At 41.1% G+C, this 72,089-nt stretch overlaps 1 protein-coding gene and 1 non-coding gene across 2 annotated transcripts; both read left to right on the top strand.

Annotated features, from left to right (window-relative positions):
• Positions 1 to 23,254: 23,254 nt before the first annotated feature.
• Positions 23,255 to 41,853, top strand: MYLIP (myosin regulatory light chain interacting protein). The gene is made up of 7 exons (XM_024565463.4): positions 23,255 to 23,576; positions 24,707 to 24,897; positions 35,166 to 35,351; positions 36,629 to 36,826; positions 37,305 to 37,469; positions 38,333 to 38,753; positions 40,330 to 41,853. Exons 1-7 carry the CDS (start codon positions 23,490 to 23,492, stop codon positions 40,417 to 40,419), a joined length of 1,338 nt encoding a protein of 445 aa, XP_024421231.1. The 5' UTR covers positions 23,255 to 23,489; the 3' UTR covers positions 40,420 to 41,853.
• A 4,211-nt stretch (positions 41,854 to 46,064) lies between these two features.
• LOC112309461 (U6 spliceosomal RNA) lies at positions 46,065 to 46,166 on the top strand. Its single transcript, XR_002975256.1, has one exon. It is a non-coding gene; the product is annotated as a U6 spliceosomal RNA (small nuclear RNA).
• The last annotated feature ends 25,923 nt before the right edge of the window (positions 46,167 to 72,089 follow it).

The raw sequence follows: 72,089 nt of genomic DNA, 5'->3' as shown, positions 1-72,089 counted from the left end.
AGTAAATAAATTAAAAAAATAAGTGAATGAATAAATGAGAAGGAAAATCTCTTCCTTATAGTGAGATACCAACAAATGAAAGCAGAAAGCATGATGGAATGAGAAAAATCAGTATTTGTAAAACATCATAGTAATGATTGATTCATGAAAAAACTATCAATGGATGCCAAAAACTATTGGGTGAGAGTTTGGTGAGGAATAGACTATCTACATAATTTCATTATATCTCCCCACAAAGTACTTATTGATCACAAAAGGGATCAATAAAATAAAATAAAATTTTATAATTATAATGATAATAAATATAACTTATTTATGATCTATTATAATTTAATTGTAATAAAATAAAATTAACACGCTGGACTAAATTTTTAGTATTCCATTTGCTATACATAGATGCCATTCTAGAATGTATGTCCTATAGATTATGGTGCAATATCGACAATATTTTTAAATACCATAATTATGGTAGGCCTTCTCCAGGCTATGGGTGTGCGTGCAGAGAACCAACAGTATGGGAAAACATATTTGCCAATGATACCTCAGACAAGGGCCTGATCTCCAAAATATATAAAGAACTCACACGACTCTACTCCAGGAAGACAAACAACCCAATTAAAAAATGGGCAAAGGACTTGAACAGACGCTTCTCCAAGGAAGACATACAAAGGGCCCAGAGACATTTGAAAAGATGCTCAGCATCACTAGCCATCAGAGAGATGCAAATTAAAACCACAATGAGGTACCATCTCACACCAGTCAGAGTGGCCAACATAAACAAATCCACAAACAAATGTTGGAGAGGATGCGGAGAAAAGGGAACCCTAGTGCACTGTTGGTGGGAATGCAGACTTGTGAGGCCACTGTGGAAAACAGTATGGAATTTCCTCAGAAAACTAAAAATGGAACTCCCCTTTGACCCAGCAATTCTGCTGCTGGGATTATATCCTAAGAACCCTGAAACACCCATCCAAAAGAACCTATGCACCCCAATGTTCACAGCAGCACAATTTACAATAGCCAAGTGGTGGAAGCAACCTAAGTGCCCATCAGCAAACGAGTGGATCAAAAAACTATGGTACATTTACACAATGGAATTCTACGCAGCAGAGAGAAAGAAGGAGCTTATACCCTTTGCAATGGCATGGATGGAACTGGAGAGCATTATGCTAAGTGAAATAAGCCAGGCGGTGAGGGACAAATACCATATGATCTCACCGTTAACTGGAACATAATCAACAAAAAAACAAACAAACAAAATATAACCAGACACATTGAAATGAAGAACATTGTAACAATAGCCAGAGGGGAGTGGGGAGAGGATAGTGGGGAAAGGGGTCTATAGGAGCTACTATAAAGGACACAAGGACAAAATCAAGGGGGAGGGTAGAGGTGGGGGAGGGAGGTGGGACTGGCTGGGGTGGGGTGGAGGGAAGGGGAGAAAATGCAGACAATTGTAACTGAATAAAAATAAATAAATAACTTAAAAATAAATAAATAACTTAAAAAATAAATAAATACCATAATTAGAAAATTAAAAGATAATTATATATACCAAATGATTACAACTAAAATGACTTGCTACAGTTTTGGAATTGTTGATATGTTTCTACAACACTGTTGTAAAGATGATTTAATATTTTTATTTTTATGTAGTTTATGTTTAAAGTTTTTTACTTTAATATGATTAAGAAAATGCAGAAATAATTTTAATATGCATTACTACGTAGTCACTGCACAGATATGTTAATAAGTAATATATTTAATTATTCAGTTAAAGGAGAGAAGGGAATACTACTGGGATAAACATATAGTCATTATTTAAATGTTTAATGCAATTGTCATAATTAAAATCCAATACTTTCAGGTTCATATCTGTAAATATCTAAGTTTTCTATATCTGGAGGTTGTACTGATAGTTTTTTTTTTAGTTAAAAATAACTACATTAACCTGGTATACATTACTTTAACCAAAGGATCAAGGCTGGCAATAGTCACTTTGATATTGTGTTTCCCCTGATATGATGCAATGAGAATGACATTTCAGACAAATTCAAATTGAGAGATATTCCACAAAATGCTCAACCAGCGGTCTTCAAAATTGTCAAGGTCATGAAAAATGAGGAGAGTCTGGGAAACTATCACAGATCAAGGAGACTAAAAATACATGACAGCGAAATGTAATGTACTATCCTCGAGGGATCCTGGAAGAGAAAAAGATCATTAGTGGAAAAAACTGGTGAAAAAAAAAAAAAAGAAGCTGTACAGTTTCATTAATAGTAATACACCACTGTCAGTTTCTTCATTTTGACAGATGTTCTACCATCATGCAAGATGTTAACATTAGGAGAAACCGAGTGAAAGGTATTTGGAAACTCTCTGTACTTTTTGTAAATTATTCTAAAATAAAAGATTTATTTTAAAAATGATTTCATTAATATAAATCTATTCTTAAGGTTTCTAAAATATAACTTGCTTTGATAGTTGCACATTTATTAATGTTTAATGTACCACTACTATTTGTTAAATAGTTCACAAAGGAGTAATTTCACCTGTTCAATACATTTTTAAAGAAGGAGAACTCAGATTATATTAGCCCAGATGACATCCATTTTCTACTTTCAAGACCAGAGGAGAAAATTTTTTAAAGATTTCGTTGGAAGTAGAGGAAAGCAGGTCATGCAACTATAGGCATTAAATAACAATCAGGGATGATGCTATTCAAATGAAGAATTTTGAAGAATATTAACTATTGAAAAGTTGGATTGATGACCTAGAAAATAACCTCTGATTAAGGAGAAAAGGCCACACTATTAGATTTTTTTTCATGAAGAAAGGGGAAAGTAGATTTTTTAACCACTTATAAATATCACAAAGATAAATGCTTTGCTTCCTCAAATCTGTATAACTTTAGATTGTTTGTCAGCTCACCCTTTAGAAAATGTATAATGCACAATTTAAGTCACAATCAAGAACTGAAGACTAAAAAAGAAATGATATCCTTTTACTGAAATAAAAGGATAAAATAGGAGAATATTTCAGACTTGCACTTTAAAGAACTATATAATTTTAAAACTGCATTTACTCTTTTTAATATTTTTTTATTGTATTTTTTTTTACATTACCTCTTAGTCCCCATGTACCTCTCCCACCAGCAATCACTCCACTGTTGTCAATGTCCATGAGTCCTTTTTCTCAGTCCCTCTGCCCTCTAAGCCCTCCCTGCTAGCTGTCATCCTGCTCTCCACCTATGAGTCTGTCCCCATTTTCCTTGTTAGTTCAGTTTGTTCATTAGATTCCATATTTCAGTGAAATCATATGGTATTTGTCTTTCTCTGGCTGGCGTATTTCACTTAGCATAATGTTTTCCAGGTCCATCCATACTACCGCAAAGGGTAAAATTTTCTTCTTTTTTACAGCTGAGTAGTATTACATTGTGTAAAAACCCCATAGTTGTTTTATCCACTCATCTACTAGTGGGCACTTGGGCTGCTTCCATATCTTAGTGATTATAAATAATGCTGCAATGAATATAGGGATGCTTATGTTCTTTTGAATTAGTGTTTTGGGTTCCTTTGGATATATTCCCAAAAGTGGGATCACTGGGTCAAAAGACAGATCCATTTTTAATTTTTTGAGGTATCTCCATACTGTTGTCCACAGTGGCTCCACCAATTTGCATTCCCACCAACAGTGCAAAAGGGTTCCCCTTTCTCCACATCATGGCCAGCACTTGCTGGTTGTTGATATATTGATGATAGTCATTCTGACAGGTGTGAGATAATATCTCATTGTGATTTGAATTTGCATTTCTTTGATGATTAGTGACTTTGAACATCTTTTCATATGTTTATTGGCCAGCTGCATTCAGATCCTTTGCCCAATTATTAATTATACTGTTTGGGGGGTTTTTTTGGTGTTGAGCTTTGTAAGTTCTTCATAGATTGATATTAACCCCTTATCAGATGTATTGGCAAATATGTTCTACCATTCTGTGGGTTTTATTTTTATTTTGTTGATGATTTCCTTTGCTGTGCAAAATCTTTTTAGCTTGATGTAGTCCCTTTTTTTTTTCTTTTGTTTCCCTTGCCTGGGGTGATATATCCAATTAAAAATTGCTATTAGCAATGTCCAAGATTTTGTTGCCTATGTTTTCTTCTATGATTTTTATGGTTTGGGGTCTAATATTTAAGTCTTTGATTCATTTTGAATTTATTCTTGTGTGCAGTGTAAGAAGGTGGTCTAGTTTAACATTTCTGTACATATCTGTCCAATTTTCCCAACATCATTTATTGAATAAACTATTTTAGCCCACTGGATGTGTTTGCTTTCCATCAAGTATTAATTGACTATAAAGATGTGGGTTTATTTCAGGACTCCCTATTCTGTTCGATTGATCTATGTGTCGGTTTTTATGCCCAGTACCATGCTGTTTTGATTACTATGGGCTTATAGAACAGTTTCATATTAGGTGGAGCATGATTCCAACTTTGTTCTTCTCAGGATTACTGTTACTATGCAGGAACTTCTGTGGTTCCATATAAATTTTTGAAATATTTATTCTAATTCTGTGAAATATGTCAATGGAATCTTGATAGAGATTGTTCTGAATCTAAAGCTTGCTTTGGGTAGTATGGATATTTTAAAGATGTTAATTCTTCCTATTCATGAACACGGTATATGCTTCCACTTTTTTGTATCTTTTTCAATTTCTTTCTTCAGTGTCTTATAATTTTCTGGGTACAGGTCTTTTACATTTTGCATTAGGTTTATTCCTAGGTGTTTTATTCTTTTTGAAGCAATTGTGAATGGGATTGTTTTCTTAATTTCCCTTTATGTTAGTTCATCATTGGCATACTGATTTCTGGATATTAATTTTGTATCCTGCTACTTTACTGAATTCACTTATCCGTTCTTATAGTTTCTTGGTGGAATCTTTGGGGTTCTCTATGTACAGAATCATGTCATCTGTGAATAAGGAGAGTTTTACTACTTTCTTTCCAATTTGGATGTCTTTTATTTCTTCTTCTTGTCTGATTGCTGTGGCTAGGACTTCTAGTACTATGTTGAATAAGAGAAGTGAAAGCAGACACCCTTATCTTGATCTTAAAGGGAACACTTGTAGTTTTTGCCCATTGAGTATGATGCTGGCAGTGGGTTTGTCATATATGGCCTTTATTATGTTTGGGTATGATCCCTCTATTTCCACTTTGCTGAGAGTTTTTATCACCAATCAGTGCTAGATTTTATCAAATGCTTTTTCTTCATCTATTCATATGATCATGTGGTTTTTATACCTCATTTTGTTTATGTAGTGAATCATATGTACTGATTTGCAAATGTACCAAACTTGCATCCTTGGAATAAATCTCATTTGATCATAGTGTATGATCTTCTTGATGCATTGCTGTATTTGATTTACTAATATTTTATTGAGGATTTTAGCATCTATATTCATCAGAGATATTGGCCTATAATTTTATTTATTTGCAGTGTCTTTATCTGGTTTGAAATTAGGATAATTCTGACCTTATAAAATGAGATTGGGAGCCTTCCCTCCTCTTGAATTTTATGAACTTGTTTGAGAAGAAGAGTTGTTATTTCTTTTGGAATGTTTGGTAAAATTCCCCTGTGAAGTCTTCCAGTCCAGGACTTTTGTTTGTTGGGAGTTTTTTTGATTATTGCTTCAATTTCACTAGGTGTAATTTATCTATACAGATTCTTGGATTCTTCCTGATCCAGTTTCGGAAGATTGTATGTTTCTAGGAATTTACCCATTTCAGCTAGGTTGTCCAGTTTGTTGACATATAGTTGTTCATAAGATTTTCTTTTCTTTTTTAAAAAATTATTTTATTGTTGTTCAAGTGCAGTTGTCTGCATTTACCCCACCCCCACCCCAGCCATCCCTCCCTCCCTCCCCTGATTCCATCCCCTCTTGGTTTTGTCCATCTGTCCTTTATAGATGTTCCTGAAAACCTTTCTCCCTTTCCCCCCATTATCCCCTCCCACCTCCGCTATGGTTATTGTCAGATTGTTCTTAATTTTAATTGCTCTGGTTATATTTTGCTTGCTTGTTTGTCTTAATAATTAAGTTCCACTTAAAGGTGAGATCATATGGTATTTGTCTCTCACTGCCTGGCTTACTTCACTTAGCATAATGCTCTCCAGTTCCATCCATGCAGTCGCAAAGGGTAGGAGCTCCTTCTTTGTCTCTGCTGCATAGTATTCCATTGTGTAAATGTACTATAGTTTTTTGATCCATTCATTTATTGATGGGCATTTAGGTTGCTTCCAGCACTTGGCTATTGTAAACTGTGCTACTATAATATTTTCTTACAATCCTTTGTATTTATTTGGTGTCAGTTGTTATTTCTCCTCTTTCATTTCTGATTTTATTTATCTGGGTCCTTTCTTTTTTTTCTTGATGAGTCTGGTTGCAGGTGTGTCAATCTTGCTTATCTTTTCAAAGAACTGGCTCTTGAATTCATTGATCTTTTGTATTTATTTTTTTTTAGATTCCATTTTTTAAATTCCTGCTCTAATCTTTATTATTTCCTTCCTTCTATTCACTTTGGGCTTTGTTGTTCTTTTCCAAGCTCCTTTAAGTGTGAAGTTAGATTGTTTATTTGAACTTTTTCTTGTTTTTTTGAGATAGACCTGTAATGCTATGAATTTCCCTCTTAGGATTGCTTTCCCAGTGTCCCACGGATTTTGGGTTGTTCTGTTCTTATTTTCATTTGTTTCAAGGTATCTTTTGATTTCTTCCTTGATCTCATTGTTGACCCAAGTCATTGTTTAATAGCATGTTATTTAGCTTCCATGTCTGCATGTTTTTCAGTGTTCTTATGATTCATTTCTACTTTCATAGCATTGTGGTCAGAGAAGATGCTTGATATAGTTTCAATCTTCTTAAATTTATTGAGACTTGTTTTGTGTCCTAACATGTGGTCTATCCTAGGAAACGTTCCATGTGCTCTTGAAAAGTATGTATATTCTGCTCCTTTAGGGTGAAATGCTCTGAAGATATCAATTAAATCCATTTGATCAAGTGTCTTTTAAGGCCACTGTCTCCTTGTTGATTTTCTGTCTGGAACATTTATCCCTTGAAGTCAATGGGGTGATAAAATCCCCAGCTATGACTGTATTTCTGTTGATCTCTTCCTTTATGTCCATCAAGACTTGCTTTACATATGTAGGTGCTCCTATGTTGGGTGCATAAACGTTTATTAGGGTTATAGCCTCTTGTGGGATTGTTCCCTTTGTCATGTCCTTTGTCTCTTACTATAACCTTGGTTTTAAAGTCTATGTTGTCATAAATAAGTACTGCTACCCCCACTTTTTTTCCCTTTCCATTTGCATGAAACATCTTTTTCCATCCCTTTACTTTTAGTCTCTGTGTATCTTCCTATCTGAGATGAGTCTCTGGGAGGCAACATATATATGGGTCTTATCTTCTTATCCATTCAGCTACCCTGTATCTTTTGGCTGGAGCATTTAAGCCTTTACATTTAAGGTGATTATTGATAGATATATATACAGTGCCAATTTATTGTTAGACTGTTTTTTTCTGTTTTCTTCTTCTCCTCCTCTTCTTCTTCTTCTTCTTCTTCTTCTTCTTCTTATTATTATTATTATTATTATTATTATTAAAGCAAGCCCTTTAACATTTGTTACAATACTGGTTTGGTATTAACAAACTCCTTTAGCTTTTTCTGGCCTGGGAAACCCCTTATTTCTCCTCCCATTTTAAATGATAGCCTTGCTGGGTAAATATCATTGGTTGTAGGCCCTTGCTTTTCATCACCTTGAATATTTCACACCACTCCCTTCTGACCTGAAATGTTTTTAATGAGTAATCAGATGACAGTCTACTTGGTGCTCCCTTGTAAGTAACTGCCTTCATTTCTCCTGCAGCCTTTAGGATTCTCTCCTTGTCTTTATGCCTTGTCATTTTAATTATGATATGTCTCTTTGGGTCCAACTTGTTTGGGACTTTCTGAGCTTCCTGAAGTTGTGTGTCTTTTTTGTTCACCAGATTATGGAAGTTTTCAGTCATTATTTCTTCAAATATGTTCTCAACCCTTTGCTTGGTCTCTTCTCCTTCTGGTATTCCCATGATGTGGATGTTGTTCTGTTTCCTGTTGCCCAAAATGTTTCTTAAGCTCTCCTCATGTTTTTTTAATTCTTTTTTCTTTTGGCTGCTCTGCCTGGGCATTTTTTTCTACCTTGTCTTCCAAATCACTGATGCGATCTTCTGCTTCATCTAATCTACTGTTTATTCCTTCCAGTGTAATTATTTATTTCATTGCATTGTTTATTTCTGATTGCTCCTTTTTTATGGTTTCTATGAATTTTTTCATGCTGTTGAGTATCCTTATAATTATTACTCTAAGCTCTCTATATGATAAATAGCTTGCCTCCATTTCATCTAGTTTTTCTGGAGAATTCTCTTGTTTTGGGTCTGTATCTTTGTCTTTCCGTTTTGGATGCTTCTTTGTATTTTCTGCCTTAGTTGTTAAACTAATCAGCTGTTGAACTGATCTGTTGTTAAAGGAATCAAGATGTAATCAGCAGCCTGTCTTATACTCCACAGGGTGGAGCAGAGTAACTCCTGTGGGTGGGGCTCTTGCTTCCCCTCAGACTGATGCCACTTGGAGGGGAATGCTCTTCCTGAGAAAGATGACTTGTGCAGTATGGGTAAGGAAAGCACAGGGATCCTGGTAGCTGTTCCTTCAGTTCTCTCCCAAGAGCCACCAACCACAGCCTATCCTCAAGCATCTCCAGCCTACTCTGCTCTCCCTCTGCTAGAGCCCAGGGTAAGTGGCTACAAATGATTTTATGTGTATTTCCCCTTTAAGAAGCTCTCTGAACCTCCAGCCATCTCTCCCCAGCAGAAGGAAACCCTGCTGCTTTTCACACCTGGGTGTCATCTGGTTTCCTTTCTGGCTCTGGTGCTGTAAACTGGGAAGCCCAGCTTGGAGTTTAGATCCCACACTTTTTAGGGGAACCACCCAGCCACTGACATATCTCTTCAACTGCAACCCAAGGGAGCCCAGCCAACCCTCCCACAACTTCTCCACACTGTGTACCAGTCACATTGTTGTGAAGTGGTTTTTTTCTATCTGTCCGTGGTTATAAGGCTTCTCTCCAGCTAGTGTTCTGTTGGTTATTCAGGATGCTTTCTCTACAATTTAGTTGTAATTCTAAATTAGCCCTGGGAGGATGTTAGTGTAGCTTCTACTCACCCCTCCACCATCTTGTATCTCCAAAACTGCATTTACTCTCAATATTAGTACTGCTAGGTCACAGTATCCAGGCAGCCATATAATATGAAAAATAGAGACATTTACTGAAAAAGATACAAGATACAAGAAACATTGTACATAGGACATTGACACCTCCATCCTCTTCAAAACAGGCACCTTGGGACCTCACACAGTTCTCCCAATTGCCATCAGCTGCCCTGTCATATTTTCTTGAATCTCATTGATGATCTGAAATCTCTTCCCTTTGAAAGGTGATTTTAGTTTTGGGAAAAGCCAGAAGTTGCAGGGCACCAAATCTGGGCTATAGGGGGCCTGAGTCACCTGGGTGATTTGATGTTTCACCAAAAAACTCTGCATGAGATGTGATGCATGAGTGGGCACTATGTTGTGATGAGGGCAATCACTTGTTGCCCTTAGCTGTGGCCTTCTCAATCATCCAAATAGTTTCCATGAAGGAATGTTCAAGCTTAATGCAAAATTTGGTGCAGATTCATTACTCTACTCTGTCATTTTGAATGCGACGCCACACAGTACACATGCTCACTCAGTGGTATTTACTGCCCCCACTGACTAGTACAGTGAAGTTGTCATTGGCATGCACATTACATCGATGGCACACAAATTGTTCTTGTTGTATTAACAATGGCTGGACTTTTTCCGGGCAGAGCTTGTATTCCCATTGTACAATAAAGAAAATATATCTGCTTTACATTTTGATAGTGGTTTCAGTGATTTATCTCATTTAAGTCTTACAACAACCCACTGTGTACCAAGGACAGGTGTTACTCCATTTTACAGCTCTGAAAATTGAGCCTTGGATTGTAACTTTAACATTATTTGCGAAGCCAGCATTAAAATGCACATGAATGCACTTCTCTAGTCCATCAAGCTGAAGGCTGTTGATCTTCACTGACAGCATTTCCATTCTGCCTGTGTGGATGTTGCATAAAAGACTTTGAATGAGAACTTATAGCAGAATGATCTTGGAGGCAAGGAATAGGAAATAATGGAGGCTGATAACAAGTCTTTAATCTCATAAACTTTTAGAGAAAGCAACATTTTATTTTTCTCTGGAAATACTTCAGATATTGTCATATTGAAATATATACTTGGTGTGTGTATATATAAAGACAGATCTTCTATATGAAAATCTCTTTGGTGTGATACAGCTTGTTTGTGAAGTTAAATTTGTTCCTTTCTTTGTTTCTGAAACTACATGTTGATGATCCTTTCATTTGTTCTGACTAAATTAATAAAGTTCAAAGGATTTTCAGGTAATTGGACTGCATGTTGTTTTTTAAAAAATAAGAAAAGTGGGTTTTATAGAATTTAAAGACTTCCAGAACTCCCAACTACTTTTCCAGTAACCTATTTATCTTAAGTGTAAATACCTGCTAAATATTATTTGGGAAAATAACCTGAATAGTTAATTAGTATTTAGATTGACAGAGTGGGTAGCATATATTAACATTTATCCTTTGAAGTACAACTAATAGAGTTTAAGTCTATTTATAATGGAGGTTCCTATCAAATTCTTATTTCTTTGGTTAGTTTAAAATTCCTCATTAATATTTTGAGGAACTATAACACTTGACTATTTTGAGTATTACTTTGATATAATAAAAGCAGTGGTAACTCATTAAAATAAAGTTCTGAAATAAAGAAAATTAGTGTCTCTTTTTTAATATTTCTTTTTATAATTTCCTGCCCACCAAAATAATCACAGCTGATGTTTTGGTATATTCTCTTCCAGGTATTTTCACACATAGATTTGGTATGTATTTTATATTCCTATAATATTTCTGTCCTGGTTCTTGAACTTTAATTAGTACTGAGGATACAATTTGTCAATTATTCACATGTTTAATATACTGAACTTTATCTACAAAAACCTGTGGAAAATAAACACAGTAATTTTTAACAATGGACAAAATTCAGATTCCAATGTCACTCCTCTGCCTAACTCCTCCCTTATCTTGAATCTCATTTCCTCTGCCCCCTGCAGCAGCCACCAAGCACTTTCAAGGCTTTTGTACCGGCAATTTCCTTTTCCAAGAAGGCTATCCCCACACAGACTCCTTCACAGCATGCTGTTGACCTGTATCTTGCTTCTGTAAATTTGCCCTGAGGCTTCCATAGCCAATTATCCAAAATTGCAAAGTATACCCACCCCTAATCCCCATACTTCCTGTACCCCCTTCCCTGATTTATGTATGTATGTATTTATTTATTTATTTTGCTTAGCATTTACAGTTTACTTGCTTACCTTGTTTATGGTCAGTTTCCCTTCCTGGAGTGTAAGTTTCTTGAAGCAATTTTGTTCTTTGCTCTATCACCAGTGCTGAATACTTGCCCGGCATGTCACTCATTTGTTGAATAAGTGAATGAGTAAATGTGAAAGACCGAATAAAGGCTCATAATAATGACAAATAGTAATGATAATAATAGCAATGGCAAATTCATGAACTGTGCACTGCCAAAGCAATTAGTTATAAGGATTTTGTTCTCTTGTTTGTTTATGTTTACTTCTTTTAGTTCGGACAAATAAAAGATGACATTCAAATTTTACAATAATGAATGCCACTATGGAAAACAATATGGAGATTCCTCCAAAAATTTAAAATACAGTGATGTTATGATCCAGCTATTTCACTTTTGGGTATTTATCCCAAGAAGACCAAAATACTAATTCAAAAGGATACATACATCCCTGTGTTGATTGTAAAATTATTTAAAATAGCCAAGATATGGAATAAACCTAGGTGTCCATTGATGAATAAACAGGTAGAGAAAGATGTGCTATATATATGAAATGGAATATTACTCAGCCATTAAAAAGAAGAAAACCCTGTCATTGTCACAACATGGATGGACCTGGAGGGTGTAATGCTAAGTTAAGTAAGTCAGAAAGGTAAGACAGTACCACATGGTTATGCTTATATGTGGAATCTTAAAAGATGAAAGAGAAAAAAATTCACAAAACTCAATTCCAAAGCAGACCCTTGCCTGGATCAACACTTGCATATCCTGTAAGCCACGAAGAGTTTGACTTTGGCTAGTAAGTTATTATGTTGCTCAGGGAAAGTAGAACTAAACCTTAATTCATGAGTTATTAATAGTTCCTTCCCCCGGTCAATAATAATAGATATACATTTGAACTTACCTGGTATATAGAAAATATATTAAGATGTGAAATGTGAGTTTGAGTGTATGAAACGGCTGCCTTCCTCAATGCTGTGGACTGAATTGTGTCCCCCCAAATTCAATGTGGTGGTATTTGGAGGTGGCACCTCTGGAAGCAATTAGGTTTAGATTAGTTCATGCGGGTGGAACCCTCATGATGGAATTAGTGCCCTTATAAGAGACACAAGAGAGCTTGCTTCTTTTCTCTCACCAAGTAAGAACACAGGGAGAAGGTGGCCACCTGACAGCCAGGAAGAGAGACCTCACCAGAAACTGACCACGCTGACACCTTGCTCTTGGTCTCACCAGTCTCCAGAGCTGTGAGAGAATAAATTTCTGTCATTTAAGCCACCCAGTCTATGGTGTTTTGTTATTACAGCTTCAGTTGCCTAAGACACTGAATAAAATTAAAACCCAGGTATTCCAGGAAGAGAAATAAGAAGTAAACATTCGTTGCTGTGCAAGCAGCTGAACATCTCACCATTCCCCAGAATACTCCTTGTAATAACTATTATAGTCTGTATACTGGCCCCAAGGCTGGGGGCAGGGTAGGGCTATTTACTTTAAACTCAGATCCAAGTGAAGTCTTAAGGCTATTCCCACAAAAATCTATACAAAGCTAAGACAGGGCTGGGCTGTTTGGGCAAGCGTTTGCAAATGATTAAGGGGTAACTGAGGGCAAATATACAAACACTAGATAGGTCAGGGCAAGACCTGTTTTGCTCTCTGGCTTCATAGTGCCCAGGCAAGCCTAACTCTTGGTGGACACCAGCTTCACCACCCACTGAGGACCACATGCTCAGCCTCCTCCTGGAAGTCTGGACCCAAGGGAAGGCGGGATCTCCTACTTGTGTCAATCTGGGAAATGCCCACAACCTCCACCTAATTGTTACCAACCAGCAAAGAGTGTCCTGCTGCACACCGTCACCCTCCAGGCAAAATTCAAGGGGCAAAGTTTTGGTGATAAAGGAAAGGAGTCTTTATTCAAAAGCCTCACAATTTTGGAATAGCAGCTTTCCACATGCATTAGTTACTCAAGCCTATCAATTAAGGCTAAACTCATTAACTCTTTAATTACAGCTTTAAAAATCACTTAAACCTGTCAATTAAGGCTTAAATTCTTTAACACCTCAGTTCTGCTATCATTCCCCCTCTTAGTTTTTATGTTACTTCTATAGGATTAGTTTACAAACTAAAACAACATTAGATACAAAAGCTACACAATTTTGGAAGAATGTCAGGTTTCTGCCTCAGAGGTCATCCCCGCTTGAACACCCAGAGAAGAATAACCCTGACACCTTCTGCCAGACCAGCTGGATCCTAGGCTGTGCAGACAGTTCCTTTCCATCCAAAATACAGTCCATTGAGAAATGCAGGCAGCTGCAGCACAATCATCCAGGCATCCTCAAGGAAGAAGCAAGCCTGAGAGCCAGAGAGAGCCAGTCCAGGAGCCAGAGGACCCCAGCCAGCCACCTCAGAGCCCTTCTTTTATTTCAAATCTTCATGTCCATTATTCCATGCACTCTGGAATCAGCATCAGCTTCTCCGCCAGTCCCTGTCCTAGACTGTTTACTGTTGCCTTGGCAAACTCCTATGACCCCTTCCTACTGCTCCCCAGTGACCTGATCAGATCTCTCTGTATCACTAGGGTCTAAGGTCCAGATCCATCACAGCAAGCAGGGAGAGACAAGGCCTTCACACTGGGGTGCAGATGGCTTCCCAACCTCTCCCAGGAATTCTGAACCAGGGAAGAGAAGAGGGAGGAGAAAGCAATTGATAAAGCACTGGGTACTTATAGACAGAGAGATTGCCAGGAAGAAAATAGACTTCTGTGGTCAAGTCATTCTCAACTAATTGATAGGGGAATTCAAGAGTTAAAATTTTAGCTGTAGTAATAGGTGATAGGCTTAATGCATTAAGTGATTAATGTGTGTAGAAAGCTGTTATTCCAGGAACTGGAATATATGTCCTACCTTACCCCAGGAGGAATTCAAATTTTGTGCCCCAGGGGGTCTGCAACAATAGCAATGGAGATGGTATCTGAGCCTTTGTGTTCCAGGGAGGGAACTTCCGGGATGAAGATAAAGAATTGTTGATCACCAGGAAAAGCACCACCAGACTGCAATTCTTATCTGATCAATCTTTTTTCCAAACCCCTCACCTACTCATTTCTTCTCCTTATAAAAAGGTCAGTTTGAGATAAGATGTGAAGATAGTTTTTAAGGTACATAACCCTCTGTCTTCTCAGATCACTGGCATCTGAGTAAAGCACTTATAGAGACTCAAACCTTGCTTCTAGTTATTGGTTCTGGTAGTGACTGGCAGCACAAATGCTGCCTTTTCTGGTTTCATAATCACAGTCTCCAAGAACACAGCAAGGACAGAATGTGAAATAACTGAAGGGGGGTAAGGTGTTCATATCAAACGATACAGACTCCACAAATGGCAGCAACAACAAATGAGCTGGGCAGAGATTGTATAAGTGAAATTTAGTGAGAAGTTGTCTCATTCCAAAGCACTCATAGTTTCATCTTGTTCTATCGTGTTTATCAAAAGCCTGTGGTTTTTCTAACATATGTAGCTGATTTCATGTACTTTTGGTATTTCTATAACATTTGTAACAGTTATTTACTTTCTCCCTGGAAAGTTGGTACTCCCTAATGTTCCACTGATTTGAGAAATGTTAAACCCCACCAAGTTCTATGTCACACTCGTCCATGCAACACACCATGCTGGCCCCACCTCCCTTTACAGAAGGCATGCTCAGACAGTGTGAGGGGCAGGGGAGAGGTGTCATTATAGATCCGCTGGTTAGAACACGTGCCAGTTAGGACAGGTTTCTGAGTTTGAGCCTGGAGCAGATTGGGTCTGTCCTCTGTTCCACGGTTTCCATGTGCATCCCTAGCATCCACCTGACCTCGTTCAAGATCAGGATGATATCAGACAGTAATGTGGGAGGATTAGCACCTCCATGTCACCAGACTGGAGACAACATAGGTTTAATTATCGATCATCTCACCTAGGTAAAAGACAGGTACCAAAATATTAAACAAAATAGTTTTGTTGTTAAACAAAATGTGTCAAGTTGGAAATGATTTCCCAGCTCTGAGCATCTCTCAACTAAATGAAGTGTCAAAGAAGTAAGCATGTCACAAAATCTTACTTTTCAAGGCATATGGGTAGTGAGAAGAAAAACAGAGGAAAGGGTAGTATTTCAGGGGAAAAAAAGACAGCTGAGAAACAGCACTACTTGCATGTTTTGAGGTGGTTGTTCTTTCTGTTTATAATTTTCCTAATACTCATAATGCTAGGTATAGATTTGGAGCTCCCAACCCCAGGGATCTCTTGCTGTCTTTGTAAGTCTCCAGAAGTTCATATGCTGTGTTTGTTTATATCACTATAAAAATTTAGAGCCCACAGCATGCAAAGTACAAAAGTAAAATATCAATATGAACTAGAAATGCTTGGTAAAATTACAGGTACATTTTTTCCTTGCATTTTCAGTCTTTTCCAAGTAGCCTACCATGAACATGAACTACCCGTACAGACGGGAAAAAAAAATCATTTAAAGTGTCTGCTAATGCAGTCAATGCCATTTTATATGTTCCAAAGTTTGTAATATGGGCGAGCATATTCTCTATCTCTTCCTTCACTCTTCCAACAGCCAGTTTTGAAAATGAGGCACTCTTCTTTGATGGTAGAACAGGGTCAGATTAAACTACTTCTGAATTTCACATGTCCAATATTTCAAACGAAAGGTTTCAGCTCACTCAATGCATTCTAACACACTTGTGTGAAATGAAACATTGCTTGTGTGAATAACTAGCTTGAATTATGTGGGACCGCGAACAGTGTTTTGCGTAGTCACTAAGTGTTCTGCCCTCCATGCCCTTGGATTGTAAATGAACGCTGAGAGGTAGGTGAGGAGGGCCTTTCCTTTGACCTGGTGTCAGGTGTCTGCAGTAGTGTGTGCAGTGTTGAAAGAGGAAAGAGCAAGGAGATGTATCCAGCCAGCAGATCAGACCCAGTATACTCAACCAGAAGAAAATTCCTCAGCCAGATAACTATTGCATCACATTCCACAAATGTTATCCTGTGCTCAGTCTTAAGCTCTAGCTGTGATGCTTGGGTGTGTCTGAATGGCCAGTATTCCACTGGCTCAGTTGACTTTACCACTAAGTTACGAATTCTATTTTTAAAAACCTACCTTCATACATCTGAACTTTGTACTTTGCTGGTTGTGATGTTATCTTTGAAAGGTGATAGCTAATTGAGAGCAAAAGAAAGCAGACAGCTAAATGTAGCACCTCTCTGACTGATTCAGGACTGCAGCGGTGTCACATCTGGATGCAATACAGTTACCACCCGCAGGCTGATGTGTTCAGAGTCTCTTGCTTTGGAGTTCGGCCTAGCTGGGCCTTGAAACTGGCTCCAGGAGTGTCGTAGCATTACTACGTTGTGGGATCCTCTACGACGTAATTCTACTGTGGGCTTTCTAGTTCCTAGCCAGGTCTTTGAGCTCACTGTGCTTTCTCAGCCAGTCACCAGCAAATTTGGCCTTCTCATTCCTTAACAAACAGTCTCTCCCTCTCTTTATGAGGGGAAATGAGAGAGAGAGGGTTGGCGGGGGGGGGGGGGGGGGGGGGGGGGCAGAGAATGAGAGAGAGGGAGATTGGTCGCCTATTTCCCACATAGGCTAGTAGAAGCCAGTATTCTTATTCCCCATTATTAGGATGTTGAAAGCCATTTTTCTTTTTTTAGTTTTGCTTTGTTTTGTTTAAAGAAATCCTGCTTATCAGTCTTATCAGATAATCCTTAATTTCTAAAACAACTGGAATCTTTATCAACCATCCTATAGCAGGAGCATAATCTGGGCTTGGATTAGAAATATTGCTGCCAAAACCAAAAATATAATTTAGTTCTCAAGTAGTCTCTTCACAAAATGAATATTTGTCTTTGGTTTGTTATTGTTTTATTTTTTAAGTATATTTTATTGATTAGGCAACTTTAGTTGTCCCATTTTTTTCTCCCCTTAATCCCCCTCCACCCTGCACCCCGCCTCCCTCCAGCATTCCTCCACTCTTTAGTTCATGTCCATGGGACATACATATAAGTTCTTTAGCTTCTCCATTTCCTGTATTATACTTGACTTCTCCCTGTCTATGTTGTGCTACCAATTATGCTTCTTATTCCCTGTACCTTGTCCCCCATTCTTTTCCTTCCCCTTTCCTGCTGATAACCCTCCTTGTGATCTCCATTTCTGTGATTCCCCTCCTGTTCTAGTTGCTTGCTTAGTTTGTTTTTGTTTTTGTTTTTTTTCAGGTTCAGTTGTTGATAGTTGTGAGTTTGTGGTCATTTTACTGTTCATAGTTTTGATCTACTTTTTATTAGATAAGTCCCATTAACATTTCATATAATAAGGGCTTGGTGATGATGAACTCCCCTAACTTGACCTTATCTGGGAAACACTTTATCTGCCCTTCCATTCTAAATGATAGCTTTGCTGAAGAGAGTAATCTTGGATGTAGGTCCTTGCCTTTCATGACTTTGAATAGTTCTTTCCAGCCCCTTCTTGCCTGTAAGGTTTCTTTTAAGAAATCAGCTAATAGTCTTACGGGAACTCCTTTGCAGGTAACTGTCTCCTTTTCTCTTGCTGCTTTTAAGATTCTCTCCTTATCTTTAATCTTGAGTAATGTAAGCATGATGTGCCTTTGTGTGTGCTTCCTTGGATCCAACTTCTTTAGGACTCTCTGGGCTTCCTGGATTTGCATGTCTATTTCCTTCACCAGACTGGGAAAGTTTTCTTTCATTATTTTTTCAACTAAGTTTTTAGCTTCTTGCTGTTCCTCTTCTCCTTCTGGCACCCCAATGATTCAGATGTTGGAACGTTTAAAGATGTCCTGGAGGTTCCTAAGCCTCTCCTCATTTTTTTGAATTCTTGTTTCTTCATTCTGTTCTGGTGAATGTTTATTTTTTCTTTCTGTTCCAAATCCTTGATTTGAGTCCTGGTTTCCTTCCCTTCACTGTTGGTTCCCTGCACATTTTGCTTTATTTCAGTTTGTATAGCATTCACTTTTTCCTTTATTTTGTGGCCGTACTCAGTCATTTCTGTGAATATCCTGATTACCAGTGTTTTGAACTCTGCATCTGATAGATTGGGTAGCTCCTCATCACTTAGTTCTTTCTCTGTAGTTTTGATCTGTTCTTTCATTTGGGCCATATATCTTTGTCTTGGGCACTTGTTACAACGTTGTAAAGGGCTGGAGTCTTAGGTATTTGCCAGGACGGGGCAACTTACTTGGCTGCTTTGTGGTGCTGTATGTGGGGGATGGGTCAGAGAGGGAACAATGCCACTTGCTTGGCTTTTGCCCCACTTTCAGTCACTTCCCCCACTTCCTACAAGTGAATTGAGCCTTTCTGGTGCTGATTCCCAGATGGGTGGGCTTGTGTATGTTCTAGGACCCCATGGACCCCTCCAATGGACTCTCATGTGAGACTGGGAGTTTCTCCAGCTGCCACCAGTGCCACAGATTTTTACAGCCAGAGCTTTTGTGGCTCCCTGTACTGGAACCCTGAGTTGTGTTGTCTATCTCACTCCCCAGTTGTTCCTTCCAGTTTATCTGCATGCAAATGTGGGACTACCTGGTCCATCAGCCGCCACCTTGCCATACATCTTCTCCACCCCAGCTATTGGTCTCTGCCCCTCCTACCAGTCTAGATGAATGTTTCTTCTTTAAGTCCTTGGTTGTTAGACTTCCATATAGTGCTATTTTCTGGCCATTATGGTTGTTTTTTCTTTTTAAATTGGTTGTTATCCTTCTTTTGGTTGTGCAAGGAAGTAAAGCATATCTACCTTGTCTCCATCTTGGCTATTTGTCTCCATCTTGGCTGGAAGTCTACATGCTTATTGTTTTATTTTTCTTTTTTTGTTTGTTTGTTTTTGTTCTTGGACAACCAGTAATTCTCCCTTTTATTTCTGTAACTAGTCTCCACTGATTCTGTGACCTCCCCAAACTTGTGCACTAAACACCTTTTTGCCTAAGTTAGCTAGCTTTTGGTTAGCTGGTTTTGGTTTAGCCAGCTTAGTCTCTCAATAAACAAAAATATTAACCAATGCACCTTGCCTCACCTATTCTTCCTATTATAAACTTTCTAGTGATTAAGTGTAGATTAGATCCGTGGTCCCCAACTTTTTTGGCATTAGGGACCAGTTTTGTGGTAGACAATTTTTTCATGGACCAGGGGTTGGGGATGGTTTCAAGATGAATCAAAACATTACATTTACTGTGTACTTTATTTCTATTATTATTACATTGTAATATATAATGAAATAATTATACAACTCACCATAATGCAGAATCAGTGGGAGCCCTGAGCTTGTTTTCCTGCAACTACATGGTCCCATCTGGGGATGATGGGAAACAGTGACACTTGCAATGTGTTGCTCATGTCCAGTCTACTCCATAATCTCGGTTTGGTTGCTGTCACTGCAGAAAACCCTGCTTCACAAAGATAGCATGTTGGAAATGGAAGCAGGTTTTTCGGTGATTTTGTGGCAATCTTAGGATATTCCACCTTTAATGGACTTTAATCCAGAATGTATGGAGATTTGAAGTTGTCTTGAACATACATTTAAGGCCACAGTCATTTGCAATCTCAAGCCTTTGATCCTCTTCTGGCATGGATAAAGTCGATTCACCTGCCTTATTCACAAGTGGGTCACAGATCCATTCCTCCCCATTTCAAGGGTCTTTTGTGGTTGGCAAATAATGCTGAAACTCTTTTGAGAGCTGAGATAGGTGATCATGTACCAGCTAGGAGAAAGAAGGCCCTGGGTCAGCCTCTTTCAAAATCTCTAATGTTTGAAACATAACAAAAATCCCAATGTTCACTCATTACCCCCATAATTCCAGTTTGGCTTTGAATGCAGCTACTTTAACTGCTGACTTGAACACAATTGTTGTTCTCCCTTGCAGTGACAGATTGAGTTCATTGAGCAGGTTTAATATGACACACAAGTAAGCCAGTTTTAGGACCCACTCTATGTCACTGAAATGTGCTGCCAGTGGTGACCATTTTTCTAAAAGAAATCTCTGAAGCGGTTCTTGTTAACTCAGAAACTCTGCCTGGTGATCTACCCTTACAAAGCCATCTCACTTCTCTGTGTAAGAGGAGACGAGTGTGCTCTGCGTCCATCTCCTCACAGAGCTGCGCGAACAGATGTGAGTTAAGGGCATGTACATTAATGTGATTGATAATGTTAATCACATCCTGCAAAACGATGTTAACTTCAGGTGACATTTTTCAGCTAGCCAGCATTTCTCTATGGATGACACAATGCATAGATTCACATTCAGAAGCGACCTATTTGACACAAGTAGTGAAACCAGAAAGCCGTCCAGTCATGGCAACCACTCTTTGAATACACTGACACAATATGACCAATTCAGTTTTCCTGATATGTAATCATTCAAAGACTTAAACAGTTCTGCAGCTGTGGTGTTAGTTAGCTAGAAAAGTGCACATAACACATCCTCATGCACATTCTCCTGAAAAATATATCACACAAAAACAAGCATTTCGTTGCCGTCTTGTCAACGTCAATAGACTCATCAACCTGGATTGCGTACCACAGTGACTCATTAATCCTCTTTAACAATTGTGCCTCAATATCCTCTGCTGTTTCATTAATTCATCTAGTTATGGTGCTAGCAGAAAGAAGGACACATGCCACCTATTGAACTGTAGCCTCTGCCAAAAATTCATGACAAAGGTCCTTAGCAGCAGGCAGGATCAACTCTTCACCAGCAGTAAAGGGCTCCTTAGCTTTAGCACTGTGGTCAGCCACTAAGAATGATGCTCTCAGTGCAGACACACTTGATGAAGTGGTGGCCTTCAATAACTGCTTCTGTTCTTCGTGTTCACGTTTTTTTCTTTTGAAAAACTCCAAAGTCTTGTTTTTTAATGTAGTGTGCTTGGTCTCCACATGGCAAAGCAGTTTTGAAGGTTTTATGACTTTGTTGGATAGCTGGTCACCACGTATTATATAGTGTGGGTTTGCTGAATGTGAATCATCTGTTGCAATGGATCCATAATTTAAGCAGGAGTCTTTTCTTTTAAGTGCAGCTTTCTTTTTGTTGGCAGTCTTAGAGTCTTCTGCTGTGTTATCATTGGGTCTTTCCCCTTTTCAAACAAGTTCAGCAGCGAGATTTCTTTTTACTCATTTTGGCTAGGGTTAGCTTGTGGGCTTACCAAAACTGTGACTGAGACAAGTGTGCAGTGAAGGAAAGAGGCATGGATGGAAGTGGTAAGTAAAATTATGGGCACGCCATGTGTGGACTAAAATAAGTGTTGGATTCTGACTTAAAGCCTGCCACCAGATGCAGCTGTACAATTGAAGTACATCATCTCACTTGCTACTCTAAAGCCTGCCACCAGATGCAGCTTAATTGTCACTTGCCACTCACTGATAGGGTTTTGATATGTGTCTTCAAGCAATTGATTTATTATGGTCTCTGTGCAGTCAAACCTCCCTGCTAATGATAATCTGCATTTGCAGCCGCTCCCCAGCACTGTATTCACTGCCTCAGCTCCACCTCAGATCATCAGGAGCCCACAGCCTAGATCCCTCACATGCACAGTTCACAGTAGAGTTCACACTCCTATGAGAATCTAATGCCGCCTCTGATCTGACAGGAGGCAGAGCTCAGGCGGTAATGTGAGCGATGGGGAGCAGCTTTAAGTAGAGATGAAGCTTGCTCCCACACGCTCACCTCCTTCTGTGTGTCCTGGTTCCTAACATGACACTGACTGGTACTAGTCCGTTGGGGAGCCCTGAAGTAGATAACAGTCATCAAAATGTTATCTCCCAGATAAATTTCCCAGGTCAGTAAACTGGAATTTAAAGGAAAGGGGAATAGGAGCTACAAGTGGGGACTATTTCAGCAGCACAGTATCATGAGGTATATCCATTAGACACAAAGAAAGGTGAGAGGGCACGTGTCCGTCTACAACACTGGAAGGCAGCACAGCAGGTGCTCAATTAATATTTAATGAATGAATAAGATAAGACATGAGATAGAATGAGCAACCTGAGAGAGGGCCTTAGTGCCCTACAAGGTGTTTTGATTTCAATACCACAGGTAAACAGAAGACACTAGAGAGGATTCATACAGAAGCATTAGACCAAGTTCTATGGCTCACTGTTCAAGTGCAAAAACTTTTATGCTTAGGTTGTTTTTTCATTGACGAAGTCTGAAGTTAGGAACAATCACTCCACCTTCCAACAGCCTGCTGTGGCAAATCCCAGAGGAAAGTAGTTTTCTTTAGGCTTTGGGGTTGCTCCCTTTCCTTTTTTGCTTTCACCTCCCGAAATGCATTTTTGGAGAGACCCAAGGTTTCTGAAGAACGGTGGCAGCTTGGAAGCGATCAATCACTGTAAATTCAAGCCCAAAAGAAAGGCTTCCGCCCCTCGAAGTCCCGGGCGGTCACTCAGTCGCTCCTCGCAGGGTAGCCCAACCGGCAGAAGCAACGGGTGTGTTAGGGGCCTCCCTCCTGCCGCAGTACTCCGGCGGCTGCAAGCTGCCACCTCTTCTGGCTGCCCCGGGAACTCGGGCGGGCGCTGGGAGGTGGGGCCGAGGCTGAGTGGGCGCCACTATTGGCTGGCAGGGCGGCAGAGGTGGTGCGCAGCCTCTGTGATTGGCGGGGACCCCAACCGTGCGCAGCCTCTGTGATTGGCGGGGACCCCAACCGGAGGGGGCGGGGCCGCTATATCAGAGGAGTCTCGGTGGCAGCTCAAGCAGTCCGGCTGCTGGAGTGCGGCGCCGTCGCGGAGGCTGAGAAATCCCGCGGGCTGGCGGGCTAGGGAGGGGGTGGCGGGAGGGCGCGGCGGCCGCCTAGTTGTGGGGCAGGGGTCTGCAGAGCAGCAGCTTCCCGGGGGTCAGCCTCGCCGAGCCCGGAACTGGGTCTGATTGGTGGCGAGGCAGCAGCCCCGCGCACACCAAAGAGGAGGCGGCTGTAGCGGCCCCAGCGGCCCCAGCCATGCTGTGCTATGTGACGAGGCCGGACGCGGTGCTGATGGAGGTGGAGGTGGAAGCGAAAGCCAACGGCGAGGACTGCCTCAACCAGGTGAGGATGAAGGGCCAAGTGGGGACCCGGTCGATCGCCCAAGGCGGAGGGGCCTCGTGGCAATGTCAGGCGCCAGGGCGCGCCACTTGCCAGGGACCAGGAGGAGCTGCGGCTGCAGCCGAGGGGAGCGCGTCCCCGGGCAGCTCGCCCCAGGCACCCGGCGGGCGCACCCTCCTCCACGCGGGCGTGGGGTGCGCGGCCTCCATGCTGACGCTCCCAGAACGAGTGGGGGTGGGGGCGCAGAGGACGGGTGCGGCGGCTGGCCACCCAACCCCCCAGCCCAGCACTTTTCCCGGAAGAAGGCGGTCCAGCACACCTGCTGCAGGTGTGTGCGAGATCCCAGTCTTGTCACCGCAGGGCCTGGCAATGACAACTGCGTCTCAGGAGGAGGTGTCTGGAAACGGCCTCTTGTCCTGGGTTGCTTGGCAGACAAGCCGGGCCCTTGTCTCTTGCTGCTTCTCAGATGGACCGTTCACCTCCATCTCCGAATTTGCGGAGGATCAGAGGACAGTAGGTTTTGGCCATCTACTCCTGTTGTCTTTAAGCACGCAGCGTTTCCTTAGGAGTGAGGGAAGGTTCCGAACATGGAACAGTGGTATGGCAGACAGCAGATTTGATCTCAAGTGAAATGCTGTGCCCCTAAACCCCTTGGACCTGAAATGTTTGGAAAACCTCTTATAAAAGCTTAGCTGACACTTGTGGCATGTTTCCTCTTTTTTTTTTTTTTTGAGTCCAGATGTTTAAAATTGTCTAGATACTAAGCTGCCAAATCAGCTGTGTCGATTGTGCTGTGCTGGTGGAGGGAATTCTGATCATTGGAATAAGAAGGAAAATACACTGAGATTACCCTCCTCAGCTTTTCTGGAAGGGTACTTTTGAGGGCTCCTTTTTCTTTACTGCCATTGGCCATGTCATAGGTATTAAAAGAAGGACAAGCCTCTATACTTCACTTAGTGGTTTAGCATCACTGGAGCCTTAGAACTTTGTTCTTCCAGTTTACAACAGTAATTGTAACACTGTTGAACTTTGTAAAAAGTAGGCAGGAATGTTAGGCCCGCATGGACTCATCAGATTTGCTTTGACCACATGGACCATTTTGCTCATCCAGGCTGCATTCATTTTTGTTTTAGGTGTGCAGGCGATTGGGAATTATAGAAGTTGATTATTTTGGACTGCAGTTTACGGGTAGCAAAGGTGAGAGTTTATGGCTAAATCTGAGAAACCGGATCTCCCAGCAGATGGATGGGCTAGCCCCTTACCGGCTTAAACTGCGAGTCAAGTTCTTCGTGGAGCCTCATCTCATCTTACAGGAGCAGACTAGGTAAAGTGATGCTAAAATAAACCAACGTCAAATAAACCTTTGGTTCCATTGCACCTTCCCAGAGATGTTCGTTCACAGGCAAGTTTGTCTGATACAGAGTTGGTTCATAACTTAGAAGTTTTCCATGTCATGGTCCTTTTATTGAGATGAAAAGGGAGCTATATAGTTGGCCTGAGCTACATTTTGCAACTCTTCTTGTGTTTTTTCTTGTCTTTATACACAACGAGAGAGCAGGGTTGAATTCTTACAAACACTTGAGATTAGTGCCACATCTGAGAGAGAGAGGGAGAAACAGAGAGAGAGAGAACAAACCCAGGAGACTTCCAGAGAGCAGCATCTAATGCCCGAGATTAACCTCTGCCTCAGCAGTGTTACTGCAGGTCATTGTAGACTGTTCTGACAGAAAGCAGGAAGCAGTTCCTCTTGGATTACTTAAATTTGGTCAACTTCCTCAACCTAGTGTCAGATTACAGCACAACTTAATGCAGAATTTTAAAAGTTATTAAATAGCTGGAAAACTTAGTAAGGCAATTCTTTTAAGGCCAGTGTAACCGAACTCCAACCCCCTGGTATGTTACACAGGAGTGCTGAGTTTAGATCGTTTCCTTCTAGAAAACCACCAATAGTGGTAAATACCTGGAGCATGTGGTTTCCTCTTTCAAACTGAAAATGTTTTCTCCCTTGGACTGATGGTAATACTTCTCTGAAGGATGAGCCACACTAGGAAACAAGTGTTTAATATTTATTGCTGAAATGCAAGAGACCTAAATCATACAGTGGCATGTCAAAAAGAAAGGAAAGGAAAGGGGAGGGGAGGGAGAGGGAGGGGAGGAAGGAAGGAAAAAAAGAAAAAAGGACAAGTAATTCTAAATGCAGCAAACTTTGGGTCTGAGTTCTAATGTTTTTCATAACCTTTGGCTTGGAAATTTGCAGTGCTCATGAAAAATGTGAGTGTGAAAATTCTGAGTAATGATGAGTGAACCGTACACTTTAAGAGTATTTAACATGTCACGTTTTTGTTTGTTTACCCAAGAACTGATAGAAACATATTTGGAAATACTGCTCATTTGAATTTGAAATCTCTGCCTTGTTATGGAGCTTTAAAGAGTGAAAGAAATGTTCAATTTTGTTTCTGAAGTAACTGGTATATGGAATTCTTAGTGCTCCTAAAAATGTCTTGCAAAATATCCAAGAGATTGCATGTTTAAGGATGTTTTGGTTGTCTGTGCGAATCAGAATGTTTTGGGGGTTTTGTTGTTGTTTTTTACTTAAAGCTGATTTGTGAAAACTTCCACTTTTCACTTCAGTGTGATAACAATTGTCAGTCAAGTAAGAGAAAAAATATATATAAAACACAATATATCACTATTTTTTCATTGTGTACTTTTATCATGATTTTGTAATCATGATTTCAGGGCCTCCAGATGCAAATCTATTTTGATGACAAATTTATTTTTAAATCTGCAGCAGTTTGGAGGAGCAAATACATCATTCAAACAATGGCTGTGGTTATAATAGTATAATACATTTGTATAATGAATGCTTACAGCTTTAAAGTGTACTATAAGATGGTCTTTACCTGAGCTTTCTTATAATTGAGTTAATGACTATCATCAAATCTATTTTATTCATGCAAGAAATAGAGACATTTTGTGAATTAGAATTAGAATCAAATTTTCTACTTTATTGATTCAATTGACTTGACTCTTGAGATTCTTGCCTAATGCACTCAGAGAATGCACATACCTAGTTACACTAGGTAATTTTAATTGATTTTAGATCCTTTTGAAATCTTATTGAAAAATTAGTAGGATCTAAGCTTTTCACTAACTTTTAAAATATTGGTGAATTGTAGTTGTTTTTGTGGTGGTGTCTGAAACACAGAATTTTAAGAAAATGACACCTAAAGTTTATATAGCATTCTGCCTTAATAACTAGATAAAGTGATTTGTAATTAACATTTGTACATTTTAATTGGGATCAGAAGTTGTATTGCATCCAGTTTAGTTACACAATCAGCATTGTTTTTATGTGCTTAATCCTATAAGAACAAAATACTTATTTCCCCTAATGTTATGTTAGCAAGATAAAACTGGTTGATAAACTTACTGCTGTTTAATTATTCATTAAAACTATTTATATAAAAAGGCACAAAAGTAAAATAGATGTGATTATGTAGTGAGAAAACTCAGCTTTACCAGTCCAGTTATGAGAGGTGATTGTTTACTCTCTTTAAGTCCAGTCATAAGGGTGCATTTGGTGGACCGACAGTGCCTGGACTGTTTATTAAGTGGTGCTGAAATATCCTGGCTGAGTTGTCTTCCGTGGACAATTAAAGTAGCCTGCTCACAGCAGAGCTGGCCTAACCAGGGGCCAGTTAATATATCAATATTAGTTTGCATCAGATTAGGGAGGCTGCTGTGAGAATGCAAGGCAGGAAAGCCTGTTTGTAACAGGAGGGTACTGGGGTCGAGGCAGAAGCCCAACATTTTAGGTCCAGCTCTGCCGCCCAGTACCAGTGTATGCAGAGTTCAAAGACTGAACCAGCCCTTTTAGCTCAACTGAAAGCCTGGGACACAATTGTCTCTAGAATCTCTTCTATCAATAGATTTTTTTTTCTCTTTGCTTCCGCTTCCTCTCTATAAGATTTTCCTTAATACATTTCTCTGAAGACAGAAAAAATGTATCAAATGTCTTAGATTGGTATGTAGAGTTAATTGGTCTCTGATTTGGTCTAATTGTAGATTTGGTTCTTTACCCAGATTATTATGTTTGCTCTTAAATGGAGGTCGGAAAAGTAACCAGAGTCTGGTTTAGACTCAGCTGGCACATTTCAGAGATGGAAACAGCAGGTATTTCCAGCAGATGTTTACCATAATATGGATTCCAAAAGTGAAACTAATGTATTCTGGAAGTAGGTCTGAAATAACAATCTTTGAATTCTTGCCTTTCAAAGGCTCTTGGGTATTCACAGCAATTCAGACCAGATTTTGTCAACATTTTCAAAACCAGAGATTAGGGAATTATATGCTCCATCTTCAGAGCGGGTAATTACACCATCCACTGTCAATAAAATGCATTTCTTCTGAGTGTGCCACATTTCAGAACGGCTCTGCTGTCTTTGCTAGGGGCACTCCTGCTTTGGTTAAGACTAACCAACACCAGAATTCTCTTTCCCAAGAAACAGCCCCAACATAAGGACTTGGTGAGGACTGAATAAATATTTATGGAAATGCTGCGATCCTGAACATTGAATTGCATCAAGATTTCAGTGATGTGAGCAGTGACGAGGGACTTGGCCCTGGTTAAATCCTGTCTTCCTTCAGACCTCAGCTCAGTCACCACTCCCCAGGAAAGCCATAGCTAGGCCTGCCTAGGAGACTCAACTCTCCCAAGACATAGCGTAACATTCTTTTGTAGCACTTAATGAGCGTATACTGCCTTTACTGATGTGACAATGTGTTTATTGTCAGCCACTCTAATCATCTAAATTCCATGAAACAGGGAACTGATCCACATTGTATCCCCAGAGTCTAGGAATAAATAGTCATTGTATCAATGAGTTAAGGACTTGGAAATAAAACAGGTTAACTGATACTGATGATTGTCTTACAGAAATTGAAATGTTTTGCCAGTTTGCTTCTATAAACTGAAAAGTTTGAAGCTATCGGAAAGAAACCTCACCGTTAAAACACATTTTGTAGTGATTATTCTCTGTTAAGAAATTGCTCAGTGCTTAGCATTCATTTGCTGCTTTCACCCTCTCCACGCACCCTCTAGGGCATTTGTTTATCGTTTTGTTTTGTTTGTTCCCAAACACAAAATAGGCTCCAGGAAAGTAAATACGATAAAAAGATGTATAATTTTGCCAAAGAAAGTACTCAATATCTGAATTCTAATTTCTCTTTTTCTTTTTGCTCAGAATATAGGAGGTTTGTGTTATTATTGATATGTGTTTATTTTGGCCACAGATCTCCCATCTGGATGCCTTCAGTCTCTTTATGAATTTCTGATACTTAGTATTTGTATGAAGTCTCCTAAGACCATTGAGGAATTGATTTTTGTGTAATGAAAATGAACTTTGAATCTTGACCATATAATTTTTAAATACGATTTGAAGATTTAGATGGCAGTTAGCGTCAGGATCAGGGGGACCGTTGGTGCATAGCCCCCGTGGGACCAGGTGTGTTTATTCTTTAATTGTGTCCCACTGCAGCCTGGTGCCAGACTTCTCCCAGACCTGGTGGCACTCCCCACTAATTTAGATTGATAAGACAGAGATTGTAGTTAACACTTTTAAACCATGGAGTGCCTGGATTGTTGTTTGCCAAGAGCAGGTATCTATGGTGAGTAATCATGTTCTTTAGAAGTGCAGATGTTATGCTTCCAAGTAATAGTATCCTTCTGGTGTGGGTTGTAGTCATTTTTGAAGTTGGGGGATGTCCTTCCCATTCCTACCTTCCCCCACCTCCAGATCATTTAACCTGTGGGGGAGCAAATTTGTCAGTAATTCCCATTTTGCGTTTTGGGCATTGAAGAGATTTCATTAAGCCTGAATGGAGACCTGACTCGGTAATTATTTGGCTGTGACAGGTTTCTCCATTGCGAGCCTTGCATGAAGTGTAGGTCTGATGGTTCCTTTTAGCTATAGCTAGTCATCTGAATTCTGAACCCAGACCCTAAGGGATTTTCATTAGTATTTTTTCCCCTCAATCTCGTGAAACATACAGATAAGTTGAAAATGTTTACAGTAAGCACTCAATACTCCCACCTAGATTCTACTATCAACAGTTTACTTGTCTTATCACATTTTTATCCATTTTTGATCTCTCTGTCTATCAGTCTTTTCAGTCCTTGTCAAAATAAATTGGGCGTAGATTCACTTTCCCCTAAATACTTCAGTGTGGATGTCATTAACTAGAACTCAATATTTGCCTACAGTTCTTTTTTTCCTTTTGATATAAAATCTACATATGGAATTCACACATTCTAATTATACCATTTAGTGGGTTTTTGACAAATGGGTGTGCCCCTTTAAACAAAACCCTTATCAAGATTTACCATCACTCCTGAAAGCTTCCTCATGCCCTTCTGCAGTCAGCCCCCACCCTCCTTCCCCACCCTCACCCACCCCACTGTACAGCCAGGGTTCTATGCTTTTTCAGCGTAGATTAGTTATGCCTGTTGTGCTTTCCGTAGATGGAATCATGCTGTGCGAACTCGCGTGTCTGCCTTCTTCATCATGAATTTTGTGAGATGTCATGTTGTGTGTGTATCAGTGGCTTGTTCCTGTTTATTGCTGGATAGTCTTCCATGGTGTGAATGTACTGCTATTTGTTCTTTCATGTGCCCACGGATGAAGACCTGTTTTCCAGCTATTATGGATAAAACTGCTATGCACATTGAAGCACAAGTCTTTTTGGTAGACATGTGTTTTTATTTCTCTTGAGTAAATACTTAAGACAGGAATAGCTGGGTCATAGAGGAGGCAACTGCTTAGTTATATCAGTAACTGCCAGACCTTTCCCCAAAGCCCTAGTACCATCCTGCACTTCCACCAAGAGCCTCTGAGAGTTCGGTTCCTCCACATCCCTGCCAGCCTTCAGTTTTAATTTGTATGTCTCTCTGGATTAATAGTATAAACACTTGCTCTGGCCCGGTGGCTCATCTGATTGGGGGGTCATCCCGTACACCAGAAGGTTTCAGATTTGATTCCCAGAGCTCGGACCTAGGTTGCAGTTTTGATCCCCCACTGGCACATACAGGAGGCAACTGATCGATGTTTCTCTTTCACGTTGATGTTTCTCTCTCAAATCTGTAAACGTATCTTCCGGTGAGGATTTAAAAAAATAATGTGAACACTTTTTCATGTGTCTGTTGGCTTTTGTAGGTCATCTTTCGTGAAGTATCATCGATAGCTACAAGTCATTTTCATGAGTGGTTGCCTTTATTTTCAAGCTCACAAATTCTTTTCATATACCAGTTGTTGGTCACATATGTGTTTTGTAAATACTATATTTTCTCCAGTAGCTTACCTGTTTTCTCGATGCCTTTTGATTAGAATTTTTTAATTTTGATAAAGTCTAATTTGTCCATTTTTTTCTTAACAAATTTTGCTGCGTCCTGAGAAACCTTTGCCTCCCCCCATGCCAGGAAGATACTCTCCTCAGTTTCAGTTTAAAAGCATCGTGATTCCAGCTATGATCCATCTTGAAATGATTTTTGTTTCCCACAGAACAGAAAAACTGTCCCAGCAGTTCTGTTTTGATTTGATGCCTTTAAAGTATAACTTGGCAGGCTTTGGTTTAAAGCAAACTGATGTGGTGAATGACTCACTGGACTGAGGCAGGCATACTCTTTGTCTCGGTGGGGGTCTCAGTAGGTGAGGGACAAGCCAGCCACTTAAGGGATGGCCAGGTTCAGTCAGGTCTTTGGGGGGAGAAATACAATTCAATTATTGAGACTAGAGAGTTTTTAAAAATAGCTAGTTAGCCATTTTAAAGATGCTTTAGGTTAGTTACTTACATTTTGAGTTGGATGGTGTATGTGGATATAGTTATTTTACATTGGTGTCACAAAAAGCTCTTTAAAATAATGTGACTGGAAAGATACCTGGAGGGCAGTAATTGAGAGTAGCCGTCTAACCGTCCGTGAGGAGCAGAGACACGACTCCCGATTGGTTTGCAGAAAGTCCTACTTTGGTTTTTTAGGTGATTTCTCTATGAGTCAAGCCAGTGTTTAGAGGAAAGTTCTCTGATTATAATTCATAAAAGAAAAATGACTCAATTCCTTAAAGCTATGGAAAGAAATTAATTTTTAGAATAGGAAATAGAATTAATTTTTAGAATAGAAATTTGAAACAGAAATGTATTAAGAATATGTGATTCTTTTTTTAATTAAAATTTGGCATATTCTTATATCCACTTCGTTTTTTTAATCTTCCGTAATGCTGCAGTAAGTGTGAATTCATTTGCACCCATAATGCAAAGATATAAGTTAGCCAGAATGTTTCACTTTGGCCTCCAAAATGCGAACCGTATATTGAAAATATCCACTTTCTTAGTAACTGGGTGAAACTTGAAGAATCATGAATTATAAGGTGTAACCAGGAGAATGTTTAGGAAATGCCCTTTGAACTTGTATTTGTAGGACACATTCACAGACATTTGCTTCAGACAAAGAAAATTGTTTTTTTCAAAGACTTCCATTCGGTTTGTGATTCTAGCATGTAGTCTAATATTGAATTAGAAATGTCAACCACTTTTAATCTTTGATAAAAAAACAAAAACAATTCATTGCAGGCATGACTTCTTTAACCACATCTCCTTGTTATTGATACGATTGGTAACTTCTTACCCACTTTACAAAAAAGGGAAGGGGGGAATCCATGAGCCAGATAGTTACAGACCAGATGGTTCTGTAGAAAAATAATAGGAGAAAATACTGGATTCAAAGCCATCCCTAACTATTGAGCCATGATGGCTGGAATCTTTGTTGGAAATGTGTTGCGTCCTCTGCCCTCCTCCCTCTTCGAAAGAGCGCATTAAATAGTCTGCTGATGGCTCGTCACAGCTGGTGACCTCTGCTGTCACTGTTCCATTGTGCTGTCCTCCTGCAGAGCATAAAGTGGTCACCCAAAAGGCAGTTTGTGGCTGGAATTATTTTGATAGGATGTGTTACTTCACTCCAAAAGGTTGTAAGTTTCATCTGAAAAGGAATGATCGGACTTGTTCGCCCGGTAACCCCAGTGTGGGGTTTGGCTCAGAGGGAGTGCACACTAAGTATTTGTTGACTTGAAATGAAAGGGTTGCTCTGTAGCCGTGGAAAGTTTATGTCAACAGTAAGGAGGAGAGTTCTGCTCACAGGGTAATGATTGCCGTTCAGCCTAGAATGTGGAGTATGTAGAAAAGGCCAATTGTCCCCACCCGCTATTTAATTCTGACCCACATGCCAAAAGAGGATCCGCATCACTCGGGCTGCTGACCGCCTGTTAATATTTAGTTACTACTGCTTTGCCTTTGCTTTTGGCAGCTGTCTCTTCAGAAGTAGGCATGGACAGCTTAGACAAAGAAAATGGATCGATTTTGAAACTCTTTTGCAAGCTATACTTACTCTTCAATAGAGCAGAAACTAGTCTCTAACTTGATACGTGGTAAATAACTTAAAAGACACTTTCACATATAAGCAGTAATTAAGTTGATAAGAGTTAGCCTGTGGTGATACCCTTACAGCCTTTCAGCGCATAATTTCTTCTTTAATGTAAGCATATATTCAGATTTCATTTCTACTAATGTCTGCCCTGATGAACACAGAGACAGAGGCACATTAACCGAGGTGAAGTGTACTGCGTGGGCATCTGAAAAGCTGTCAGAGGACTGAGGCAGGGTTGTGACACCAACGTTGTGTGGGGCTGCTAGGCCCCAGTCCTCAGATAGCTATTTGAAAACAAGTTATTTTGTGGTTATTTCTTTGCCCCAGTAGGGACCCCCCTCTCAGTTTAGCAGTATGTCAGAAATACTTTAAAGACTAGCAGATGTTTGGATTAATAAAAACCATGTTTATCTTCTTTCATTGCTATTATGCATTCTTACTGTGATTTCTTCATAGGGACTTTGAATAAAGGGAAAAAACCGTAGTATTTGGCAGAGTCTGATCATTTGAAACGTTTCTCTATCATTACAGAAGGCAGGAAACATTACATTTAAGCAGTTCTTAAAAGGAGATTAATGGCTCTTGTCAGCCTGACAACTCTCAACAGAGCCCCTCCCTGTGCTTCCAGTCTCACTTTCTTCTTCTTTCCTACCATTCTCATGCTGTCCCCCCACCTGGAGCGGCCAGCACAGACTGATCTGCGAGTAAAGGCCGTGTTGAGGGCTGGAGTGGGGTGTCCAGCGGAAGTGCAGAGCTGATCTCACGCACTCGGTTCAGAACAGTGTTCAGAGCTTCACCAGTGGTCATAGCTCATCAGTCAATGGAAGGAATGTTGTGGCATGTGAGCACGCTTGAGAGGCTATACCCAGTCATCAGAGGAAGGTTAGATTTATACATTCGCCAGAGACAACTTTTACAACCTAGGCCAGTCTGCTTGTGGATATTTATGTGCTCTCTTGAGACCTTTTAGTAAATGTGGAATATTCAATACAATTAGGACAGTCAAATGGACTGAAACTAAGGTGAGGATGAGTATAAACAGATAGTATACACTTTTACTTACACTTATGGGGCTCTCTGATGTTAGAGGCACTTCAGAGGCACATGTAAGGATGTGTCAAATACAATAATAGAGGAATAAGTCATTTGCATGTGATATAGATGGAATGGTAGCTAAATGAGGAGGCAGAAAGAATGGCCTTCAGGACAGAAGGAGCAGGGAATCGTTCCTTTCCCTGGGCGTAGTGACTGGAGGGAATGGCAGGGGGTGTGGGGCCAAAGGGTGGAGAAGCCCGGGTTCCTGCTGACAGCATGCTTTTGTATCCCTTGAAGGATTTTAGGCAGAGAAAAGGCAAGTATATCCCAGAAGCTTGGAAAGTGGATCAGCACAGAGTCCAGAAGAAAGGTTGGCGTAGATGTAGAGGATATTGTAAATTCCGTGACAGTTTAAAGATGCAAGTAGGGCAGAGGAGGTTAAAGTGGGAAGAATAGAGCTGGATTTAAGTTTTCAGAAATAGAAAGTAGGCGGAGATGAGAGTAATAGTCAAAAGTGAGTTTATTGGGAAAAATAACAAATCAGACTGTGGTTTCCACGGGGAGCTAGAGCAGGTCGGGAAGACAAGTGAGTTTGGTTTTGAGTGAACTAAAAGTGGAATACTGGAAAGCATCCCAGTGCAGAGCTCTGCAGGCAACTGGACATTTGAATCCAATTCCTAGGGAAGAAGTTTGGGCTAAAAGAGATTTGGGGGTCATTTGAATAAAGCTGAGGGCATTAAGATATTAATTCCATGTCAAGATAAAGTTTTTCCTGATTACAATTATTTATTTTAAAAATTATAATGCAGAAATTTGGGTGTAATGATTTCACATTTTGTAACTTGAGTGTTACTGAACCTAGATCCGTTTTGGTTTGGGTTACACTTTTTATTCCAGAGAAACCGAGTGCTTAGACTTCCTTTGCCAACATACTCATTATAAAAAATGTTCTCTAAGCATTTTGAGGGTGGCTCTTAAAATTTCTGTTTTTCTTAGTTAAAAGGAATTGTGAAAATGTTGAGCAGGTTGAGTTTGGTATCAAGTTAGTTCCTAGTATAATCTCATTTTGCATTGCTTTGTAGGCATATCTTTTTCTTGCATATCAAGGAAGCCCTCCTGGCCGGCCACCTCCAGTGTTCCCCAGAGCAGGCAGTGGAACTCAGCGCCCTCCTGGCCCAGACCAAGTTTGGAGACTACAACCAGAACACTGCCAAGTACAGCTACGAGGAGCTGTGTGCAAAGGAGCTTTCTACCACAGCCTTGAACAGGTGAACCTGCAGTTCAGGCTAGTGTTTATACCCATAGATCTAGCAAATTGGTAAGAATTTCCAGGAGAAAATGAACCTATGATATATATAGATAATTTGTGAGGTTAAGACTAGGCCATTGACCACTTTAACCAACTTTTGAAAGATTCTTAGCCTTTTTTTTTAAGAACCTCTTAAACACAACATACAATGACACAAATAAATGCCATTATACAGAATGCTATATAACGTGAATTATAAAAATCTGTGACCTTTTAAGAATGCAAGTCTCCTGGCATCAAAGTCTACCATGTATACTGGAATGTTCTTCATCCCAGCAAGGATTAAACCAAGAAACCTAACATAGGTGTCTTAGTTATGTATTCCTCAGTAACGAATTACCTCAAAACTTAGTGGCTTAAAACAGCAAACATTATCTCCCAGTTCTGTGGGTCAGAGGTCAGGCTTGCTGGGTTCTCAGGCTCAGGACCTTTCCTGAGGCTGCCATCAAGCTGCTGGTGGAGCTCAGTCTCAACCGAAGGCTCACCTGAGACCCTCGCCTAGGCTGACACCTGCGCCTTGTGGGCAGCCTCGTTCCCTCACCACATGGGCCTCTCCTTGGAGCTCTGTCATTACGTGGTAGCTGGCTTCGCCCAGCACAAGCAGTCCGAGTCAGAGCAAGAGAGAACACCAAGATGGAAGTCAGAATCCTTCCGTGACTTAATTTCAGAAGCAAGTGACATCCCATCATCCTGCCATTTTCTGTCCATTAGAAGCAAGTCATTAATCCAGTCCACACTCAAATGAAGGACATTTCCAAGGGGGAGAGCACCGGGAGGTGGGGGCCTTTAAGGACTAGGTTAGAGGATGTCCGCCACAACAGATAAAATAAATCCTTCATTTTTTTCAGTTGCACACAATCTAATCAATCCCTTGTAATGCTGTGTTTTAAAGAAATTTACAAAGTAAATGTAGAGAAATAGGTGAGAAGTTGTACATACAAATTTCTTACATGTATTTTTAGAGATTTTCATAATTCTTTCAATTTGCCCTCATCCAGTATCCCCAATAGTTTTTCTACTGAATATTTAATAGTCATGCTCCTCAGTAGTACCTTAGAAGTATTTTACTGTAAGTTTTCTAAATGAATGAAACTTCAGTAATCTGTAGCTTTCAGTTATTGTGATTCATAAATGACAGTGTCAGTAGAATTCAGTAGTGAAAATGATGTAGGTGTATTTGTAAAGGCTGCATAAGTTAATCTCTCTGTCCACCTCTGCCTCTTGGGTGTCCTACAGCATTGTTGCAAAGCATAAGGAGTTGGAGGGGACCAGCCAGGCCTCTGCTGAGTACCAAGTCTTACAGATTGTGTCAGCGATGGAAAACTATGGCATAGAGTGGCATTCCGTGAGGGACAGCGAAGGGCAGAGACTCCTTATAGGAGTGGGACCTGAAGGAATTTCGATTTGTAAAGATGACTTCAGCCCAATTAACAGGTAACCCAAGTCTTAAATTTGTTTAGACCTACGTATGTGTATACTTTCGTAACTCTGATCATGAATATAGGAAATGGAACAGGATTTACTGAACAGTCTTCCTTTAGGAGTACAGTTTCAATAAGGAATACATACATTCATTTTATTCAGGCTTCAGTAACTATTTAATTTTTTTTAAATACAAACTAAAAAGTATTGCTATGGCAGCCTTAATATTTTTTCAGCCAAGTAGTTCACTGATATAAGAATCTCATTTTCACCTGTACACACATGTACACACCCCCGAAAACTTGCTCCAGCACTTCTGTCCACTGACCCACGATTGCTTTTCAGTGCGCCTTCATCACCAGACAGCACAGCGCTTCACAGAGCATCTGGGTTTATTGCTGGCCCCGAGCACGTGAGAATCCAGTTCAGGTGCACACATGATGACAAATCTCTCCTCTGGGCCTGCTGACCTGTCTCTTCCTCCTTTCAGGATAGCTTACCCCGTAGTGCAGATGGCCACCCAGTCAGGAAAGAATGTGTACCTGACCGTCACCAAGGAGTCTGGCAACAGCATCGTGCTCCTGTTTAAGATGATCAGCACCAGGGCAGCCAGCGGGCTCTACCGCGCAATCACGGAGACACATGCTTTCTACAGGCACGTATTGCTGGTAACCTTAGCGTCCCTCCTCAGCTCTATGGTTTTCAGGTGACAAGCGGGCTCCTACGGTTAGTTTCTGGCATCGTTGTGTCAGTAAATCCTGTACTGTATTTAAGAAATCGCTGCTTTGGAAACACTTCATTTCTACTGCAGCTGTGGAGTCCCTAGCAACGTGGTCCTGCTTTGCCCACAGGAAGTGCAGGGGCCCGAGCTGCAGGCAGCACCCTCCCCAGCTTACCTCTCCCCTACCTCCGCACAGCACCTCCTTTCCCCGAGAGTGGCGCCTCCTGCCCTCTCCAAGCTCCTGGGAGGGCTGCTATGCTGAATGTCATTACATCGTAAGGATTGTTTTAATGGTTACGAAATGGAAACCATTTCGTAATGGTTTTGATGCTGTCATTTCAAAGGGTGATTTAAAGTAGAGTTGTGGTTTCATGTAAATATTTGGAAAATCAGCTAAGAAATTTAATTGGCAGGTAACCTTAACCTTTTTTATGCTAAAATAGATACTTACATTGTGGAGCAGAATGGAAACTTTGTAGAAATGTTTAACATAAAACCAAGACTTCAAAGAAAAATTTATTTTTCTTGCCACAAGCTGCTTGGGACTGTGGCTCATGTCGCTGCAGCCAGAGGGGCACATTCCCTGTCTCCTAAGTTTGCGGCTGCTGTATCAGAGAATCGTTGAAATTTTTAACACACATAGAACTGGAAGAATATATTTACTTTCAGGCATGCAAATAGGAATACCAATGTCTGCTGACACGAATGTTCTCATTCACGGCAGTGTTGGAAGGACTGAATCTCGGGAACAGGCGGGCTTGTCTGTACTGAGGTGGCTGTTCGACCCCTCCCTGTAGGTGTGACACAGTGACCAGTGCCGTCATGATGCAGTACAGTCGAGACTTGAAGGGCCACTTGGCATCTCTGTTTCTGAATGAAAACATTAACCTGGGCAAGAAGTATGTCTTCGATATTAAGAGAACATCGAAGGAGGTGTATGACCACGCCAGGAGGGCTCTGTACAATGCCGGTGTTGTGGACCTCGTCTCGAGAAGCGACCACAGCCCTCCCAGCTCACCGCTGAAGTCCTCGGAGGGCGGCATGAACTGCAGGAGCTGCGAGGGCCTGAGCTGCCAGCAGACCCGAGTGCTGCAGGAGAAGCTGCGCAAGCTGAAGGAGGCCATGCTGTGCATGCTGTGCTGCGGGGAGGAGATCAACTCGGCCTTCTGCCCCTGTGGGCACACCGTGTGCTGTGAGAGCTGTGCCGCCCAGCTCCAGGTGAGGGGTGTCTGCCGGCTCTTTCCCTGGCAGCCTCACCTACCCCTCCCTCCACAGGGAGTTCCTGCTCCCTGCCAGGTGCTGGCTCACTAACGCACAAACCAAGGATGTCCCCCTGCACCTGGCTGGGTCTTTGTATTTGGTGACTTGAAAGGTAGAGCCCTTTTGAAATATTTTGGACTGGGGTTCTGTTTTCCACAATGTAATTAGTCTAAACCCTAGACTCTTTTTCAAGTGCTGGAAGCAAGGCTTAGATTCACCAGGTAAGGCATCTAGTTAGCGGCTGAGCGAGGATATAATCCCAGCCTCCTGAGGGCTGGCCCAGGACTTTCTCTTCCATCTCATGTTGCTTCCTGTTTGCTGACACTTGAGAGGATGGTCTTTACTTAAAGTTCAGGGTCTGGCAGAAGTAAGGCCTCTTGCACGTGTTTGGTAGGGTAATAAAATGGGTGTAATAATTTATAGTTTTAATTTGAACATTTCACCTAAAATGTCATATGGTGTGCTTGAGTGTGATATTATTAGGTTACAGAAGTACATAGTTAAAATTTTGTAATAAAAGATTTTGTAATAAAAAAGGGGCATTATTTGTACTGGACCTTATATTTGAGAAAGAATACTTAGAGTTTAGTTAATTCTCAATTATCCATGGGTAGTTTATTTACTCTGTGATCATTTGTAATTAATTTATTTTTATTAATACATTTGCTTCTAGGGGCCCTTTGGAATGGCTCTTAGTTAGCAAATCAAACTTCATTTTAATATTATTACCCCAAAAATCACATCATTTATAGTACTTTTTTTCCTTTCTTGCATTTATATTTCCTCTTTAAGAACTGAATAATTTCTTCAGTTCATCTTCATGTCCCAGAATGGTTTGCTAAATTTCACTATGGTTTTATATAAAACTGGCCCTAAATAACATCTAGTCCTTCAGAAAGTGCTAGTTTCAGAGCTGGTTTTAGAGCTACATAATGAGCCAACAGAATGCTTGTGTCCTTCCTAAGAGTAGGTCATGCTGCTGTGACAAGTTCCTTCCCTCCAGGTGGTCATGGGTTTGTCTTTTTCTGTTCTTGTGCCTAAGGCTCCCTTTGTGGCTAAGGAGGGGCCGTGCTTACTGAGAAGCCCGGGACTAGGAGCAGAGCCACCCTTGCTGGCCGCGTAGCATCAGGCCAGTAATGCTGGCCTGAGGCAGCCCCTGGTCAGCACATACAGTCTCTGGAAGAACACCCTGCATCACTGCCGCAGGGGTGCGATCTGCCCACGTGGGGACCACAGCCTCATTGCACAGCAAGAAGTCTTCAGGATTCTCATTATGCCTAGTTTAGTGTTTGACAAAAACCCCAATTCATTTCCTTCGGTTTATCCTTTTTTGTAATATTTGCTTTTAATCCCTTGTAAAGTGTAAACTTTCAAACAGGTTAGGAAGCAAAGATCTCTACCAACTGAAAGCCAGAAATAACTGTGAGGACAACTTGTTTAGAAAACAATACAGAGTGTAATGGGTACCGCAGGTGAACACTGGCGAGACAGACTGAAGGTGGCCTAACAGGTACTGTTGGCTTCTCTTTCGCAGTCGTGTCCTGTGTGCAGGTCGCGGGTGGAGCACGTTCAGCACGTCTATCTTCCGACTCACACCAGTCTTCTCAACCTGGCCATCATCTGATCTGCTGTGCACTTACTGGACCGGCTGTGTTTCCGTGAACTGCACTGTTAGAAACTATGAAAATGATAGATCGTGGAGAAAGTAAGTACTCCAACACCCATCTACCATGCAGCGTTCTAAAACAAGGACGAGGAAAAACAATCCAACACTCCTCACCACCAAAACATGCCATCAGCACCGCCCGTGGTGGGGACCAGGGAGAGCTCGGGACACTGACACATTCTTCGGACTTTCATTCTTTTTATGATCCAGTAAAGGAATAAGTGAAATGTCTGATGTCATTAGGTGGTGCCATAGCCAAAAAGTGGGTACCTTTTAGGAAGTGATGTTGTAAGTCTCCATAATGTAGTCTAAGGTGAGCTTCCTACCTGCAGCCAGTTGTGTAAGAATTGGTTTGAAGAATTTTCTTGGTTTATTTTTGATTTTGGTTTTGGTTTTGGTTCAGTATGGTTACAGAGCTCTCAACATTTTTAATAGGAAAATTTTTCTTAAAAAGACATTTTAGTGACATTTCTGTTTTTATAACTTGTTCAAGAATGATTGGAAGGCAAACATTTAAAAATCAATTCTGTGACTTTTAAAAAGTTGACAAAGTTGTCAGATTTAAACTGGTCTGGGTGGTGGAAAACAAGTAACTCGGTGGGGTGGCTTCCTGTTCCTTTCCCGCCCTCTCCTCACCCCCAAGCCTTTCAATGGTAAAATGCTACCAATTTGGTTAAAAGATTTTGGTGGAGTAATCAGCACTCCTTGGGCCTCTTGAGTTGGTGGAATGTTTTATTTTAAGATTGAAAAGGGAGCATGTTCCTTGGGAGGGGAGGGTGATGCTCACTGAGGACGCTCCGTGGTATGCAAACAAGGGCGGCTCTTCAGTCCTCCCCGCGCTCTGCCCCAGCTTCACCCAGTGGGTCGCTTTTGCTTGAGCCATCGAGCCTTGTACAGCCTTATTATAGGTACCTAGATATTGTATGCTTTCTTTGGTAAATGCTTAAATATTAACTTTTGGTCGTCCCTGTCTTAAGAGGGGTTTCAGGTTTTTTGTTTCTATATCCTTAATCATGTTTTCCACTCCCACTTGGGCATTTTGGATGTTGGTCAGCTTGTGGGTTTTCCAGGACTTCGGGAAACCTAGATGACTGTTTTGGGTGCAATACTAGCTAACTGAAAGCTAGAAAGCTACACTGTCACTTTACTGAGATTTCTGAGTATACTTTTCATATTGCCTTAATGTAGCAGTAATGTGTTTATGCATTTGTTTCTTTGCACAGACATTTTGTCAGATATTAAAACTCTACTTTTTTATGGCACATATTAGCATATAAGCCTTTATTCCAAAAGGTATTTATTTTTTCACTTGTAAAAAAATAATGTTTCCACATAAAGAACTCTGTTATATCCTAAGAGGACTTCTGTCTTTTATATTCAGGAGAATAAAGACTTTAAAGCAAACATGGGTGTTTGTGTCATCACCGTTATTGCCATTTAAGCTCATTTAATTTACATAAAAGAAAAGAGCATTGATAATAGCAGAGTTGGTGTCTAATTTGATCTTATATGGAAAATTTGAAAATATTTAAGGTATTGGCCCTAATCAAGGAGAATAGCCATCCAGTTATTCACTCTTTTATGTTTTCTGGTTATAGGATTGGAGTATAAGTGAAAACAAGGTAATATATATATAAAAAGATGAAAAAACACTGGGGAAAGGACTGGGAAGTATTGGAGAAGGAAGGAAGGAAGTGGTGAAGTTGGAAGTTAACAGTATAAACCCAGGTGATGCTGTTGGTTAGTTGCCTGGTCAGGAAAGGTAAGTACTTGTCCAGGTCCCAGCAGAAATGGTCTCAGGCTACTGCAGAATCTATTCTATATAGGCTACTGGGACTATATTCTGTAGGACGACTGGCTTGCTGTTGCTAGGACCTAACTGCTCTAAGCGTGCCAGCGTGTGCTCGTTTGTATTGTTCAGGAAACGCTTTGTGGAGTAGAGAACACTACGTATAATATGTGTAACTGATAATTATCTGTAGCAGTTGAAGGAAGCAGTTTCAATTGCTACAGAAGTTTAGTTCAGTACAATTATTTCAAGAAAATAATTTTAAAGAATTGAAAGACAGGGATTTATTCTCTACTTTTCCTCTACCTAAGTCAGTCTTTCATCAGTTTCTAGGAAATAATTCATCTGTTCATTCAATGAATGTATTGAGCACCTACTAAGTTATTATTGAGTGCTAGATATTGAACAACGGTGAAGACATGAATGATATGAATAATACATGATGTCAGTATCATGTGCTCAGCCTGTGACATACACTATTTTCTGTATATGGAAAAGTTAAATAATATTCAAAATCATAGAATATTAGCACTGGGGAGATCCAGAGTGTAAGTTTCAAAATGCTAGCCAGTTGGTGGCTAGCCAACAAATGGGAAAGATAACATATTGCGCACCCCACTAGACCACGGACACCTTAAGCTCAGTGACTAACGTGAAAACCATCATGTTACAAAGCAGTATAGTAGAACTGTCAGGAAGTGCCATGGAGGTACAGAAGGTAGTGGCTAGTTCTGCTTATAGATCAAGGATAAGGGTGCTTCACAAAGGAGCTCTGAGCTGAGCCCTGACACTGTAGTTGGATTTTTCGAGGTACAAAAAGAAAGTGTATGGCACATGCAGCACTAGAATGCACTTTGGCGGGGCTGGACCATCCCCTGCTGTCAATGAAGTGCTAAGAAATTAGACTCTGAAGAACAAGGTTAGAGTTCCAGTCATGGAGGACTTTGAATTTCAGGTTTAATTTGGACTTGGTTCTCCACTGTCTGCAGAACAGGGAACTTTTGGGACAGGAGAGCGGCAGTCAGATCTGGGTCTTGCAGAAAGAATTCCTAGCACAGAGGAAATGATGCACAAAAGCAGGAAGAGAACGGAGAACACGCAATCTTGCTCACCTGTGGACATGGAAAGAATGAGACGGACCAAAAGACTTCAGAAGTGCCCTCAGAATTTAGTGAGACAGACGAGTTATATAAAAGTTCTCTTTCTAGCTTGGAATAGATAGTCTTTCATAGAAGGATGAACAGAGAGGAGCAAGCCGTGGGAGTAAGAAGGAAATTGAATTTGGTTTTGGCCATCATGCATTTGAGATGCTTAGTAACTGTCAAACCTGGGGACACTTGGAAACAGGATGGAACTTCCAGAGGATGATAAATGTAAAGAGAAGCATTTGGTGGCTTTTACATTTAATTGATATTTGAAGACATAACAGAATAAGTTATCTGTAGGACAGCATTAAAGCGGGGAAAGAATAAAAGCTGATGCTGGACCCCTGAAATGATCTACATCTAAAGTGGACAGTAAAATCATCAAGGACTCTGGAAAAGAGTAAAGGGATAAAAACCGAGAGACTGAAAGCTACCCCTGGAAACAGCTTCAAATGGGCAGGTCAGCTGCACCAAAGACTGCAGCAGAGCAAAAGAGCTGGAGTACCGAGGAAGGGCCATAGATGTGGCAATGTTAGGGTGTCCTAGGTCCTAAGAAAGAGTGGGTACATTATGAGAAGTGAGGGGATTGCAGTGAACGGAGTACAGAAGTGAGACAAGGTTGTGGAAGTGACCGGTGCGGGGCAGCATGGGTTTGGGGATGAGGTGGAATAAATCAAGACTGTACTATAGGAGGAGGCAGGGTCAAGAAAAGTGTTATGGTTTTGTATTTTTAGTGTGAGGGTGTGGGTGGGTGTAGAGAGAGCCATGGAGAGGGCGAGTCAGAAAGTAGAGCAGAGAGGAATATATGGAGAGTCTGAACCTTTGGAACTCTGGAGAGACTAAAGCCTCGAGGCTGTCCTGCCAAAAAGCACAATTTACGGTGCTTTAAAGGCATTCTTTCATCCTTTTTTTAAGGGTTGTAAAAATCAGTGCTGAAGCTAGGAATGTTTTCCCCCATCCTATCCCATCCCAGTAGGTCTACTCTGTATTTACCCTGTCACAAATGGGAGCTCAGATGCAATGCTGCCAAAGTTTGGGGTCATCCCTCTGCCGTTGAATGCTATGGATCAGAAGCCCCATGGGTGACCACTCTTGTGTAAAATATGAACTTTTCCAAGAAAAAAACGTGAGAAAGAAATATCCTGAGAATAGAAGTTAGGCGAATTTCCAAGGACAGGCATGGAGGGAAATGCATGCACAGGTCTCCGCAAGTCTGCCTGAGGAAGGAGGGGTGCAAAGGCTGCTTGGGTGCCGAGAGAGCTTGGAGTCGACCAGGCAGGCCTAAGTTTGCAATATAGCTTCACCAAGCAATGAAAAAAGAGGCCTAGATGGAGTTGGAACACAGAAGTTAGGACAAATCGCAGCCATTTTTGTCTTTCTCGTTATTTATCACATTTAGTGCCTTCTCGCAGAAATCCTAAAACATTGCAAATTACTTCTATTCATATTTGCAGCATCTCATTGGAGTGAGTTTGTTCAAAACCGCAAGATGTTAAGGAGCTAGCCCTATGCCTTTTAAAAACAAAACTATGTCAGGACCACACAAACTACACAGATTTAACACACCTGCCAGTCGCTTAAAGAAAATATTCACTTCAAGCAAAAAGCTTGACATCTGTTGTTCATAAAGTTTGTGCCGATGCTAAGCTGAAGAAAGAACTCAAAGGCACGAGTAAGCTTTCCATCAAGGAGCGATTCTTCTAGATGAGAAGTTTGAAACAAAAATACAACTAGTTCTGAGACTGAAAAGAATACATGCACGTGTGTATATGTGTGTGAATACAGATGTGTATTACATATACATGTCAGATAATACATACACAATATGTATGTATATATGTATTCTTACAATTTTCCGTCGTAGACCCTGTTCATAAATATTTCGAGAACGTGAGGTAAGATCACTGGAGTAGGTGAATTCGGGCAGGCTTCCAGAAGCAGACAAATTGTTCTTTGTCTTGAAGTGAGTACAGAGTTTGGACTGGCAAGAAGGAAACAAAGCGTGGTCATGTGGAAGAGCCCGCAGGTGAGCAAAGTGCCTGCGAGAAAACAGAGAAAGAAAGTACAGCCAGTTCACAAAGAGACTTGACTGCTGGCATGAAGGTGTTGAGTCTGATTTAATGAGTGTGTAACAGCTGCAGTAAGGTCTTTTTTCATCTGTTAATTCCCTCAGTTTTTAATTCATTAACTGGGCAGTGATTTATTAACCAGCAAACGTTTATGAAGCGCCAACTGTGTATCAGGCTATGCATTAGGGCTATAGCTGTGGTTCTCAAGCAGGGGCAGTTTTGTCCGCCAGGAGGCACTGGGCAATGTCTGAAGACAGTTTTTACCTGTCACACTGAGGGTGGAGGCCAGGGATGATGTTAAGCACCCTGCAATGCACAAGGCAGGCCTGACCACAAGCAACATTTTCCAGCCCGAAATGTCAATAACGCTGCTGCTGGGAAACCCTGGACTAGCGGTGCAGCTTTTCAAGGGGAAGTCCCTGCCCTCTCTGTATGACTAGGGAGGGCGACACTGTGAACTCATGATTGCAGTCGATCACACAATGAAGCAGGTAGGTCCTGGCTGCTATGGAAGAGCAGAAAAAGATGCCACTAATTTTGCTTGGGGCTGGAAAAATCTCTGGAATAAAGTCACGTGGAAGCTGCTAAAAGCTGAGTCGGGCTCGTTTCGGCAGCGCCTGTTCTGAAATTGGAACGATACAGAGATTAGCAGGGCCCCTGTGCAAGGATGGCGTGCAAATTTATGAAGTGTTCCATGTTTTTGTACCTAAGTTTAGATAGAATAAGATGTGTAAGAAGCTGTAGGGCTATCTGTATGTGGATGGCTTTAATTCTGCATGTTTAAAAAGCAAAATAATAATATGGAAAAAAGCTAGAAAAAGATGAGTCAACGGTTACCTAGATAGGAAAGGTGGGTGAAAGAAGGGGGCTCAAAAAGTCGTATTTTTGGGACCAGTGGGCAGTTTGGCGGAACTGGAGTACAGGTGGGCCGTGAGATGGGGTGGGGAGGAACGGCGAGAGATGAAGATGGGGCATAGGGGGCACCACATTGAGGAGGTGCTAAGGGCCCTGCCAATCTCCACCGCAGCCCCAGTTGAAAAGAAGGCCAATGTCACGCAGGTTATTAAAGGGAATCTAGAAGTGGCTGTTCATGACCTGCTTGTGTGTGGATTTTATTTCTTCCTCTGGGCTCTGGTAATCCTGTGTCCTATTTTAAACAGCAAAATAAAACCCGCGCTAATAATTTATTCTAGAGATGCGAGTTGTCAGATAATCATTAAGAATTTAAAATCAATCTCAGTATTCCTTTAGATGAAGAAAATGGTAACGAAAATATAGCAGAGCTTATTAGTAACATTTTATCCATTTTTCCCCCTAAATGGTTAGAACATACCGCCTTTCCCTGCTCTTTACTCAGCATTTCTGTTGTTAAAACTGTCTATTTTTCAGTTCTAAATCCTAGGAGGATTTTCCCCCATGAATTTAACATGACTGAGAAAACTTGCCCCAGCATAGAACTTTGCTACAAATTATCTGACTGAAACTAGGTTTCTTAATAAAGGGACAAAAAATGAATCACTGCCTTTATGTAGCTTAAAATGTGGTTACCTTTCTCCTTCACCACCAATTTCATGATTACTTATAATGGAGATAAGCCAGCTTTACAAAATGATTGCATGCAACAAATGTCCTTGAGTTCAAAGCTGGAGGCTGCTGCTGCCATGGGCCAGGAGAGAGTCAGGGGGCAGAGGAGAGAGGGGGAGAGACAAAGCCACCATATCAAAGCTTCTCCAAAGGCTGTCCTACACGTGTGGCTCGATGCTCATAGGTGGGGGCTGTGTGCGACACCCCTAGGGTCGTCAGTGCCTTCTGAAATGGCGCTCAGGCCCAAGTCCCTACAATGTACAACCACGACTCTTCCGAGGCTGAGGTACTCTATAAGCTCTGCAAAAAGCAAGTGTCACTTATACAAATGAACCAATTACCATGGAAAAGGAGAAAGTGTAAGGTATGCCCCACACTTTAGTCTGTGGGAGCCGTGAGCCTCACCCCCATTTCAGAAATTAATGCTAGAAAGCTTCCCTCTTCATATCACCGCTATTTGAAAGCTCTCTTTCCTTTTGAGAAGAAGCTGTGCTTGCCCTTTCCCCTCTGGTATTTAACCTGAGTTTACACACAGCACTGTTAAAAAAGTAACTACAGGCCCAAAATGAGGTCACTTGTGCTAAGCCCCACATCAATAAACTGAGACTTCACAGCAGTTGCAGCCTGTACCAGGAATGTGACCTTTGCTCAGTCAGTCTGGAAGGAACCTGGTCGGCACTAGTAAGGTACTTCGCCTGACAGACCTCCGCCCTTTCCCGAAGGAAGATAGTCTTGCCTGAAATAATCCACTCCTCTCTAGAAACTTTCTTTTTTCCTCCCCTTCTGCCCATAAAAGTTTTCTGTTTTGTACAGCTCCTCAGAGCTCCTTCCTATTCGCTAGATGGAATGCTGCCCAATTCATGAATCATTGAATAAAGACAATTAGATCTTCAAAATTACTCAGTTGCATTTTGTTTTATAACAGTACGTAGGAATCTTTGTTAGGGTCCCTTAGCACCAGTGTTAATAAAGATCCGGCACTAGCCACTAGGCTGTTCTAATGGCTTTACAGGAATTAACTCATTTTATCCTCATGTGGAAGAAAAGGGGCCACACAGTAACCTGACAAGCTCAGGGGAGGCCTGCGTGGCATCCTTACAAACTCAGAGACCTAAAGTAACCACAAAGGATGGTCTGAAATTAAAGCTTTAACTAAAAAGAATTCATGGCCTGTAGTCATATCCTATGGGAGTAATTTTCTCTAAGAAAAGTCAGTCTTCACCTTAACTGAGCCTGTCTGTTGTCTTTTTGCATCTACTGTAACATACCCGATAAACGTGCCTTTGCCATAATAAAGGAATTTACTTTTGTCCAGGCGCCTCCAAGCACAGTCACTGCACCCGAGCAGAGACCCCAGATGCCCTCACTGTTATTGTTATCGTATTCATTGTTGACTGCGAACTATCCTGGACCCACCGAGTGAAAGAAGTGTGTCTGTCATTTTCCTACGTTTCTAATTCCAGAGGTTTCCCTGCTTCACTTTTCCCTGCCTCCCTAATCTATCACCAGTGGCTTTCACGTAACCCCCTTACGTGAAAGCAAAGGAGAAAGCCGCCTCCTTTGATTATAATGTGTAAAGTAAGGGGCAAAACTGCCGTTTTTCCAGACCATTTCTCAATCTGTTGAGATTTTGCTTCCCAGCAATTGTTGCCAGTTTAACCCAAATAAACTCACAAACATTCTCTACAGGTTTGAGTGTTTCTTGTGTTGATGCTGACACTCACCACAGGCTGGTGACTAAGGTACTCTTAGTGGCTGCATTAATAGATGAGGACCTGATGCACAGAAAGATGAGGTGACTTCTCAAGATGACAGAGCTAGAAAGAGGGAGAGCTAGGAGTCAAACTGTGACATTGTGATTTATAATAAATATGTATTTGGTCTTTGTCCCTGTTTTTGACACACAGCTCCTAAAACCCTTGGAATTGTCTGAGTGATGAGAGTAAAAAAGGTGTCTTTTGTTATGTTAATGAACAACTGAGGACAGAACTTGAGGATGGGGGCCGGTGCCCTGAGAACCAACCATGTGGTTAGAGGGTTGAAACTTTCGGTTCCATCCCCCAGCCTCCAGGGAAAAGAGGGGCTGGAGGTTGAATTAATAGTTCATCAATCATGTCTATGTAATAAAACCCCCATAAATCCCTAAAAGGAGGGGGTTCAACACATGGAGGTGCTAGGAGAGTGGCACTACTGAGAACATGGGGGCTCCACGCCCTTCCCCTGTGTCTTGCTCTGGGCATCTCTTCCACCTGACTATCCCTGAGTTATATCCTTTTATAATGAACCAGAAGTCTAGGAGGTAAAATGTTCCTCGGAGTTCTGTGAGCCACTCTAGCAAATTAATTGAACCCGATGAAGGGGATATGGGAACCTTTGGTTAATAGCCAGTCAGAAACCTAAGTAACAACATCCTGGGCTTGGACTGGCATCTGAAGTTAGGGGGAGGGGGAGGGGCAGCCTTGTAGGACTGACCCCTTAATCCGTGGAATCTGATGCTATCTCTGGGTAGATGGTGTCTGAGAATTGTTTGGTGGTTGTTTGGAAAACCCCCAGCCACGCCATTTGCCACCCACACCCACGGTGGAATTGGTGCCAGAGCTAATTTACAAAGGCAAGGCCAGCGGAGCTCTTGAACCCCACAAATGCGGCTTCAAAATCACACATTGGCTTCAGATGGTTTCAGGCAGAGCATCTGAAGAGACAGAACAGCAAAAAAACTGTTTTGTTTGTTTTCTTAACGAGTGTGACTAACAACTCAAATTCTCTCTACCAGTGCCCTTGAGTTGGAGGGTACAACTGTTGATTGCAATAATCCCCACTGTTTATGGTTCTTACAGTTCCCTTTTGAAGATGAAGCAATTTTAAAACAATATCTTTTTTAAACTACCATGTGTTTTTCAGGGGGAAAAAAAAACCCTTAAGCAAACAACGAGAAGGTATACAGTTTCAGCCAAATGGGATTAGGATTCTGGAATTTCCATCACTGTGGTTTTGACTGACTGAAATGATGATCTCCAAATACAACTGAAGGACTTGGCAAGCCTTTGTACTTTCAAAGTATCGGTTAATACCCATTTCTTTGTCAGCCCTCCTCAAGTGGTTTCACATTTCCACTACTAATCCCTGGGGAGAGGGAAAAAGCCTGGGCTGGTTAGGCCTTCCAGTGGTGGGGGAGGGGAATGCATGTGCGTGGAATTCTCTCTCTGTAGCCAGTACAGTGGACCCCCAAGGTCAGCCCTGTGCCAGGTCCACACCCACCGGGAAGTAGGCCAAAATACTACATCCACACAGCATTTCTGAGAAATACACACTTCACTCAAGACTTTGAGGAAAGGTGGGGAAAGAGTCACATTATACACAGTATTCGGCAAAAATGTCTAAAAAACCCCATGCAAGCATCTCCGTTAAAGACCAACAAAGAGAGGAGATGGAAATGAGCCCAAATATAGGGAAGGAAAATGTGAAAGAAGAGAAACAACAAGGGAATGGAAAACATTTTTCTTTTTTTCTTTAAATTCAAGTGAACCAAGTATCTTTGTTAGGTGAGTTAGCAAACAGGAGTTAGCTGGGGAATGACAGAGAAATAAACTTGTGAAGACAAGGCACTCCATTAACAAAAAGATTATGACTTGCTTTATTGAGATATTCACTTTATAGCAGTGATGGGAACCGAGCTCACAGTCTCTCCGAGGTATGCCTGTATAAAGCCTTCACTGAGGTTTGGTGCAAGAAATCATTAAGCATTATTGATAAATCTTAAGCTTTCCAGCTCCCAAGTTGCTCAACTACAGCTGTAAAAGGATGAAGCTGTGAACCGCTAAGAGCTTCAATTTACTGCCTTTGAACTTCAATGTCCAGTGGCTTGGAAAAGATCACACTTTTTGTTACCTGAAATCACCTGAGTAATAGGACAAAGCCATCTGTTTTTTATGGGAAAACTAAGTCTTTTCTTGTCCCAATCCCACTAGGTGCCAGCCACCAGCACCAACACCACCCCGAGTATCTCCCTGCACCCGGACTGCATGTCCAGCTGACACATGGCCGTCCACAAACACATCTGCTTAGAGCACTTCCCGCATCAAACAGGCAATAACTCCCCACTGCCTGCAGAGCTCAGTGAAAGTTCATCACTTGGTCTCTCTCTCCATACCTTTGCAGACCAGGTTCCTGTTCCACCTGTCATCCCACCCATTATTGAGGCTGGAGTAGCCTAGTCAGCACCTCTGAATGTGCTTTTACCTCATCTCACTACTCTGGGCCTTTGCTGAAACGTTCCATAGTGGGGAGACTTCCTGCCTTCCCTCCCCACACTGTGGCTATATTCATCTGGCCCAGTCTTTCTTTAGGGTCCAGTTTAAATCTCACTACTTGTGCAAATTCTTCCACAATCTCTGCTCCTCTGTTAAAATGAATTTCTTCCTCCATTATAATCTCAAAGCACTTTGCACCAACACATAGCATCAGAGGGTGTTTGTTTGTGTGTTTCTTTCTTTCTTTTTAATACATACTCCTAGATCACGATAATTGCTGCATAGCACTTAGCATTACTTATCATACTATACATTGACTTATTTATTTCTTTGTTGTCTGTCTCCCCCACCAGAATGTGCAGGGATTTTGTCCATTTTGCTTATTGCTGCATCCCCCATGCCTAGAACGGTGCCGAGCAAAGAGTAGGCACTCAATAAATATTGTTGAATGACTCATGGGAGCCCAGAGGTCCCGCCCTGACTGTCCTACTCATCTTGCCATCACTGGACAGTCGCTGGCAAAGCGCTTTGCACATACTTCTTGAATCCAGCCGGATTGAAGAGCCAGCCACCTGGCGCTGGCTGAGTGTATCTCCTCTGCTTTGAAAAGATGCGAATTTCTTTGCAATTATACAGCTGTGGTGCTGTGTGGAAGGCAGACACTATCTTTCATAGGAAAATGCTAGGTTAAACTCTTATAGGCAACTCTAATTGCTAAATCTAGTTAGGAAGAGGAAATCAGTTCCATTAAGACGCCTTCATGCAAGAAAACCAAAGAAGAAGCTGTTGGGTAAAATTTTTCATTCCTCACTCACTTCAGTCAGCTTTCTCAGAGAAGGCAGCAAGAGAGCAGGACTTAGCAAGTGTTTTGTTGGGCCAAGAGCTGTGCTCCCATGACTGTGGAAACCAAAAAGAAAGAAAAACCTGGTCTCTGGCCACTATGTTCCTCTTTGGCATATGTTTGAGAGGAAGCCGCCGCGTTGTCTCTCATGAGAGTGTAAGGGTTATTCCTGCAAAAGACCAGCCTCTCAGGCGTGAATCTCTGCCAACATGCTTCTAATTTGGAGGACTAATCCTCCTAATTGAGCAAAAGCACACCCGTCCCCACTGGAGCAAGCGACTCAGAAGCACTGTTCAAGTCACCGCTATTGGTAAAGCAGTTACTTGTGTTGTCTTCAGTCATTTCATTTAAAGAGAGATTTTTTCCCTGAATATTTTCAGTTTCAATGTGTTTACAGCATCATCTTTTGTAGCATCTTAAGTATCACAGGGCTTGCTTCCCTTTTTTCTGAAAAACCTAACAAAAATATTTAAAATAAAGAAATAAGGTCATATGAATACCTATTGGAATTACCAAGATAAATTCCAACGGAATTGTTAGATGTAAGAAAACATCATATACATGCACACACATGTGCATATGTGTTCAGAAGCAGAGCGGTAACATTAGTGTCAGCCCCGACAAGATTCTAGGTGAGCACTGTCACTTACTAACCATGTGAATTAGGGCAAGTGATACAGACTCTAAACTTTCAATTGCTCGTCTGTCAAATACGGGTAGAAGTAATACCTGTTCACAGTTATTTTGTGGGCGTTAAATGGCATAATGCTTGTATAGCACTTAGCAGTCCACCCATCACACAGTAAACGCTTCATTAGTGCTGAACAAATAAATTAATATACTGCCAGGCACCTTCACACAGCTGGGCCTGACCTGCCATGTTTCTGAGACAACAGGACTGTTCTCATCCCACAAACAACTGGGTCCTGTGACTACTGTTAACAGCAGAACCGGCTGCAACCCAAAAGGCACTGTTCAAAGTTCATGACCCAAGGAGCTGTATGTTGACAATTACAATCTTACTGCATATAACAATGATTTCCTAATAGATGGAAATAAGGATCAGGAGAAAGAGGAGACTTTTTCTACTTTGCACAAAAGCACTCAACGGGCAAGCGCTGGCCCTGGGCAATTAAAGGCAAGCACTGGCGCCAGCTCCCTGGAAGAAAGCAACCCGGGTTAGATGACTGGTTTCAGCCACAGTTGGGCTCATTCATGGGCCTCTAAACACTGTAAGTATTGTTGAACGGGGCTGAAAAGCTGCTCTCGCTGCCGGACAGTCTTTGGGTTTGTAAATGTTAGCTACTGTGTTTGCTGTTCTTATTAGAGTCATTGTTTTATTTCACTATATTATCTGTTGTGTTTAACCTCATTCCAGAGGTCATGCCTGTCTCCCGCACTAGTCTGTCAGCATCAGGTATCTGCCATAATAAAAATCAAAAGGCAAACCCAGGTGAGCAGCACGCCATCTAGAAGCATGCTGGTCCTCCCTGGAGTAAGGCCCTCTGCAGACTCAGCTCCCTCTTTAGGCTGAAAATAAGTCCTGAATCTGGACCCAGGACCTGCACTACCTCAGCCAGCTAGCTGAGAGATGACAAGCAGCTTTGGCAAAAGGAAGCAAAAGGTAGCAAGTCCTAGGGAGTAGAAGGAAACAATCAGGTCAACTACGGGGCCGCAACCAGAGGTGGTCTTCTGCATAGCTCCCGGGGAATCATAAACAGTCACCAGGACAAGATTGGTCATAGCTCCAGAGTGGGAGTTTCTTCCTTCTTCATCCTCCATAGCATGCCGTTTCTACCGTCCCATACTGGACTTGGGCATTGGCTGATTGTCCTCCTGGGAGTGTGGAAAGGGCCAAGGGCACAAGGTGTGAGAACCATGACTCACTCTCTCTTGCTTGTTTACACCACAATGGTAAGTCCATGCTGGTTGATCATAAACCCACCCACCCCCTTCATAATACATTTTTCTCTATCTTGTGTTTCACAACTCTACGCATTTGTCAAAACCCATAGCCCTGCACACTACAAAAGGTGAATATTATTGTGTATAAATTAAAAATGAGAGGTTATAGAAGACACCACTGTTGCCTATTCAACACCCTTTCCCTGAAACCCTGCTTCCTTACTAATAAAACTGATTCTATTCAGTTATCTATCTGGCTTAGGGAAGTGCTGTATCCTCCCAGCCTCTTGGAGATACATTAGCTTGATTAAGCTAAATTAATTGATAATCTGATTCCTCTCGTCACTGATTGATTTAAGAATGACCTTTGATGGGATTCTTGCCAATCTACGAAGTGAGGGTCTGGAAGCTTCAGCTCAGGTTTTGTTTTCTCTTTAAAAAGAGGCCTCAGGACACTCTTGTACCCTCTTTTCTGGCTTTTGGTATTGTGTGAGGATGCAGTGCCTGGAGCTGGTACAGCGATCCTGTGGGTAACGGGAGCCAGCACACATGCAGAGGACAGCAAATCAGATAGGCAAATAGAATGCAGACCGCACTGCCAGTATTGGGCAGCCAAGTTCACAGATCCTGGAGACCGGGTCCACCCCCACCACCTTCTGACTTTCTGCTATGGGAAATAATACTTTTTTTTCTTATTGTTGAAGTAGCTTTACCGCTTCTTGGCTTCTTGGCCTTTTAGCTAAGATCAAGTGTTGAAGTAGCTGTATTTGGTTTTCCCATCACCTACAGCCAAAAGCATCATGAGTAGTACACCGGTCCTATGCTGTTAGAAATGGGTCAGGCATCCTCCTGAGGGCCAAGAACTAACACACAACAGGTGTCTGTTATACCAGCGCCAAGATACCTTGTGCGGTTTTTGGTTGCAGAAATTGTCTCTTGATTATAGGTGGAGCCACTTGTACCTAATTCAAGCAATAAAAAATGCTAGAAACTGAAGCCAATGATGCCTTTAAAGCTGTTGAAGTTTGTTTTGTTTTCTGTTTTATTGTTCTGATTTTATGATAAATTTCCTTTTTCTCCTCTTTTCCTAGGAGATGTTGAATTTTCTGCTGGATGCTGAACAGTTCATTTTCTACTCCTCATGTGTGTCGTCTCTCGCTGAGTCTACTCTCGGTGGGGCCTCCTGATGACTTTTGTTGTCTTCATCTGTCTAAAGCTTCATCTTTCTTTGCCATTTATCATCATCTAAAAACTCTATATTCTTTCTTTCCCTCTTCTCTTGAACTTACATAAAATCAAGGTTTGTCCACTGAGAGTTATGTTTAAGAAACAATGTTTAAAAAAATCTTTGTATCTTTTTAAAAACTTTTTCAACACCCCTTCATATTTTGTTTTTATTTTTCATATTTTTCTATTGATTGAATTGCTTATCATCCAGGTCATTGGAAGTCTCTTTATTCCTACTGAACTTTTTTTCAGATTCAATATCTTTGTCCCTTATTAACTCAGGTTTGATTATCTCCTTACTAATCCAACAGAGAAGGCTCCTCCCCTATCCTTCCAGCCCCACAATTGTAAGATAAAAAGTTATCTGCCACTGGCATCTTGCAGGCAACGTGTCAAACGGGCAATACATCAAGCAGCCAACATTTATCAGAATTTGACCTTTTTCATATATCTCTCCCTAAAATGCCTCCTGTAATAATTTATCAAGTAGATGCTCGATAACTTAAATTGTTTTGAATTAAACCCAATTGAATTTGTATAGTCACTACTAGATGACTGGCAACGTGCATGAATTTGGCTGTTTTGAAACACATGGGAAAGGACATTAATACTGGCAGCATCTGGAGATTCTAATAACTGTATTTAAGCATCCCAGAACAGTCAAGAGCTGAATATTTATGTATGACACGGATGATTTGATTGGAGTCCATTAATTCATCTTTTGCCTGCTGATACCTCTGACATCCCTCACTCTCATATCTAAAATCTTATCATAAAATATACAGCATGTATAAATTAATTAATTAGTTAAATGCCAGAAGTTTGACCCTAATAAATAAAGGTCTGGGGATGTTAAGGAGATTGAAACATGTGGGATTTTCTTACCCTTTGTGGAGCAGGGGAGAGGATGGAATTTGTATGCAGATCCACTCAGTTTATTATTATTTTTAATTGTAGCATGATAACATACAGCCTTTTAATATCTAACTGTTTTTTTTTCCTATCATTAGTCCTCAGTTCTCACCTCTGGTAGCAACTGATTTCATTTCATTCACTTGCTCATTCATTTATTTATTTATCCAACACTCACGTATTGATCATCGCCTGGGGGCAAGGACTATTCTAGATGCTCAGGATTTATCAGTGAACAAAACAGAGACGACTCCTGCCCTTCTGGAACTTACATTCTAGTGAAGAAAAAAAAAAACCATTAGAATGTAATAACTTCATAAACTTGAGAAGAGCTCAATTTTTTTTAGATAAATAAGGCTAAGAAACTGCTGAGAGATGGCCTCATTGAAGAGGTGCCATTGGAACTAAGACTTTATTTTAAAAGAAGACTTCTTATTTTTAGATATTCTTTAGATATTCCCTTCTTTTGTTCTCTAACAAAAGTATCTTACAGCAAGGAATAGAAAGACTGCAGTCTAGTGATATGATATTGGGGAACTAGTGCTCACTTTTCATGAGAGCAAAATCAAAGTCTGGATAATCATTGAGATCCTTTATAGCCCTGAAATTATAATACTTTGTTCAAATTATTGGAGCTTTATAATATTACTGTATTATAATTAGTTATATTAATTATATAACAAAATACTATTAGAACTTTATAATGTATAAATGATGATAACTTTATCATTAGAAAATGCTATTATTAGAATCTGTGTTCTAGAAAACACATGTAAGAAATTCCTCTAGCTACTATTTCACTTTCCAACCATTAACATCTTTTCTTTAATATCAGAAATCCAAGTGGTCAGTACTCTTTTTTAATGGGTTTGTCTATCAAATCCTTTTGCTTTGTAAGTTCTTTAAGGAGAAGTTGACTCAATCCTAGCATTTCCATAAAGTAGCGAACATGATTCAGACCTGTTGACCAGATTGACAATAACTGGGAACATAACTTGGATTGGGTTTGGATTGTCAATAAATTAAACCAGATAAAACTGAGGGCCCTTAGGACTTTGATTAAATTTAGCTTAAAATTCTAGCTCTAGAAATTACCTTCTTCTCTTCTTTCCTCTGGATAACCAGCATCCTCTGAGGCAGCAGAAGACAGTAGCCGGGACCTGAATGGCCCTGATAATGGTTCAGACCGCTGGCAAGTCAACATCTTGACCTAAATTGTGCTTCAGTTCCTGAGTCCTAGGGTGGAACAACCCCCCACCCCCTGGGTACTTTCCCATGAGACTGGATAGAGGGATGTGAGGAAGACATCAAAGTTGTCAAGACCTGAAGACATGATTCATTCCCCATACACCTCCAACCAATCAGCTCCCAGCACATCTCTGAACCCCTAATCCACAGTGTCTTGTGATTTTGCCCTGTATAACTTGTGATTTACATGCCATCAAAAAGTTTCGGCTTCAGAGCATTTGCTTCCCATTCTCCTGGGTGGTGCCATTCATAAAAAAAAATAGACCAATATTTCCCCATTGCAATTGTCGGTATTTAGTGTTTGGCTTTGCTAGCAGGGTTGGATGAACTCCTTCTATTCTATAAGAAAATTGGTAGCTATGAAGGGACTCATCTGTTACAGGGCTTTCTGCCCACAGTTTAGCAGGCCCGTGGCAGTCTCTCCAGGTTCTGCCTGAGCAGCTGCCTGGATGGATTGTTCTAGCAATGGACCAGCAGTGCTCACTGCTGACCAGGTGTAGCTCACCTACTGTGCTTTCAGTGAAAGAAACTGAGTACTTGGTTTAGGAGATGTCTATTGATGAGTAACCTCATGAGTGACAACCCTGGGGACACCTGCTTTCCTCCTATTACTTTTGGTTGGGTCCTTGAAGGACCCATTTAACTTGGTTTGGCACTTCCCCAATTGGTTGTATTAGGGAAGGACCCTGAGAGGTTACCATTAGCAGCTAGGGTTGATTACTAAAACTGTCTCTGTTAGTTGTTGAGTTTGTGTCTCATCTCATGGGAAGGGGGGCCAGTGCCAACCACATTTCAGCAGACCTTGAAGGAGGGGCAACAGGAGCTCAACCCAGCCTAACTCACAGTAGCTGTTCACCTCATCTTGACCACACCAAACAGACCTGTTTGTCCCCCATACCGCTGAGGGGATAGTCCTCAAGGTCCAAGGCGTAGCAGGAAGTTTGGGCTACTCAACCCGATTGTTTTGTCTGTTGTGTCTGACTTGTTGTGGGCCAGACTTTAGAAGGATATAAGGTTTGAAAATACAGTTTTTGAAAGAATCAAGGATTCTAACAGAAAGTTGGTAAATTCAGAATGGATAATGAGATAAAATTAAGAAAGACCAAGGAAGTGGTAGAAGGTCTGTGGAAAGTAATTGTGAGAAAAGATATTGTCATGGGAAACCTTATGTCCAACTCAATCCCTCAAGGCAGCCCCCTGGGTGCATCTTACAAAACTGGGCATGTTCAGCTATGAAGCAATGAAGAGACAGAAAATGCTCTTCCTTTGCCAGGTGGTACGGCTGCAATATAATTGAGGATCAGGCAAACATTGTCCAGGAAATGGGTCCTTAAATTACACTACCAACTTCTAACTTATCAGAATAGGTCTGCCCAAAGGAAATGTAAAATTATGATACAGACAGTTCTCCCAGAGTCTCCTGAGAATGAGGAGGATTTATTCTTACTCCAGTGGAATGCCCCTGTGGCTGCCTCCCATCCACCACCTTGGTGGGGATGCTGCCACAGCTCATCCCCCACAACCTCCAGTGGGAGAGGGGGGCTCTACCGGACCTGGGGATGTCCTCCCTCTCCCACACTCCAAGGGGTACTAGATTTGGTCAGGAGTTTCCTCCAATCCAGGCAGGGAAATTCCCATTAAGACAAGTGCCAATAGGAAGACTTCATGTCTGTGGACAACCAGCAGGGATGGTCTGGACGTTTACTCCTTACATCATGTTGGACCTTTACTGAATGCTAAAATAACCTTTGCCCCTGGCTGTTTGAACAGTGAGGTGCCTCTGGATGAAGCTTGTGCCATCAGCATTCTAAAAGTAACTCAGAATTATGGTCCAAGGGCAGACCCGGAAAGGCAAAAACGGCCACCGCGACCCAAATAACCATTTCCAGGAGGAGCAACCACCCCCCCCATCTAAAACAGTATCCTCTAAAAAAACAAGCTAAGAGGGAAATGAAGCCATTGGTGGCAGCTTTCATAAAGCACCAGCGTACTGGGCCTTGTCATTCACCATGCAATACTCCCATCAGACTGGTGCAGAAACCAGGCACTGATGTATACTGTTTGCCCAGTACGTGGCGGCCATTAACCAGAGAGTAAAAAACATCCACCCCGTGTTCCCTAATCCCTGCACCTTGCTGACCACCTTGTTAAGGGAGGATTTCTGTTGGGTTACTGTGCTGAATTTAAAAGATGCCTCCTTTGGCATTCCTCTCAGTCCTGAGTCTCAGGAACTGTTTGCATTTGAATGAGAGGACCCAGACTCTAAAGTTCAAAGACAGTACTACTGACCTGTTCTCCCCCAGGGGTTCAAAAACTCCCCACCCTGTACAAAGAGACTTAAACCAGAGATTTAAGGGGACTGTGGCTAGATGATGGGACAATGGTCCAATATGTTGATGACATTCTCATCGCCAGTCTCAGTAAAGAGGCTTCTGTCAAAAATACCATTCTAACCTTGAACTTCCTGGCTGAATGGGGCTATAAAATTTCCCAAAAGAAAGCCCAAATATCCAAACCCTCTGAGAACTAGTGGGTATTTGAATCATCTCAAGGACAAAGAAACTTGCTTCCAGACAGGAGAGAAGCTCTAGCCAGGGTAGCAATGCCCACTACCCATTGACAGCTACGGGGATTTCTAGGAAAGACTGGCTTTTGTAGGATCTGAATTCCAAACTTTGGTTTGATTTCAAAACTAAATGGAACAGATCAAGAGCCTTTGATCTGGACTGGGGAATGCTAAAAGGCCTTCCAGACTCTTCAGGAAAAGTTACTGATGGCCCCAGCCCTAAGCCTCCCAGACTTAAGAAAGCCATCTGACTTGTTTGTACATGAAGGACAAGGAATGGGACTGGGGTTCTTGACCCAGAATCTAGGAAATATTAAAAGGCCAGTAGACAGCTTCTCAAAACAGCTGGTCATGGTGGCTCAGGGACGGCCAGTGTGTCTGAGGACCACAGCTGCTCCCTCTGCAGGAGGCTGACAAGTTCCCCCGGGAGCGCCCACCACGGTACAGACTCCGCACTGTGTTGCCCTTACCAGAGCACAAGCGAGGATACTGGCCGACCTCTGGTTGACTGGGAAAATACCAGGCCATCCTTTCAGACAGTCCTAATGTCATTCTCAAGGATATTTTAACTCTAAATCCAGCCTCCTTGCTTCCCTCTGAGCCAGAGGGACCAAAACATGATTGTATCCAAATAACTGAACAAGTGTCTTCTAGCCAAACAGACCTTGTCTTGTCAGACCTTGTCTGACTGCCTTGCTGCCAAAGAATCCTGATCTCCAGATGTCCACTGATGGAAGCAGCTTCGTGGACACAGGAAACTGGAAAGCAGGATATGCCGTGGTAACTGTTCAGGAAACCTCAGAAGCTGAGGCCCTACCCGCATGTATGTTGGTCCAGAAGGCCAAATTATTTGCCTTGCCCCGAGCCCTACATTTGCGAAAAGGTAAGAGAGTCAACATCTACACGGGTTCCAATATGCATTTACAGTAGTACATGGAGCTATTTGGAGAAAAAGAGGACTTTTTACATCAGGAGGAAAAGAAATTAAACATTTTCAGGAGGCATCAAGTCCCCTAAAGGCAGCTATGGAACCTAAGGAGGTTGTCATTGTGATACACTGGCCAGGTCATCAGAAGACCAAGGGCTTAATCTCGCAGGCAAATCGTAAAGAAGCAGATCAAGCTGCCAAGATGGTGGTCTGAACTAGAACCCCAGTATCCCTGGTAGCAGCTCTTATTCCTGACATTGACTTAAAGGTAGTCCAGCATGAATATTCCTTAGAAGATTTAGAAAGAGCAGAAGAAAGGGGGTATTCTACTGACCAGAAATACAGATGGATTATCAACAAATGGGATCATTCTGATCCCAAAACAGCTGATGGAGGAAATAGTCAGCTTTTATCCACCGGAGCACCCATTATGGATGGGAGGTGACAATCCAGTGGATGCAGAAATATAGCACTGGGCCAGGTAGTCGAAGAGCTGTTCAAAAGATAATTAAGAAATGCCTTATCTGTGCCAGAAATAATCCTAAAACAGGACCTCACCCAGAGACAGGACAATCCAGAGCCAAGGATTAGGCCTGGAGAAGGCTGGCAAATTGATTTCACTATGAGGACCAAAACACCTGGAAGTTACTGATACTTGCCAGTCTCTGCGGGTATTTGAATAGGATGCGTGGAAGCATTCCCCTGCAGGTCAGAGAAGACTTCAGCAGTAATAAAAGCCTTATTAAAAGAAGTGATTCCCAGGTGTCATCAGCCCTCCTCTGCTCAAAGTGACAAAGGCAGCGCCTTTATTGCCAAGGTGACCAAGGAAGTTTCCCAACTCTTAGGAACACAGAGGAAGCTTCACACTTCCTGGAGGCCACAGTCTACTGGAAAAAAGCAGAGAAGATCAACCACACCTTCAAGAAAACCATGGCTCAACTTTGCCAAGAGACTAACCTGAGGTGGAATAAGTTATTGCCTATTGCTCTGCTTCAGATGTGAGTAATCGCTAGAAGCAGGATTCAATTAAGTCCTTAATGATATATGATACAGGAGTCCCTTCCTATGTTTTAGATAAAATCTTAGAAATGTCGATAACCTAAAGATTAAAGATTTAGACACTGTAAAATATGCATAATCCTTGGGATTAACTTCAACTGCTATTTATAAGTTTACTTCCAACAGGATGAAGTACCCCACAGTATGCTGGTATACCAATTCGACCTCGGAGAGGGGGTGCTTCTTAAAGTCCTGGAAAAATAAACATCCTGACGACCAACTTGAACCTTAGTGGGTGGGACCTTAACAGATTTTACTAACCACTCATTCTGTTAAACCAGACTCAAGCCCTGGATTCACACCACCGCTAACATGTCAGTGCCAGGGAAGGAGGCACCAGGCCTGGTACTTACCCACCTCTGGTGCTCACTTACCACGGGGAACTTGATGGTCCAAAGTTGCAGTTCTCACAACAGTGACGGCTGCCTGGTTAAAAGTCTCATCTTCTGGGTAACAACTCACATTTTCCAATAGAAGACCCAGACTCAAATGCAATCCTGTCTTCAGGCTTGATGATCAGTAAAATGCTATTTTAATCTAATACCTAAGTAAAGGCAGAAAAATCCTCTCTTAAGAGTGGAAGGTATTCATGGCTCTATTACACTTCCTGACTATAAACATATGAAAAACTTTCAGGGAAAAATGTTCCCCGGAACAGCCTTTTAAAGTGTAAAACCACTGCACTTTGGAAACTGAGATAAAGAGCTTTGTACCTTGAGCTATTTCTCTGTGCTTTTTCCTGAGCTAAACCTCCTGTGTAACAGTTTCCCTGGTGAGCTTTGTTTTGAAGACATGTTTCACGTTGCTGCTGCCTCTGCCTCTTCTCAGTCATCAAAGGCTCACTGAGTCAGATTTGGCCTTTGGAAAACAACCCAGATAACTGACTGCCTGTAATCGTATAAATGCTTAAATTACAACTAGTTTTTAATTTAATTTAATTGAAGTAAAACTTAGCACATCGTTACCCAGTGCCTCTTCTTGTAAGTGACCATCATGCCCTCTGGGTAACCTCAGAGCCTGGTGGCACTATTAGGAACATAATAAGTGCTATAAAATATTTAATATTGGGTTGGCCAAAAAGTCCATCGTGTTTTTTCTGTATGATGGCTCTTGTAGTGCTTCGTTGTCTTTAACTTCATTAGAAACAGTTTTATTAGATTGTATTGTGACAGCTGTGCATTTAAAAATACATCAAAATTAGTGAATTTTTGTGCAGCCATTTTAATATTGAAGATGGAAGAAAATGTGCAACATTTTTTGCATACCATGCTTTATTATTTCAAGAAAAGGTAAAAACACAACTGAAACACCATAGAAGATTTGTGCAGTGTATGAAGAAGGTTCTGTGACTGATCTAATGTGTCAAAAATAGATTGTGAAGTTTCTTAGTACAATTGACATTTTGGCCAAATAATTCTTTGCTGTGGGGTTGTCTTATGCATTGGAAGGTGTTTAGCAGCACCCCAGCCTCTACCCACTAGAAGCCAATAGCAGGAGATAGCTGATATACTCAAAATTTCCAAATCAATAAAGTTATTGGTGAAAATGAAAAATATGTCTTTTATTTTGCAGAAAAAACTAAACGGATTTTCTGGCCAACCCTATAGATGAATGAATGAATGAATGAATGAGTGAGTGCTTAATAAGTATACTTGGTCTGATTCTAAGACAACATTTTTTTACACTTAGAAATTCAGCCTTTTAATCAGTCTTTTTTGGAAATGTTTATTTCAAAAGTATATCAGTATATCTTTACAACAAAAGGTAGTCAACAATGTATCTTTTTTAACACTCCCCTCTTTTCCAAATAAATTCATGATATATGGCTCTCCAGAGAGAGAACAAAGCCAGCTGAGATGAAAGTATCTGATGAGTCCCCCCCCTAATCTTCTGGATTCAGAGCAATGCCACAATTTTAATGGCCTCAGGGTCCACACACCAGTGTCCATGCAGAATTGTTCCTACTGAATCTAGCCTTGTTTGGCAAAGCCTGACGTCACAGTGAAGCAGACAAGTTAGAATAGGGAACAAAGACCTCGAGCTGTACCCCACCTTTTCCATTTTGGCCAGAACATCACAGATGTGACCTTCACTGACCACCTGTTGCCGCTTCGCCCTCCCCAAATATGTTGTAACTGAGACAAACAGAACCAATTTTAACAAGATTCAGCAGTAATACTTATCTAAAGTGACCGACAGGGCCATTATAATATCTTTATAAAAAATTACATTTCAGAATTGCCATGACAGTTGGCGGGGCAGTGGGGGGGATCACTATTTAGAGAGGAGGGACCAGGAACCCTGTCGTCAGTCTCCCCACCAGTGTCAGAAGCTGAGGACCACTCTGTCCCCCCGCCCACCCCCATCCATGCTTAATAAAAAACCTTCCATCCAGACCCCATTGGGGCATCTCATTCTCTGAGGACCCCACGCTCACTTCTCTAGTGCGTCCTATCACTTAAATTCACTGTGCTTTGCTAAGCCTTTCTGTCATGCTCTCGAATCCTATCACGATCCGTGACAAGAACCTAGATCCTGGCATGGGTCGAGGCTTCCCCTGCTGTCTTGCCCCCTCCCCCACCACGCATTAACAGTTTACCCTTCCAGTTTCCAGGGTAAATTATCCTAATTCTCACCCCTCCCCACCAATCAACAATCCCAAAGTTTTATCTCAAATTTTGTTTATCAAAATGGGAAGTATGATTGGTCTTACCACTTGGAGCAAAACATTTTAACTATATTCTTTTCATTTCCTCAGAACACACTCTTCTGCAGTTTCCTAGATCTAAATTTAAGGTAATTTCTGGAGTTAGTCAAACAAATGAGTAAAGTTTAAGTAAACTATTTAAGAACTTCAGCCAATCAAGAGTTGAGTGAACCTCACAGTGCCAGAACTTGCTTGACCCAGAGGAGGAGGGCCAGCTCTGAGAGTGTAGTTTCTAGGTCACGTGGGCGTTGACCATCAGAGAATGTAGTGGAGGGGGGTGCCTTAGGCACCCACTGTGCGAGTAGAGAAAATACTTAATCCTGAGGTATCCCTTTGCCATGTTTCTTCATTTATTGACAACTTGGAAGCCTTAGCATCCTAGGAGAAGCTGCAGATTATGGGAAAGCATGTGGTGGAACTGGGGTGTGAAAGTGCCCTGTTCTCTCAGCCACGCTGACCTTGTCCTTCCTGACCTCTTCTCACTGATGCAAAATCTCCAGGTACAAGGTCTATTTGTGACCTCTGTGACTGGCCACAAGCAGCTTCTTCAGAGGGCAAGTTCGACCTGGTACTACACAGACACTTTACAATAAATAAACGAATATACAGCTGTTATTTAAATTATGGACAATTTTAACAAACAAAAGGCACAGAAAATAATGAGCAGACACCCATATGCCCACCACTGGGTGCAGATTTTAATGCCTTGCTTATTCACCTTTAGTCTTCTATCTTTTTCTTTAAAAAATAAGATTTTATGGAGCTAGAGCCCTTCCTCAATTTAAGTATCCCCACAGTTATTTTCATTGTAGTTTCTTTTACAAATGCTTTTTAAAAAATTCTGAATAATTTATGAAAAATAGAAAATAATGCAATGAATATCTATATACCCACCATCAAGATTATTAATTTTGCCTTAAATCTTGTTCTAACTTTTTATTGTGGAAAATTTCCAACATATACAAAAACAGGAAGAATAGTATAGTAAGCTTTTGTAGTTATCAACCAGCTTCAACAATGATCAGCTGAAGGCCCATCTCGTTTTATCTATGATATAGTTATAGATGATATAGAGTCTATACCCCCATTGTATTATTTATCCATCAATATTTCAGTATGTATCTTCTTAAGATGAGAACTTTAAAAAACATTGCTGCAATACCATTATCATATTTAAATATGCTGATCATTTACTAATACTGGCCAATATCCAGAGTTGAAATTTCCAAACATCTTATCAAAATAATTTCTTACAGTTTTTGTGTTTTAATCAGGATTCATATAAGGTCTACACATTGCTATTGATTTGATATATTCTAAATATTTTTTAATCTTTAATATTGTCCTCTTTCTCTATTCTCTCCTCTAATCCCTGTCTTTTATAATTTATTTGCTGAGGAAACTATGTTACTTTTCCTATAGAATTTCCCACAATGTGGACTTTGCCATATACCCCTCTTGTGAAAACCACAAAAATACCATATCTCCTCCTATCCTGCTGCTCCTTTACCAATTAGGCTTTAGTCTGGTTTCATTTCTCTCACCCTATAGGTAAGGTTTGTTAAGATACTCAGTAATAGATTTGCTCCTTTTTTCCTGACAGCATCCAATCCAGAGCAAAGCACCATGAACCCTGCCCAGAGTTGCCTAACCAAATCCCAACTTCCATAACAAGTCCTTTTCAACAGCCTCTTCCTGACCCACTATGGTGCCCCATGGTAAGTAGTCTCCTTTGTTGAAAGTCCCTTTAATACTGTTTTCTGCATCTGCAGCTCTGTGCTTGCTGGTCTTTGGCAAGGGGGCATTGATAATGCTTTGTGATTTAAGCTGCTGATATTTCCCCCCTGCAGCTTGTCCTTTTATATTTTACTTTACTAAAGGTATGTTTGTACTATGCAAATTTGTATTTTTAGTTGCTCTTGATTCTGGATCATAATAAAGGAAATTTTTCCCACTCCTCAGCTATGAAGGAATTAATTCATATTTACTTCTAGTACCTGCATAGTTTCCTTTTTTACTTTTAGATCATTGTTCCATTTGGACAATATCTAGGTATGCAATGTGAAAAAGACAACTTTTTCCATACAGGTAGTCAATTATCTGAGTGCCACTAATAAAAACCCAGCTTTTCCTCTCTGATTTGAGATGCTACCTTTATTGCATCCTGCATTTACATATGTAATTAGACCTCCTTCAGTATTTTCTGTTCTCTTGCATTGGTCTATCGGCCCATTTATGTGCAGTACTACATTGTTTTAATATATAGGCTTCATAATCGGTTACTTTTGGAAGGTGACCTCTGTCCCAGCTCTTCATTGTGGGCATTTCCTGCCTATTCCTCTTTCTAGGATCAATTCCTCAGATACATTTCAAAGACATGAAGAGCATTTTTGCTTTCTTCTAGAAAGCCATTTAAGGATGTGGGGCTTGTTTAGAAAATCTGCAACAAAACCCATTGCAAAGGAATTAATTACTTCAACCAGGAAGCAAAACTATCCTGGGTTTTGTGACATGTCAAGGTGCACAAGTCAAAAGATATAAACATCACCAGGGCCTGGATGTCGTAAACAGGGGCCATTGTTGGGGCAGCTGTGGGGCCTGGGGCATAACGGGCTGCCCCAGGCTGGCTGCTATCTCAGTTCACTTGGAATCTTAACCCTAACTATAGAAAGTCCTTGCGTGGTTTAGTTCCCTTTCATTTGCAATCAGATTCCACTCGGTTCCTTCCTACTATATTTTCTGTGAGTTAAATCAAAAAAGACCATTTGTGGTTTGATTCTGGTGGAAGATGGTTTGTTTGAATAACACAAAAATGATTTGAAAAGGGGTATGTTCTCTTATCTCGGGGATATGTACTTGCCCACTCTGTCAGACCTGCAGAGAGGGTAGCTCTGGTGCTCAGCAGATTACAGCATGATCTAATGGGTTTTTCCCTTTAACACTTTATTATGGGCTGTTTCAAATGTACACAAGAGTAGAGAGAATAGTACAATGAACCTCAGCCTCAATAATTATCTCCTTAAGGCCAATCTCAGTGGACACACACTTCCGTCCACACCCTGAGTACCAACACCCCATTATTCTGAAACAAATGAAGACCTTAATGTCACCCAGAATTTTTTTTCACTTCAAAATATTTTATATACATCTCTAAAAGATTAGAACTCCTTATAAAAACATAACTACTACTCTGTTATTACATTTAATCGATCGACAGTAATTCCTTCGTATGTTCAAATATTCAGTCAGTGTTCAAATATTCCTATTGCCTCATAAATATTTTTCTTTGTATTATTTACTCATTTATTTTTATATTTTGTTTTTATCTGGATCCATACGTTGTATTGGCTGACATGTCTCGTAAGTCTCTTTACTTTCTAAAGCTCTCTCTTCTTGTCTCTCTTGCAGGCACCAACTTATTTTCTTAAAGAAACGTGGTCATTTCCTCACAGTCTGGACAATCTGGAATTTTTCTACAGTCTAGGTGTTGTTGTCTATGTCTTCCTGACATTGTTTAACATTTCACTCCATTAACCACCCCCTGTCACCACCACCACTTTTTTCCCTTTTTAACGTGGGTGAGGTGAAGTCAAGGTCTTGAGCTGGGCCTCCAGGACCACGTATTAAAGTGAACGTGCTCTCCTTTTGAAAGGTGACTGTCTGTGGTGGTGGGAGGTGTTTAACTTTCTTCCTACGCACCCTGGCAGTCTAGCAGGGCATTCCCTAATTTGTTTGGAGGGTTGAAGGGGTAGCAGTAAATTCCAGAACACAAGCAAACTGCCTATTTATTTTCAGAGCATTAACTATAAACACCCAGGCCTTGATTTTCAGAACAATCGGCATTTGTTTGTACAAAGTATACTCTTTTTTACAATAGCATTTGGTTTTTATAAATAACCCATTTTACTTACTCCACCCCACCCTGTTTGTCATAAGTCCAGCTACAAGGAGGAAGAAGGAGGAGGAGGAGGAGGAGGAGGAGGGAGAGGAGGAGGAGGAGGAGAAGGAGGAGGAGGAGGAGGAGGAGGAGAAGAAGAAGAAGAAGAAGAAGAAAGAAAAGTTTAAATATTTAGTATGCTGCCCTATGAATCCATCTTGGTCACTCCACAATTTCTTAACACAAACAACATACAATGTTGATTCTAAAATGGCACAACAAACTCCTTCAAAACTCCATGCCCCTCTATTCTTTTCCCTTCCTGTGGCACCTAGCCCTTCAATCTCCAAATGGTTTCATTAAAATGCAATGGACTAGCTTGTTGGGGAAAAAAGGCTGAGCTGTTTCCCAGTTGGGCATTTGGTTCAGATCCATGGCCCACAGCCTCCAACAATCACCTGACAGAACACTTACCTGGACAAATTAGGACAGTCCATTCAGTTAAAAAAAAAATAGGACTGTTGTATAAACACCCTAGGTTTCCTGTCCCATTACAGACCTATTATCAGTTCAATTCTCTAAACTATAGGGAGTTCATTTTTCTTCCTCTTTAATCAAGGTCTGGCCTTGAAAGCCTAAAGAAGCAGCTAAAAGAGGAGATTTTTCCAGGGTACTTTGCAGAGCCTTTTGCTTTGCCTACTTCATAGCAGGCTTAACTAAGTTCTCTCCAAGGGGTCCAGCCCAGGGGCTTCCATGCTGCCCCACAGGACACTTTGCTCCTCCTCCTCATCTTCCTCAATACCAAGGGTCTCCACTGTTTCTCCGCAGTAGATTGCACTGAGATAAAAATTTTTGGTGAAAGGAAAACAATAGCAGGCCAAGGATTCTTTCCTCATTGTGTTACTTCTTTAAAAAATGGGGGTGGGGGGCATCTTTTGAACTAGAATGGGAGATAAATGAAAAGAAAGGGGCTTCTACTAGGACCTGGTTAACTCAGGGGAGTGGGCTCATGAAGAGGGTGATTCCCATCCAGCTGAGGGCTCCATGACCTTTGTGACCAAGAAATTGACTCCAGGTGAAATGCAAACCCCTCAGTGCAGAGGTGGACAGTACATGCTCTGGAATCTTAAAAACCTAGAATGAAATTCTACCTCTACCATTTATGGCCTTTCCAACTTTGGGCAACTTTACTTCTCAAGGTATCAAGTTTCTCATCTGTAAATAAGGAAATTAAAATGTATACCTCATATGATTGTTGTCAGATAAAAATGAGATAGTGTCTCCTGCCTACATTAATTATATTAGATCTCAAACTTTCCTTCCTTCTCCTCTCCCCAAGGGGTAATAGAATAAACTGTTTCCTGAATGAATAAGATGAATTCGCCTGTCTTAGCTTTTCCAAGTAAAGCAGAGCTGAAATAATGTAATTAATAGATTTTGTCAAGGGATAATGTTGGAAAGACAAAACTACAGTATAGGCATTCCCTAGGTTGACATGGATTTTAAAAAGAGAGGGTGACAAGAAAGGACTAGGCTGTGTAAGAGCAAAGAGAAAGGAATAGAAGGTAAGACCAGTGAGCCCCCAAAGGTAAATGTCTTCGGTGCTGGCCATTTTGCCCCATGCCCGTTCTGATTTCATACCTCACGCCTACCTCTTTGTAGATATTCAAGATTACACATGACTGAGAAAGAAAAAATAACACTGATTGATATATCATTGCCATTTTCAACACAATTTGAGATGGAAATTTGAAAAGCTTCAACGAATTTTTCTAGGCAAATTAATATTTTATAAAACAAATGGCAACATCAAAATCTTATACTGGAATATCTATATCTGATTTTCTCTAGGAAAAATGAGTTATCTCTTCCAAGGGACCCAGATAAACATCTCTGAATGTGTGATTTCATCTTGAGTATATATAAAGTTGCACCCCCCAGGTGAACACAAGAGAGGGGAATTAACCTAAATTTATTTCCAAGAGAATAGAAATATATTGGAATCCAGTTAGTGAAATGGTTGAAACGTACAATTTTGCTTTTGTCATCTCATTAGCGCTGTGGATAGGTTTTATAAAAAAAATACATATTGAGCCCTGGATGGTGTGGCTCAGCAGACTGAGTGCTGGCCTGCAAAGTAGGGGATCACGGGTTCGATTCCCAATCAGGGCAGATGCCTGGGTTGCGGGCCAGGTCCCCAGTGGGGGGTGTGGAGGGGCAACCACACATTGATGCTTCTCTCCCTCTTTCTCTCTCCCTTCTCTCTATATAAAAATAAACAAAATCTTTTAAAAAATACGTATTGAGTTTATAACATATTGTCTAGTTTTCTGCATCAGAAAAAGGAAATAACAGCAAAATTGAGTGTCTCTTAAGTACTTGATTCTTCATACAATAATATAAAATTGGATTTTTGTAAGGATTCCATTTTTTAGCTGAGGAATCTTGTGTCCATAATAAATAACTTGTCCAAGGTCAATAGGTAAGTAGGTAGCTTAACCAGGAGTCCAACTCTAGTCTGCCAGTTCCAAAGTCCCTGCTTTTTTATTGCAATGCTTCGACAACAAAGGAACAACATGTGAGAAGTGCTTAATAGGCATTCAGTAAATCTTAGTTTCCCTAAATTATCCCTTTTCTTCTTCAAAACTTGTAATGCAGCTCATTAGATTAGTGCCCAATCCCCACCCAAGTTTAAGGTTCAGAGGTTCTAAGTGTCTCCCTGCAAGGGTACAGAGTTAGAGAGGACAAGGCGTTTTCTGACACACAGACACACTCACACACAAATGCACAAACCATAAATCAAACACGCAGGATTCAGGACTAGAGGCCAGATGGAAGAGTAAACTGCATCTGATAGGTCTACATTAAGTGGGAAACAAGTGTTATAGGTCCCCTAAACAGCAAGTAGATGTAGTTACAGAAATGAAATTATGGAGGCAGAAGATTGTCTGGAAGCAAAAGATAAAATCTGGGGTGGGGGTGGGGGAGGGTTGTTATATCTACAGGCAGAAAGCAGCAACCTGGCCAGCAAATCCCAGCAGAGTGCTTTGCACACGGTAGGTACTCAGAAAATATCTGTGGAATGACTTACTCAACATGGCCATTTTATTAGCAGTTACAGCTTGCCATGTGTATGTTTGACTATAGCATTTGCTTTTAATAATAAAGTTGGCAGAAAGGAATATATGTTGCTGTGGTTAACAGTTAAGTCAACAATTAAGAATAGCAGGTGAAGCTTGGTTTTCAGTGTAGGGTCTTCCTTGTCTGAATTCCTGAGGTGAACTGGAATCTTTACCAAAGGCCCTTCCCAGCAGATAGCTTAAGACTCACTGAGAAATGTTATTCAGAGTCTGGTTACACATGCCACCAAAGTAGAAGATGAATGTGAAAAATAATATGTAGAAATTCACAATGTCTCTAGGGCTTGTGTCTGGAAACTGGTGTTTTGGGACAAACTGAACTCCAGAAACACAAGCTTTCTTATGTGTACTCCTTTCCTAAATTAGAGTTGAAGAATAAAT

This window comes from Desmodus rotundus, chromosome 3 (assembly GCF_022682495.2).
Source record: "Desmodus rotundus isolate HL8 chromosome 3, HLdesRot8A.1, whole genome shotgun sequence".
In the NCBI taxonomy this organism is placed as follows: domain Eukaryota; kingdom Metazoa; phylum Chordata; class Mammalia; order Chiroptera; family Phyllostomidae; genus Desmodus; species Desmodus rotundus.
Note: the sequence above shows the minus strand (reverse complement) of the source record. Positions and strands in the feature narration are given on the sequence as shown.

Bases quoted from the DNA above. Each gene is read 5' to 3' on its own strand.
- MYLIP (XM_024565463.4), top strand. From the start codon at position 23,490: ATGCTGTGCTATGTGACGAGGCCGGACGCGGTGCTGATGGAGGTGGAG. The intron at 36,827-37,304 runs GTAACCCAAGTC...TCCTCCTTTCAG, and splicing joins GACTTCAGCCCAATTAACAG to GATAGCTTACCCCGTAGTGC. The intron at 37,470-38,332 runs GCACGTATTGCT...CCCTCCCTGTAG, and splicing joins GAGACACATGCTTTCTACAG to GTGTGACACAGTGACCAGTG.